At 42.9% G+C, this 72089-nt stretch overlaps 1 long non-coding RNA gene across 1 annotated transcript; it reads right to left on the bottom strand.

The window, feature by feature from the left end:
* Positions 1-40445: 40445 nt before the first annotated feature.
* Positions 40446-65109, bottom strand: LOC122481842. The gene is made up of 5 exons (XR_006296943.1): positions 63095-65109; positions 56036-56257; positions 46671-46992; positions 44423-44553; positions 40446-41710 (listed from the first exon to the last, which is right to left on the bottom strand). It is a non-coding gene; the product is annotated as an uncharacterized LOC122481842 (long non-coding RNA).
* Between the last annotated feature and the right edge of the window lie 6980 nt (positions 65110-72089).

Raw genomic sequence — 72089 nt, 5'->3', positions numbered from 1 at the left:
CGAGGGAGTAAAAAGTGAGAAACAAAAGACAGGAGCATTTGTTATTATATAATTATATTTTTATACATTATATAGTTTTTATATAGTCATAAGAATATTATATTATGGTTACTATAATATAACTATATAATAGATATAATATATTACTCTATTATATTACAGTTATTATTCAGTCATAAGAATATTTTGTGGTTCCTTATAGAGGGTTCTGAAGCCATTATCTTTAAAATACTTCTCTGATAACGGAAAAGAAATGAAAGATTATAGTTGGAAGCAGAAGGCATAATATAAGTAGACTCTTGCCTAAGTGGTATCCACACTTTATGGAAAACCAAGCAGCCCTTATCTTCTCTGGGTCTGCAATTCATGTCTTACTTTTTTATGATCTTGAAATGGATTCTCCCGTAGGATATAAATAAGGAAACCTCTGTTTTTTTGCCCTTAGTGTCCTCCCATTTTCATACTAATTAAACTTGTCATCAGGGGAATCATTAATTTTCCTTGGCCACCAGCCACCCTCCCCCCGATCCTGCGTCACGCAGAATTCCTACATTGTGCCAACGCTGTCTAGGAAAGCCACACCGGGGGCCAAGAGTGGCTTGTGCGCAAAGAGATCGAAGTTTGTTCCTTGTGGAACCTAACAGCACAAACCCTTCCCGTCTCCCGCCATGAAGCGGAGTTATTTAATTTACCAAGTCACGGGCCAGAAACCAAACCCCCCATGGATGTTTTCACTTTTATTGCCCATTAGAAAGCATCCAAGAGCTGCTGAACATTAGCTCTTAGAGATAATAGAATTACCTCCTTCTAATACCAGGAGTTGATAGCACCCTTCTTTTTGTGCTGCTTCCAGCATTCCCGAAAACCCTACCACAGTGTGTTCATTTAGCAAATAGTGATTGAAAACCTCTTAGCGCTTTGTGGGTGAAACAGAAGAATGAAACCTGCGGGTTCTTTAGAGTCTAGTGATGGGTAAGAGGCACATACCCTCAGGCATCTGATGAACACGCTAGAGGTACAAAGACAGAGTGATGGGCATCTAGATGGGAGTGCAATCCCTTTACCAGAGGTTTCAGACTGGAAGGAATCCATGGGCCAGTCCATGCAGCAGTTAGGAAACCTAATGTATTATGTGTCTTCTGCACTTCTCTTAATTTTCCTAGGTCTTTATCGGTCAACTTGAAGCTTATCGAAGTACTTTCAAATCAGATTCAAAAATCACTCATAAAATTAAGGCATTTTGCCTAACTTCTCCAGGAGGCAGTTTACAGGAAGGGAAGGAAAAACCAAAGATCATAGAGAAATGTGGAAATTTGGCATTATTAATTGCCAGATCTCAAACCCTCTAACATTTAAATTCCCGTGGTGACCACAGTGGTTTGCCTCCAAGATGGCTGCCATCAAGGACTTTCCTTCACGTGGCTCATGCAATTTGCCCATTGAGACGTTGAATCTACTTCCTCCCTCTCCTTGAACCTGGGCTGGCTTTAGCAAATGGTTTGAACAATAAAATATGGCAGAGGAGGTATTCTGGGACTTTAAGCCTAGCTTAAAAGAAGCCTTGCACCAGGAGATCTGCCTTGGGTGTCTTGAAACATTCTGGGAATGCTGAGCTACTATGGGAGAAGTCCAATTACTTCAGACTGCCATGCTGGAAAGGGAAAGTTTGGGCCCTGAGATGACTATTTCAGCTAAGTGCAGTGCACCCCCCCCCCCGCCCAGATCCCCAGCTAAGTGCAGCCCCATCTTAACCAAGGCACCAGACATGGATGGGATTTCTACCTTGATGTTTCCAGACCTGCCCATTTGCCCATCTAATGGCCCTCATCCACACAGGAGTTGGGCCCTAGTAAGCCTTGTGTGAGTCCTTCTTGATAAAATTGTGAGGTATAATAAAGTGGTTGTTGTTTTAAGTCATTAAGCTTTGGAGTAAATGATCACAAAACAGTACAAGCTGGAACACTGATCAATCCAATCTCTTAAAAAATTTTCGTATCGAATAATCAAAGGTTTCTCTTTCATTACTCTCTTCTTTCATGAATCTTGGCTCTTAGAATCAATTAGGAAAGTTGTCAGTTTTAATCTTGAACCCCCCAGTAATGTGAACGAATCTGAAATGACTGGGAAAAGCAAGTGTGGAGAGATGGAAAAGCCCTGCCTAACGTATTGTGTGCCCGTCATAGTGCTTCCCACAATTCTGGTCACTCAGTGAATTATTGTTGAATAAGGGAATGGGTGAGTGAGTGAATGAATGAATGAATGAAATGTCTTCTCTTTGCATGAATGGAGAGCTCTGCAACATGGTGGCTTAGTATGTATGTGTGTCTCATTTCATCTACTTTGTTTTTCATAAAGAATTCATCTGACCCACTGTCTTTTGACAGATGACCCCCAGAGTGCCAACGGGAAAACTGGTATTCGTGTCAGAATCTATGGCTCTCTGCCATGACTTTCTGGAGGCCAGAGAAAATGGCTTTTCCTGGAGGCTACACCTCTCCGTATCATGTGCCACATTTGCTTTCAATGTTGGCTCTTGTCTGGAGGCCCTGCTGCCTAGTTGATAATTCAGACCACTAGGACTCATTTTTGTTTTCCCTGGGAGTGAATTTGTTCTTCATGAATATCGTGCACCACCTTGGAATCCAGTTATTTGGACTGAAAAGCCCAAGGGGACCCAATGAAGGATGGGGTCCCGCCAGCAACTCTGTAAACACCTGGTGTTGGTGTCGTATTTGGGTGGTGACTCAACACAGAGGCCTGGAAATGACAAGGGTCCTGCTTGTAGGGGACTCAGGTTCCTAGTAGAAGAACAGATTGTTTCTCCAAGACAATTGGCCCTTTGGAGGCTCAATAGCACATACTGAAAGAAGCACAAAATTCACTGGTCACGGAGCCGGGAGAGCCCCTCTCCCAGGTCACCCTCAGAGACCAGAGAGCTCAAAGCTCATGTGCATTTATGCCGTAAATCATACCCCATGCGACCTCAGAAACAAGCAGAACCCACAGCCTGGGCAGGAAGTTGGGGTTAGGGGGTGGGAAGGGGACAATTATTTGGCTAGACTTCATGGAGGGGGGTATCCTTCAGCAAAAAGAGACCCTTGACCTTTGACCTTTGGCACCCCGGGAGCACCAAGTCTGCAGCTGTTGTATCTCCTGGGCTCTGCCCCAAGAACCGGAGCTCTGAAGGCCCCTTGTGAAGGGACAATGTGCTCTTATCCAACACGGATGGGGTTGCGTCTTCTCAGGGAAACGGCCCACAGCCCTTGTCTTTCAGGGAAATTACTGAACCACAGCCAAACCACGATATTCAACTGCTAAAATAGCCTCAAATAGTTTTTTTTTTTTTAAGGAATGAGTAAATCACTTAAAGGGACATTGGAGTTTTGGGAGCCCAGCTCCCATCACTACCAGCACCCCCACAGCCACGGGAGGCCAACAGAAGCGCTTGTCCTGTGACCAAAATGATGGTACCTACACCCTTGGCCAGGGCCTCGGCCAGCTGCACCCTCACATGCACACGTGTGTGCACACACACACACACACACACCCTCACAACACCGGCCAGTGAAGGCCACTCTTGTCATCCATTAGGTAAGTATTTACTGAAATCGGGACTAATTTCGTGTGCTATGCTGTGGAAGATACGGTTTGCATAAAGAGCAAATGTGATTCCTGCCCTCATAGAACTTAGAGTCCTATGGAGGAAAGGGATAGTAACCAAACAATCCCATGAACAATATGAAAGTGTAATTGTGAGACTGTCAGAAAGGTGCTCACTGCTCATCCATAGAAGGGGATTGACCAGTTAGGGAGGTCAGGTGAGTCTGCTTGGAGTAAGTTTTTAGAAAATCTGAATAGGAGGTAACTAGATGATAGGTGGAGGGAATAGTATTCCAGCCAGAGCAAACAGTATATGCAAAGGTCCTGCTGACAGAACATGGTGACTTTGAAGGGTGGAGGGTGGCCAAGAGGGTGGAGTGGAGTGATGACCATGTAGAACCCTGTAAAGCACATTCCCATTTGGGACATTTGGGATGTAGACATATGGCTCTTCCAGCCAAGTGCTGTCTACAGATGGACCCTGTGCCCATAATATAGCTCATGACAAAAGGGTTTCTTGTATTGCCAATGACTATTCTCTTCTCTATTCTGGAGATCCCCTCGGCCTCTGTTCTAGAAGCAAGAACCTGGAAAGGCCAACGCCATTCATCACACGAGGACTTTGGTAATAAATCCAAATATGGCTGACACAGGGGAAAGATATAATAGTGAGAATTCTGACTTACTTTTCTACTCCAGGCTCCTCACTCCCATTGTCCAATCAAAAAAGCAAGGTCACACCCTGCCCAGACCTTCGGGGTTTAGCCTCCACACAAGTTCTATCACTGTTCTTGTTACCTCTTCATCTGCTTCTTTGCTTTTACCCTTCTCTCTTCCTGAAATCTCTGCCTCCTCATTTTCCTGGGAACCCTGCCCTCCCTCAGGAGGCAAATAGTTTTTGACTCCTTGGGTCTATTTTTGAAGACTTCCAGAGTCTGCGGTGAGTGGACACCATTGTCTTCTCTGCTCCTGCGTAAGAGACAAAGATCAGCTTCAGATCTTCAGAGTTGGGAAGGACGAACATCTGGATTACATTTCGTAGCTTTCTCTATGAATATACAAAACAGACAAACCAAAAAAACAAGCAAAAACAAAAACAAAGAACAAACAAAAACCTCAGAGAGACATTTTTCTGAGTGAAGATGAATGTCCTCCCAAAGACCTTACTGACCCTTCCCTATTTATATTTCTCCTCTGCACTCAGATTGGAGCTTCTTTTGCTGTAGGATTTTGCCCCCATCCTGATCCTGGGCTGGAAGACAAAACTTCCTCTTTTAACTGGACAGGGTTCATCCCCAAGACAAGATGCATCCTGCAGGCACAGGGTGGTCCTTCCGCACGACCATGCCTCTCTCCTGCTGTCACACATTACTGCTTTCTCCATGTACCTAAACCCTTCACCTTACGCTGATCCTCTCCTTAGGGAAATCTTTCTTTTCCTCAAGCCTCAGTCTAAAACCGCGTCAATGGGGACATCTCCCTTGTCCCCAGTGGGGCCAGTCCCTTTATTGACCACACTCACAACACTCTGTAAGGCATTTCTCTTTCACAGCACAAATGACAATTCTAAGAAAGAATTATTGAGTGACTACGTAACACTCAATGCGTCTTCTATTTGATTTTAAGTCCCAAGAAGGTAAAGCTCCTGTCTTCCTGTGTACCTCATTCCCACATTAGCATGTAATAACCTTGGTTCACTATTGGGTGGTTATTAGGTACCAGGAATTTTATATAATTTAGCTCGTTTATTCCTCAAAACATTTCTGGAAAGTAGGTACTTTATAAAGGAAAGAACGTGAGACACACAGAGAGTCACTTACCTAAGATCGCATAGTCACTAGTATATAGCCAAGATTGGAACTCGGGAAGACTGTCCCCAAAGCCATAGTTGACATATAGGGTGAAATGTACATACATACCACTTTTAAAACTTCAGTTTCTTAACATCAAAATAAAATTGATATTAGGGAGACCCAAGAGTTAAGAAGTATTATAGAGTTTTTAAGGGGATGGCTGAACTTGGATATTTTCTCATTTTTGTCTGATTTCTACATAAATTGCAGCATCCTGAAACTACTCTCTTAAAATATGGCTTTTGCATTCTTGCTCTCATCATTGGTTTTTATTTGCTGATGTGTCCCATTATGTTAGAAACGAGCTAACTCAATAATTTGCTTGAAGTAAAAGCTTCCCTCCAAATGGGTCAAAGATGGGATTTTCTCAGTGGTGAGATGGGCAATATTGTAAACACTTAATGGAAATCATCTTCTTATAGTTCAAAGATGCACTAAAAGACATCTGTGTGTGTGTGTGTGTGTGTGTGTGTGTGTGTGATTTCCCAGACGAGAAGGTGTTATGAATCGGTGTATAAGCCACCAGGGACTTTGGGATTTAAGACCTGGCTGGGTCACTGGCCTCTAGGACACCCTTGGTCAGCTTACTTAGCTCCAGAGTGGTTGGTCAACGGGAACTCAGTGGCCCCAGTCAGTTGTTTTCACAATAAACAAGCGATTCTTCAACTCATTTTCATAGAAATAGATAAGAACGTGTTCTGGGCCAGATTGCCCAAGGGGATTCAATGCCCATCATTTCAGAAGGGGTTCCAGGTCCTTTTGCCCTTTTAGACTAAGAAATGCATTTAAGCGGCACCTGGGTGGCTCAGTCGGTTAAGCGTCCGACTTCGGCTCAGGTCATGATCTCGCGGTCTGTGAGTTCGAGCCCCGCATCGGGCTCTGCGCTGACAGCTCAGAGCCTGGAGCCCACTTTGGATTCTGTGTCTTCTTCTCTCTCTGCCCCTCCCCGACTTGTGCTCCGTCTCTCTCTGTCTCTCAAAAATAAATAAATATAAAAAAAATTTTTTTAAAAAAAGAAATGCATTTAAGCCACGAACAGGTCATTGATCATAGAAGCTCCGAGCTACTTCACCACTGTCCCTGTTTCCTGCGTTCGGTGTGATAAGCCACAAATTAGTATTGAATTCATCCTCTGTGAATTTAAAGCTCACAGAGAAATTCAGAACATCCTTTGGTGTCAATAGAATATTGTTCTGAGTAATGCTGTAAGAAGGCAGTGCTGGGGTGTTTTGTGAAAATGACAACTCAGAGGAGGAGGTTAGGAAGTCAGCCCTTACTTGAAGGGAAATGACACATATTAAAGAGACCGGAAAGTTGGTGCTTCGAAGCAAGGATACGCCACATTCTTAGTGCTGAACAGGAAAAAAGAATGAGGCAGATTGCGGTGGCAGGGAATTGAGAAGAGATTTTCTTAGAAGGCGAGGCTTGGGGGACGCCTGGGTGGCGCAGTCGGTTAAGCGTCCGACTTCAGCCAGGTCACGATCTCGTGGTCCGTGAGTTCGAGCCCCACTTCAGGCTCTGGGCTGATGGCTCGTAGCCTGGAGCCTGTTTCTGATTCTGTGTCTCCCTCTCTCTCTGCCCCTCCCCCGTTCATGCTCTGTCTCTCTCTGTCCCAAAAATAAATAGAAAAAACGTTGAAAAAAAAAATTAAAAAAAAAAAAAGAAGGCGAGGCTTGGGAGGAGAGGGATCCCATGGACCTCTTTTGGCACTAGCAAGAGAAGTAGGAGAAAAAACATCTGCTCTGGAAAATCAAACAGTTAGCTGCACGTCAGAGTCCCTCACAGTATTTAAGAGCCATTAATACAGTGTTTTGAGGGCCTGTGTCACAGCCCGTCTCCTTTACTCCACCTTTTCTTTCCATTCTGTCATCCTCTGATCAAGTGTGGAGGAGCTAAATAGTTAGAATGGCCAATGGGATTATTTTAATCATAAAATAATCTATTTTTAGATGAATAATCTGGACATCAGTCCCATTGTATGGCCTTTACAAAAGAATTCGGTCTCTCTCTCTCTGTCTTTCTCTCTTTTTTTATGTTTTGTTTATTTTAGAGAGAGAGAGAGAGAGAGAGAGAGAGAGCATAAGCAAGGGAGGGGCAGAGAGCGGGACAGAGGATCCGATGCAGGCTCCAGGCTGACGGCGAGCCCATGTGGGGCTCGAACTCACCAACCCCTGAGATCATGACCCGAGCTGAAGTTGAGACTCAACCGACTGGGCCACCCAGGTATCCCTCAGTGTCTTGGATTGGAATCCCTAGGGGGTGCCACCGGGGAATCTGCATTTTAACAATTTAACTTTTCCAGGTGATGCTAATGCACATCTACCTCTAAGCTCAGAAGGAGAGGCCAGGTACTCTCCTTCGTTGATAAAATTCGTGATTTATCTCACAGTCGTCACACCGTTGGTTACCCCGTGATAAACATCCCTCCAATCAGGTTCACCTTGTCGCCAGGGGTTTCTACTTGCTGGGCATGGAATACAGCTCACACCCAAGCACTCTTTGGCCTACTTTTCCCTCTCCCAAACAGTGGAGCTTCTCTGTCCCAGGCAAAGTCGTTCTCATGGTCAATGGGCTGAAACACAGTTTACACAGCATATTTCACATTACTGATGTCTGAATCCCATCAGTTGCAAGTCTGAAAGCATTAAAATGGCCCACGCTTTAAATCTCATTGTAACTCTTTAGTGGTTTCGCTATAATACCATAATTCTATTAGCTTTAAAAATCATAACATTTAACAATTCTTCTTCTCTAGTCTTTCCCTAGCATGTTTGATATGCTGGGGGATTAAAATATATGACCTGGATAAAAGACAAAGTCAAAATAAATACCAAACCCCAACATAGATGGTCCTGAGCTTTTAAGGAAATGAATTTAGATGAAAAGCAGCAGTCAGGGCCTTTATAACAGTTATCGTGGATACGGATTTGGTCTTTTTATTTCTAGCTCTCCCTGGCCTTCTTCCTTCGCTGAGCAAATTTACTTTCTCACACTTTGGTATGAAATGTATCAAGTTTCCGTTTTTTGAACAATCAAAGCAGTCTCTTGTCATTTTAAGGCAACCTCTCAGCGGGAAATTTGGCTTGGGTTTCCAGGAAGATATTGTTAATTACCCTCCGAAGATTACTTAGAGTAAAACCAGGCATGTTCGAGATTGTATCTGGTGTTTTTGACTGGGGCAGGCGATATTTGAAAGGAGGTTGTCACGTGTTTTAAAATCTATCCGATACACTGTCCACAGGTGTATTCTGGGAAATGACTAATAATGATGACAGTTGAAGAAGAGGGAATTCAACCGTGGAATTGGTCAAGATAAGAGAAAGCTGGGGCGCCTGGGTGGCTCAGTCGGTTAAGCATCCGACTGCGGCTCACGTCATGATCTCGCGGTCCGTGAGTTCGAGCCCCATGAGTTCGAGCTGTGCTGACAGCTGGGAGCCTGGAGCCTGTTTCGGATTCTGCGTCTCCCTCTTTCTCTAACCCTCCCCCGTTCACGCTCTGTCTCTCTCTGTCTCAAAAATAAATACACGTTAAAAGAGAGAGTACAAGTTGTACTAAACAGAGCCGGACCCGTTTGGGCACCCAACAGAGCACTGATAAGCAGATAACATGATAAAGCCTTTACAGACGTCCCTCCCAGAAACACCAGAGGAAGTCCCACCCAGTACATATGGCAAAACTGAACATCATCTCCTTTCTCTCACTATAGAGGGGCTGCCCCCCCATCTCTTGCCTCTCTCAACTGCTCCTTATCCCCTTTGTCCAAATCCCAGGCCACACTGTCCTCCTGCCTCTTCCTCTTACCAGTCCAGTGTAGCTGCCCTTGACAGTGGTACAGCCAGACGGGACTCTTACCATCCTCCCAGACTGGGTCTAAGGCAACAGAAGGAGTAACAAAGCTTCCTTTTGCTTTATTCAGATCTGCATTTTCAGCACTTTAGCCTTATTTTCACCTTTAAGACTAAAAAATCAGTCATTAACAAGATTAACCCCCGCCCATCATCACATGGTTACTTCCCTGCATGGATGAAACTAATATTTTTAGCCCTGAAGTAATTAATTTTAGTCCTGAAGTAATTTAACTGTCCCCATCCTTATGAGAGGATGCCAACGCAACAGAAGTAGATTTTTTTTTTTGTAATTCTAATGACATTATAATGGTGGCTGTTTTTAAACGTTAAAAATTACACTTTAGGGAAAGCCACCCATGCCATACCCTTTCAAAATTCAACCTGATAGTATTTTTAGATGCCAGACTAATACCTATTTCACTTTGCCCGACTGTGTGGGGAAGATGGGCTTAATGGCTTAGTTCAACTTCTACAGACTCCTTCCCAGCACCTACTTCTAGGTTTATATTGCCTGTCTTTAATTATATTATAATTATATATATATGCCTGTCTCTCTCCTGAGTACGCGTTTCCTTCATGGGTAAGTTGGCATGGTTAATTAGGCCCCTTGTGGGCTAAGATCATTTGTCCTTTGGGTGGCCAGAAAGTTCCTGATTTAAGGAAGGCTGAGCAAAGAGAAACTGAAGTCCTAGAAAAGCACATCTTTCTGCTATTGTACATGCAGTTTCTTGGTTTCAAAAGACAGAACACATAGGAGAATAAGTTAGCAACGGGCATGAACTGAAACTACATCTTTGCTAGTTTTTGTTCAAATGTAATGGATGACATTAGGTCTCTCGATAATTATTCTAATAGTTCGCTCTGCTTTTGCGTAATACGTTTGATACACAGTACGAACGAAATGAATCGAGATTTAACAGGAACCAAAATATAGACGTCATGAAATCATTGTTCTCTATATTTGATTCACCAGGAAAACTACATCGTAACCATGACCAACTTTAGTCCTCAGAACAAGGAGTCCGAGGACCCCACAGCAATAGAGAAAGACTCCCTAGGATAGAAATTCCAAATCCAGAATTAAAAATAGTCTCTGTCATCTTAAAAAGCTTAAAGTAGAACAGCCTTATGAGTACTTTATGGAAAGCTAGCCAGCATCCTAAACCTCTTGGTCTCCTTGGTAATCAGCAAGGGAGGTTCAGGAATGTTGCTTCACTCCCCGTTACATGGGCTTCACTTTCCCGGTCCTATTCTACCCAAAGTCAAGCTCGTTGGGGGCATCTCCTATCTCTCTTGGTTCCTTCCTTGGCTTCTGTGCATCAGCCAAGACTCTTCACGTCTGACTTCCACCTAGTTCACAATGGCTGTAGCAACAAGGGAGTTTATTGCAAGAATGATGAGGCTAGAACTCCAAATCGAAAGAAATGTTGAGAACCTACGGAATACAGAAGGACCTCAGGATCCAGATCCGGCATACACTACTCTATCCTGCTTGTTCTACAGGCTTCAACCTCTGCAGCCCCAGGCAGACCTTCTTCATCTCCATGGGAGAGGGATATGGCAGCTGTCCATCCCAGGAGTACATTGGTCTATGGTCCAAGAGGAGAGTTCACTACGATAGGAAGACTTAGCTCAGGACCCTGGGCCATTTGTGTCACAAATCCCTCCCCCAGCCAGTTAGAGAGGCCAGTGGGATGGAGGTGATGCCCCGGGAATTCTCTGGTCCTGCCCAACTCCCTTCAGCCAGGAAGGGGGTGGGGAGGGTGCTCAGTGACCAGATGGTAATGGCTACGGTGAACTGTGTCCAATGCATGTTCCAGGTTCTATTATATTGGTTTTGGGTGTATGATTTGTTTAATCTTGCCACAAGGCTAAGCTGTAGGTTCAATTATTGTCACCATTATACAGAAGAGGAGGGGTTAGAACAGTTAGGTAGCCTACCCGGGGTCAGGTATTTGGTGAATAGCGGAGGCATGATTGGAGCCCAGACTGGCTGGCCCAAGATCTAGCCACCCAACTACCATCCACCATAACCTGCCTAATTCTCTCTCCTCCCCTTTTCTCCCTTGGTTCTTCCTCCCCTCACTGTAAGATGCCTGACAGGTGGTGAGGATAGGACACTGAGGTGAGTGGAATTCTCTGAAATACTTTTTGTCCTGACTACAAGCCCAAAGCACTTCTTCTGATCTTTCCCTTACTTTTCTAGCATGTTCTTTGTTTGTTTGTTTGTTTATATATTTTGAGAGAGAGAGAGAGAGAGAGCATGGGGAAGTCGCAGAGAGATACAGAGACAGTCCCAAAGTGGGTGGGGCTTGATCTTACAACAATGAGATCATGACCTGGGCTGAAATGAAGAATTGGCCACTTGGGGCGCCTGGGTGGCGCAGTCGGTTGAGCGTCCGACTTCAGCCAGGTCAAGATCTCGCGGTCGGGGAGTTCGAGCCCCGCGTCAGGCTCTGGGCTGATGGCTCAGAGCCTGGAGCCTGCTTCCGATTCTGTGTCTCCCTCTCTCTTTGCCCCTCCCCCGTTCATGCTCTGTCTCTCTCTCTGTCTCAAAAATAAATAAAAACGTTAAAAAAAATAAAAAAAATTTAAAAAAAATTAAAAAAAAAAAAAGAATTGGCCACTTAACCCACTGAGCCACGAGGCACCCCTCTTCTAGCAGTTTCTACCGCTATTTCTATTCTATTCAACTACCAGCTCCCGACTGGCACCAAGAACTAGATTGAGATTTCCCAATATGGACAGAAGCCAGTGAGTAATATTCTTCACGAAGGCAAAGAACAAATGCCCACGGAACACCAGAAAACAATTTTATACAGAAGAACATGTGGGGGGAAAACAAAGAAGAAAAAAGCCACAATATACAGAAATTTATTCCAAATGATGAATCACTCATGTTTTATCAGATTACTGTCATACCTTGGGGCTAAATATCTACTAAAATATAATTTAACGCTTGATTGTAAACTCTTTCCTCTGCTTCTCTCTTTATGTCACATCTGTGAAAAAGTCTTCAAGCCCCATTTCAAATGCCACTTCCTTGACATGGATCCCCGTGCCTGCTTCCCCTGAGGCAGAGGAGCTGAGTGCTACCTTCTCAGTGTTCAGAGAGTCTTTGGTACAAACGTAGCTCATTGTTATGTCGCCACTTTCTTCCATAGACTTTTCTCCCACGAACTGTTTGTGATTTTCTTAAGAATTGTAACTGGCTTGCGGGTCTATATTTTTCAGTTCTCCCTAATAATGCCTGGTACAAAGTAATTCAATAAATATTAATCCACCAACCTCGCTGGTCTCCCTTTAGCTTTTCGAGTACCTTCCTCCTTTTCTTGGCTTGAGGTTTATGGGTTTATTCTAACTGGTTGAGTGAGCATGTCAGACTCAGTGGGGCGCTTTCTACTGGGAGCAACTCTATTCCTCTGTTCCCTCTTCAAATCTGCTGTTCAAACCCACTCTGAACACCACCAAGATGAAATCTCAGGCAGGCCTTACAATTTTTCTGTTCAGCCTCAGGTAATAGGTGAACGATCTCTTTCAGAAGCAGGAGGAGGTTACATCTGGTGGTCAAAATCACAGAGCTAGTAAATGGTGAAGCCAGACCGAGGGTCCATTTGTCCAGGGACAAACTTCTGGGGTATTTCTCCTTCCTGCTTCCAAAGTCATTTGTCGAGAAAATCCCTTGTCTTAGGAGGGAACTGCCTGAAAAGTCAATGCCTTTACAAAAGACTTTAAGTTTCAACCGAGCAGGAAAGTGCTCTGGAGAGCCCTCGGAGGCATTTATGCTCTTTGTTATTTCCCTTCGCACGGGCAGTAAGTAAAATGTCAGCTAGGTTTGTTCTGTCTGGTGCTCGGTCACCCCTCAAACATACCGTGCGGCCCGATGCCTTTGCCTTACTCTTTCTGCTGGCGATGCCCTTGCGTAAATTAATGCCAGTATCTTCCCCTTCATGAAGCTTTGCAATCAGGTCTGGGGGCTCCTTCCACTGCGCTTTCATTGAACTTCTGTTATACTTTTGCCACGGTGTGTGTGTGTGTGTGTGTGTGTGTGTGTGAGTTCCTGGAGAGCAAGGGTCATACCTTCTTATCTGCATAGCCCTAGCATCTAATTCAGTGCCTGTTAATCAAATATAAATTGTATTGAGCACCTAATAACGCACCAGGCCCTTGCCACACACTATAGATATAAAGTAATGGTCTCGGGGCGCCTGGGTGGCTCAGTTGGTTAAGCGTCTGACTTCGGCTCAGGTCATGATCTCAGAGTTTGTGGGTTCAAGCCCCGTGTTGAGCTCTGTGCTGACAGCTCGGAGCCTGGAGTCTGCTTCGGGTTCTGCGTCTCCCTCTCCCTCTGCCCCTCCTCTCCTCGTGCTCTCTCTCTCTAAAGTAAATACACATTAAAAAATCATAAAGTAATAGTCTCTGCCCTCAAAATTTTCAATAATGATAATAACTGTTGCAAGGCCCCCCCACTCATTTCCCTCCTCTCCCCACCATGATTGCATCTAAGCTCTTGGGGTCCTATTTTGTGCTGAGGTATTGGGTTGTTGGGCAGGGAAGAGCGTGTCTCATCTTCCATTGTTGGCCATGCAGGACCCCAGCACATTGCTCCTGGGAGACTTGTCTGGAAGGCTCCTTGAAATCAGACTTTCGGTGTCTTTAAAGCTAGTGCTTTGAACACAGATTCATTCTTCTCTCCCCACCCTACCCACCCTGCTCTGGCCACAGCAAGATCCAAGAGGCTGACCAAGACCTTGTCTACTTCCAGTCTCTGTAGAGCACGTGGTATCTGTTCTCAAGCCTCCCTAAATCTATCGTGCATTCATGCCGTGCACCATATCCTCTGTACTGTCCCCACCCTCCACCCCAAGGCCCGTCCCCCTTCCTCAGGCTCCGAGAATATCTTGGCCACCCTTCTCCACACTGAAGGAAGACTTTCCTCTCACAAGGTGCAAGGCTGTTCAACTCCCCCTAAGTTCTTTCTGCCTCAAAGCCTTCTCACTTTCTTCCAGAGATGCAACTTCCCCCCAAAGCAGTAGTTTGTAATGGTAACGGCCCAAACAGGAAAAGAGGGAGAGTAATGGAAAATACCAACAAAATAAATTTCAAAAGTACTATTGAAGCACAGTTATAGAACTAGCAGCTAATCGGTTCTTATAATGCGCCAGGAACCACCATGAGTAATTCATACGCCTTAAATGTATTATCACAACAACCCGTGCAGTAAGTTAAATTGTTGCCTTGTGTTACAAATGAGGCACAGGCAAGGTTGTCTAGAACCATGGAGTCAGCAGGTGTTGGAGCCTGTTGGGAGCCCAGGCCGTCTGGCCCCAGGATCCACTTTTAACCACCACTCCTATAGCCTCCCCACGTCTTGTGGCTCAACCTCGGCCCAAAGTAACTTGAAATCAGCACAGCGTGGTAGAGTCCTATCTCAAACCAGCACGGAGCAGGCACCCCATAAATATTTGCTGAAAGAAGGCAAATGAACAGATGCAAAAATATGGTTGATAAAACCACACGCAGGGCAATTCATCAGGGAAATGATTTGGGGGCTGTTCATCATATTCTCTAGTCAAATAAAAATGTTAGAAGTTGGACATTTTTGCATGTTCTAGAAGAAACGAGGACTGTTCTGAGCACAGAGCCCTAAATCCTTCTGTGTCCAGACATGCTATGGACCGGAGCCAAAAGCCAATGTGAATCTGAAAAGAACTCCCTAGGAGGAATATATTTACATTTATTCCATAAACTTGTGCTTCCCTTCCAAGCGATGGCATCCACCGGCCACTCTTCAAAGTCACTCTGGCTGAGGTAAGAAAGTGGTCACGCTGAAACTCTATTTTTAGCTGGCCTGTGGGTTGGGGCTTGCAGACATATTTACATATTTACATATTCTGTTTTGGTCTTGATATTTTTCTTTCCCTTCACTCAGTCTTGGAGCCCATGTTTACTTCATCAGCAGTTAAAACTGGGAATCTCGAGGGCCTCCCGCCGGGAAAATCAGTTTCAAGTGTTTTTAAAGCTCAGGTCTTGATAGCGTTGGTGCTGGCTCATCATGAAGAAAATTAAGGTAATAATAAAGATTTTCGAGAGACCTCAAAGTGTGTTTTAACTGCATAAAAATTGGTTTCAAGGAGCTGTGAGCCAGAGGAACTTTAGGCCGGAAGAAATTTCTGGATTTTTTTTTTTTTAACATCAGGGTTCCTGCTTTAATACAGCAGGGACATTTCAAACTGTGATAACTTTGTATAATATCTTATTGATGTGTCGAGCACTGTACTGGGTTTGAGTAAAGAAGTGCTTTTTTAAAACATTTATTTATTTATTTTTGAGAGAGAGAGAGAGAGAGAACAGAGAACAAGTGGGGGAGGGGCAGAGAGAAAGAGGGAGACAGAATCCGAAGCAGGCTCCAGGCTCGGAGCTGTCAGCACAGAGCTCCACGCGGGGTTCGAACTCACGAGCCATGAGATCGTGACCTGAGCCGAAGTCGGATGCTCAACCAACTTAGCTCCCCAGGCGCCGAAGAAGTTTTTTTAAGAAGCATATGGACTCCCTGAAGGGGGCAGAGATACACGCACATATAAAGCAAAACACATTCCAAGGCCACATAAGGTAGAAACGACTGAGAGACAAGGGGATCTCACACACACTGAGTGGGAGGTGGTTCCAGGAGGGAGAGACCCCCTGTTATGGGCTGAGTTGTGTCCTGTCCCAAGTTCATTTGTTCAAGTTTTGAATCCCCGTACCTTGGGATGTGACTGTATCCGCAGATAGGGCCTTTAAAGAGGTGATTAAGGTAAGATGAAATCATTAAGGCGGGTTGTAATCCAACTCGAAGAGGAAATTAGGACACAGACGTGCAGGCAGAGAGAAAAGGCCGTGTGAAGACACAGGGCGAAGACGGCCTATCCACAAGCCAAAGGGAGAGAGAGAAGCCTCAGAAGAATGAGCCCGGCCGCCTCCTTGTTCTCACGCCTCCAACCTCTAGAACTGTGAGAACGTGAAATTCTATTGTTTAAGCTGCCCAGCCCGCGGTCCTTTGTTAAAGCAGCCCTAAGAAACTGGTACATCTCCATCAGCTGCAGCGGGGCAGGAGACCCCCGCAGAGGACAGAGGAACGGAAATCAGCCTGAAGCACAGGTAAGGTCTGCAGAAGGAAGCAGAAATTCCTAGCACAGGGCAGGAGATACCTATGTGAACCAGATGAAATTGCTGACACCTGACCTGTCTTCAGCCGTACGAGTGGCAATTTCACATGGTTCAGCCCAACATAAGCCACGGGTCTGGAGCAAGCGTGTGGCCACCTGTCACACTGGTGAATGATGACAAACCGCGAGAGAGCCTGGTGGTGGCAAAGTACCCCCACTCCACCCAGCGACTCCGCTCAGACCCTCAGTTTCCTCTTCCGTGAAATGAGGACAAAAGCTTGTAACTGCCTCACATAATTGTTGGGAGCCTTAAAGTAGCCGATGCCTGTAAGTGCTTACTTAGCACAGGACCTGGGACGGATTCGAAGATCTCAGTACATTTTAGGACAGCTTTAAGGACTCCCTGCGATGCAGGTAATAAGAGCTGAATCAAAATAGCTTAAAGGGAAAAGGAGGATTGTTCAAAGGGCAAAGATGCCTCGCAGAACACAAAGAAAGAACTTAGCCCAGCGGTTCTCACCTGGGGGGATTTTTCCTCCAGGGGACATTTGCCAATGTCTAGAGATATTTTCGGCTGTCACAACTGGGGAGACGCTAACTGGCCTCTAGTAGGAAGAAGTCAGAGATGCCACTCAAGATCCCACAGAGCCCAGAACAACCACCACAACAAAGAATGATCTGACCCCAAATGTCAACAGTGCTGTTATTGAGGAACCTCTGGCCAAGAGCTGAAAAGTGACCTGGAGGTAACTCAAGGTCAATGTGTCCTGGCCGTTAAGTTGTCGTCTCCCAGCACCAAACCCTCCCCTCCCCTCTTCTTTGTGATACTGCGGTTGAGTCTCTACAAGTCCCGTTTCTGCTCTGCTGGCTGGTTCCAAGTCAAGCTCTGTCAAGGGCAAGGGGTGGAGGAATCTGTGAGGCTGGAGGAGGGGAGGGGACTCGGCCCGGCCAGTTGGCTTCCTGCTCCTGACTGTGTCTTCACCCCAGCACCCGGCTGGTTCCAGGAGCGATGGATTCCAGTTTCCAGCTTTGTCTGGCACACCCATTGCCTGCCCCATGGTAACCCCTCAGAGGTTACCCCACAGGTAACCAACTCACCTGTCCCTGAGGTGAGTCCATGGAGACTTCTTGTGAGTTCTAGAGGCACCCACGCCAGCAGGACGGCGCCCCATTACACAGCTCTGCACACCTCTCTTCCAAACCTCTACATCCCGATAACTCCAACTTCTGCCCTTCGTTCCCTCGGCTCGAAGGTCGCTCACGACTGCCTGCCGTTACTCTCTCTGCCCGACTTCAGTGCTTGCTTTTTGCGTCTAGAGCCTTCTTTTTTTTTTTTTTTTTATTTATTTTTTGGAACAGAGAGAGACAGAGCATGAACGGGGGAGGGGCAGAGAGAGAGGGAGACACAGAATCGGAAACAGGCTCCAGGCTCTGAGCCATCAGCCCAGAGCCCGACGCGGGGCTCGAACTCCCGGACCGCGAGATCGTGACCTGGCTGAAGTCGGACGCTTAACCGACTGCGCCACCCAGGCGCCCCAACGTCTAGAGCCTTCCGATACCTTCTAGCCAATTGCCATTACAGGCACAGCTTAGAGATCTTGCGGGTTCAGTTCCAGCCCCGCACAATAAACCAAGTATCACAATAAAGTGAGTCAAATGAAATTTTGGGCTTCCCAGTGCGTATCAGCGTTACATTCATACCATATTGTACTTTGTCACGTGTGCGATGGCATTATGCTAAGAAAAATAACGTACCTACCTTAATTAAAAAATATTGTAGGGGTGCCTGGGTGGCTCGGTCTGTTGGGCGTCCGACTTCAGCTCAGGTCACGATCTCGCGGTCCGTGAGTTCAAGCCCTGCGTCGGGCTCTGTGCTGACAGCTCAGAGCCCGGAGCCTGCTTCAGATTCTGTGTCTCCCCCTCTCTCTGCCCCTCCCCTCGCTCACACACTGTCTCTCTCACTCTCAAAAATGAATAAATGCTAAAAAAAATTGAAAAACATTTTAGGGGCACCTGAGTGGCTTAGTTAGTTAAGCATCCAACTCTTGGTTTGGGCTCAGGTCGTGATCTCGTGGTTCGTGAGTTCGAGTCGCACACCTGGCCGCGTTACTAACAGTGTGGAGACTGCTTGGGGTTCTCTCTCCCTCTCGCTCGCAGCCCCTCCTCCCATTCCCATGAGCGTGCTCTCTCTCAAAAATCAATAAACTTAAAAAAAATACTTCACTGCCAAAAGTGCTATCATCTGAGCGTTCAGTGGGTTGGAATTATTGATCCCAGCTCACCATAGCAAATATAACAAAGAGAAAGTTTGAAATATTGTGAGAATTACCGAAACATGACACAGAGATAAAGTGAGCAGATTCTGTTGGAAAAATGGCTTGGACACAAATTATGGAAGCAGCCCAAGTGTCCACCGACAGATGAGTAAAAAAGATGTGGTGTATGTACACAGTGGGCTATTACTCAGCCATAAGAAGAATGATATCCTGCCATTTGCAGCAACATGGGTGGAGCTAAAGTGTGTTATGTTAAGCAAAATAAGGCAGTCAGAGAATGACAAATACTGCATGATTTCCCTCACATGCGGAATTTAAGGAACAAAACAAAGGAGCAAAGGTGAAAAGAGAGAGAGAAACCAAGAAGTGGACCTTTAACTATCGAGAACAACAGACCGATGGTGACCAGAGGGGAGGTGGTGGTGGGATAGGTGAAACAGGTGATGGGGATTAGGAGGGCATTTACCACGATGAGCACCAGGGGTTGTACGGAGCTATCGAATCACTATATTGTACACCCAAAACTAATATAACACTGTATGTTGATTATACTGGAATTACAATAAAAACCCTAACTAAAAAATGAATGAAACCAAATTTAGAAAACGAAGAAAGAAAAATGGTGCTAGTAGACCTGATGCAGGGTTGCTACAAACCCTTCAGTTTGTAGAAGTGCAATAAAATGAGGTATGCCTATATTAATCTTTTGTTAAAATATCTGGTGTGGTTTCTGTTTTCCTCACTGAATGTGACTGATACACACATTTTCTTCATCCTTCTTTTTTGACAGAAAGGAAGGGGCCCATCCCTTGACTCTGCAGTGTAGATATTACAGGTCCAGCCATAGGACAAGAGAGAATCTCTCTTAGTCCCCATTACAAATTCCCAAGGAAGGAAATCTCACTGGCAGAGTCCTGTGCCCTCCCTTGTCCAATGAGCTGCCAAAGACGGCAGGGCCATGTTGTACAAAATGGCAGCCCTTGTTCCCGATTCAGATCAAAGGTTTAACAGGAAGTTATTTCCCAGCTCTTTGAAACTCCAAAGTTTTTCCACTTAATTTAGTTATTGTTGGTTATAGTTTTAAAGTCAAAGGGTGCCCTCAAAATGGCTCTCAGTGAGTCATGTTAATATTGGGCTTTTGCATTTTCCTATTCACTCTCAGCAGGAAGTAGGGAGGTGATATCTTTTAAGAAAGGGGATGCACACTGATTGGTACCCTAAGAAATATGGTGCATGCAACTGATTTTGGATCCCTCATCTTCCTTTTCTAGATGCAACCAGATCCTAATGCTAGTCTAAATACAGGTTTGAAAAAAAGACTAGATAAAACCTGGTTTCCACCAGACTGAAAAGTCCAAAATATTGAGTTTTTGAGGGTTCAAAATTTCATGAAGAGCTGGGTAAGTGATGGGTCGTGTTTCTAAAGATTTCCTCTGGCCTTACTGATTCATAAAAAGAGCTTTGGATGCATGCTCAGCCATGGGTTTAAATCCTGTCTCCAAAACATAAGCCTCAAGTGACATACCTGAGCATCAGTTTCTCAGCTATAAAATGGAGATTTTTATGCTCAAACTCACAAGGTTGGTGTCATGATTAAATAAAATAATACCTGTGATAGCTCCTAACGGAATCTCTAGAACTTATGCCTCCGTAGCTGTGCCCTATATTCTCTCTGCGTTGGTGGTTGTTTCCCAATCTCCAGCGTTTGGACACAAGTCAAGACTTCATCAAAGCACTTAAGCATAGGCCTGTTATAGCAAAGAGAGGCAAGCTGTACCCTGAACATGGCCTTACTCAGTCTCCAGTCCCCATAGTCACAGTATCAGTGGAACACAGAGACTTCTTGACAGCTGGTCAGGCACGTGCCCAAGGGCACAGTAGTGTCTGGCTAAGAATACAAATTCTGGAGTCAGGATGAGCTGGATTTAAACCCAACATTGCTATATACTAGCGGTAGGACTTTGGGCAAATTATTTCCACTTCATCCATAAAATAAGACTGATAATGACAGTAGCTGTCTCCGAGATAAACAGTGTAAAACACTTAGGTCCGTGAATGCCTGTTACTTGGGAAACATTCGATAGCAGTTGGGTTGGCTTAACTCTTATTATTTTCCATCAGTAAGCCTTTGGGGATTAGTTGGAGAATTTGTAAAGCCTCAAGTCAAAACCATTTCCATTAGAGAAAGAAACCAGTAGGGTTTGAAGGCATATAGACTTCTTCAATTTCAGAGTGCATTTTGTTAACACTTTTCTCCTAGAGCTGAAAACTGTTCCCACTTTTTTTACCAGCCGTCATGGCACTCCATGACTACTCTTTCAATGGGATCTGTGATTGACATCAATGAAGATGGCAGGTTTCTCACTTGGCACCATGCCTTTCTTTCTGCGTGGCAAGCTCTCGTGCAGGATTTCTTAGGTCTGGGTGCTATTAATGAGGAGGTCAGTGCCTGTTTGGAGACATGTGACCATTAGCCCACCGGCCAGGGAGTTCTCTATGATCCAAGACCAGCCATTTTGAACATGCTGCATAGCAGCTACACCAGGACTGCCTCAGGTTTGCAGACTTAACCTAATGAGACAGAGGCTTAAAAGCTTATTTAAAGGAGAAAAGGTGATTTAAAAATTGTGACAAATGCTTCATAATGATTTGCAGAGGTAAAATTGTCCAATGAAAAAGAACGTCTCTGCATATTTAGCATACAAATGAATCGTCCATGACCACCCGCAGGAGAATGGATAGATTGTGACATTTTCACAAATGGAATAATATACAGCACCAAAAATGAATGAACGATAGGTTCATTTTAAGTATGGGTGACCCTTAGAAATATAATGGGAAGGGAAAAAAGGAAATTGCAAAAAAAAAAACCCAATTCTTTTTTATTTTTTTTTATTTAAAAAAAAAATTTTTTTTTTTTAACGTTTATTTATTTTTGGGACAGAGAGAGACAGAGCACGAATGGGGGAGGGGCAGAGAGAGAGGGAGACACAGAATTGGAAACAGGCTCCAGGCTCTGAGCCATCAGCCCAGAGCCTGACGCGGGGCTCGAACTCACGGACCGCGAGATCGTGACCTGGCTGAAGTCGGACGCTTAACCGACTGCGCCACCCAGGCGCCCCCAAAAAAACCCAATTCTTATACGTGGATGGAACCAGAGTGTATTATGCTACGGGAAGTAAGTCAAAGACAAATATCTTATGATTTCACTCATATGTGGAATTTAAGAAACACAACAGATGAACATAGGGGGAGGGAAGGAAAACTAAGATAAAAACACAGAGGGAGGCAAACCATAGGAGACTCTTAAATACAGAGAACAAACTGAGGGTTGCTGGAGGGGAGGTGGATGAGGGGGATGGGCTAAATGGGGGATGGGCATTAAGGAGGGCACTTGTTAGGGTGAGAACTGGGTGTCATGTGTAAGCGATGAATCACTGGGTTCTATTTCTGAAACCCATACTACACTGTATGTTAACTAACTTGAATTTAAATTTAAAAAAATAGTGATACAGGGGTGCCTGGGTGGCTCAGTCGGTTAAGCGTCTGACTTCAGCTCAGGTCATGATCTCACAGTTTGTGGGTTCAAGCCCCACCTCAGGCTCTGTGCTGACAGCTCAGAGCCTGGAGCCTGCTCTGAAATCTGTGTGCCTCTCTCTCTCTCCTCCTCCCTCATTCATGCTCTGTCTCTCAAAAATAAATAAATGTTAAAGTTTTAAAAATAGTGACACAATTTTCTAAAGTTCACAAGAAAGCAAATATAAATAATATATTGCTTAAGGAAGCATTCATAGGTAACACATCTATAAAGAAAGTAAATAAGATGATATTTTTTCCAGTTTGAGGAATCTTGTCTTTTAAAAACGAGATGGTGTGATATATTCATAGAGCAGAATATAATTTAGCAAGAGAAAGGAACCAATTAACTGATGCTTGCGACAATGTGAATGAATCAAAAAGCGTGTGCACTTGTATGATTTCATTTACATGAAATTCAAGAACAGGTAAAACCACTTTATAGGCATACAGATCAATATGGTGGTTGCCTCACTGTGGAGGGTTGCGTGGGGAATGGGGGTTTGAGGTATTAACTGAAAAATTCACTGGGAAAGAGCCTGAGGAAACCTCTTAGGTGATCCTATTTCTTAATCTGGATGATTGTTATGTTATATATGTAAAATTTCACCAAACTGAACACTTAAGATGTATGCGTTTTACAATGTGTAAGTTATACCTTAATTATTAAAAATAATTAAAATAATTATAATAGTACATGATATGTATTTTGATCTTAAAGTCCTTTTTGGTAGCATAAAAAGTAGGCAGCCTCACATATACACCAGAATTTATTTTTTATTTTATTTTTTTAATATGGTTTCCATATAACACCCAGTGCTCATCCCGACAGGTGCTCTCCTCAATGCCCATCACCCACTTTCCCCTCTTCCCCGCCCCCCATCAACCCTCAGTTTGTTCTCTGTATTTAAGAGTCTCTTATGGTTTGCCTTCCTCCCTCTCTGTAGCTTGTTCCCCCCCCTTCACCTCCCCCCATGGTCTTCTGTTAAGTTTCTCAAATTCCACATATAAGACATATGGTATCTGTCTTTCTCTGACTGACTTATTTCACTTAGCATAATACCCTCCAGTCCCATCCATGTTGCTGCAAATGGTCAGATTTCATTCTTTTTCATTCCCAAGTAGTATTCCATTGTACATATAAACCACATCTTCTTTTCTTGTTATATGAAATGTATTGTCAAATTGGTTTCCATACAACACCCAGTGCTCATCCCAAAAGGTTCCCTCCTCAATACCCATCACCCACCCTCCCCTCCCTCCCACCCCCCATCAACCCTCAGTTTGTTCTCAGTTTTTAAGAGTCTCTTATGCTTTGGCTCCCTCCTGCTCTAACCTCTTTTTTTTTTCCTTCCCTTCCCCCATGGTCTTCTGTTAAGTTTCTCAGGATCCACATAAGAGTGAAAACATATGGTATCTGTCTTTCTCTGTATGGCTTATTTCACTTAGCATCACACTCTCCAGTTCCATCCACATTGCTACAAATGGCCAGATTTCATTCTTTCTCATTGCCAAGTAGTATTCTATTGTGTATATAAACCACAATTCCTTTATCCATTCATCAGTTGATGGACATTTAGGCTGTTTCCATAATTTGGCTATTGTTGAAAGTGTTGCTATAAACATTGGGGTACATGTGCCCCTATGAATTGGCATTCTTGTATCCTTTGGATAAATTCCTAGTAGTGCCATTGCTGGGTCATAGGGCAATTCTATTTTTAATTTTTTGAGGAACCTCCACAGTTTTCCAGAGTGGCTGCACCAATGTGCATTCCCAGCAACAGTGCAAGAGTGTTCTCATTTCTCCACATCCTCACCAGCATCTATAGTGTCCTGATTGGTTCATTTTAGCCACTCTGACTGGCGTGAGGTGGTATCTCAGTGTGGCTTTGATTTGTATTTCCCTGACGATGAGTGGCGTTGAGCATCGTTTCATATGCCTGTTGGCCATCTGAATGCCTTCCTTGGAAAAGTATCTATTCATGTCCTCTGTCCATTTCTTCACTGGGTTATTTGTTCTTCGGGTGTGGAGTTTGGTGAGTTCTTTGTAGATTTTGGATACTAGCCCTTTATCTGATATGTCATTTGCAAATACCTTTTCCCATTCCATCAGTTGCCTTTTGGTTTTGTTGATTGTTTCCTTTGCAGTGCAGAAGATTTTTATCTTGATGAGGTCCCAATAGTTCATTTTTGCTTTTAATTCCCTTGCCTTTGGAGATGTGTCAAGTAAGAAACTACTGTGGCTGAGGTCGAAGAGGTGGTTTCCTGCTTTCTCCTCTTAGAATTTTGATGGTTTCCTGTCTCACATTCGGGCCTTTCATCCGTTTTGAGTTTATTTTTGTGTCTGGTGTAAGAAAGTGAGAACTATCTATCATGCTATTGGAAGTCAAAAGCAAGCTGGAGTAGCCATACTTATATCAGACAAACTAGACTTTAAATTAAAGGCCGTAACAAGAGATGAAGAAGGGCATTATATAATAATTACAGGGTCTATCCATCAGGAAGAGCTAACGATTATAAATGTCTATGCGCCAAATTTGAAAGCACCCAAATATATAAAACAATTAATCACAAGCATAAGCAATCTTGTTGGTAAGAATGTGGTGGCACCAGAATTTATTTTGACATTATGTTGGTCCATGAAATCACAGGGGAGAAACTCTGCTCTAGCCTACTGACTTTTTGCATAGCGCTTAATCCATTCTCCCTTATTGATAGAACTTCTCTATCAGACTATGAAGACCAGGAGAACAGAAACCATGCCCCCATGGTTCCCAAACTGGGCACCAAGGTATCCTGTCCTGTGGCACATTTAAAAAAATTTTTTTAACATTTATTTATTATTGAGAGAGCACAAGCATGGGAGGGGTAGAGAGAGGGGGAGACACAGAATCTGAAGCAGTCTACAGGCTCCGAGCTGTCTGCATGGAGCCTGATACGGGACTCAAACACACAAATTGTGAGATATGACCTGAGCCGAAGTCAGTCGCTTAACCGACTGAGCCACCTAGGTGCCCCTCCTGTGGGATATTTTAAATTTTGAGAGAAACGCAACAACATTTCATCAAGAATGATGTGAATTGATAGCTTGAAATAGTTCAGCTTCAGATTAAGATTATGTTACATTCCGGTACGCCTGGGTGGCTCAGTTAGCTGAGCGTCAGACTTTGGCTCAGGTCATGATCTCACAGTTTGTGAGTTTCGAGTCTCACATCAGGCTCTGGGATGACAGCTCAGAGCCTGGAGCCTGCTTTGGATTCTGTGTCTCGCTCGCTCTCTGCCCCTCCCCCACTCATACGCTGTCTCCCTCTTTCTCTCAAAAATAAATAAAAACACTTTTTAAAAAAGATTATGTTACATTCCTTTTCATAATACATTTTTTTTTTGCGAAGCTGACTTTAGTGGTCACTGTCATAAAAGGTAAGTAAACACGAAATCAATATGCGGAGGGAAATGCGACAGTGTCCAATCTGATTCCAAGGATTGAGAATTTGTGCAGGGCCCGACAGGCACACATATCTCATGAATAAGTAATCGTGGTTATTTAGACAGTAAATGAAAGTGCTATTTTTCTTTCAACTTATTTGTAGCTTAAATGGCTCCTAAATTGTTAACCATAAGTATTTATTAGGTTGGCTTTTATCTATTAATTAAGCAAAGGGCTATTCGTTGTTAACTTTTGCAAGCTTGGGAATGTTGTGAAAATATTACTGAAACGTTAAGGGTACCATGAACAAGAAAGTTTGAGAATCTCAGCTGTGACTATTACATACCCATAAACATAATCACACACACACACACACACACACACACACACACAGAAATTACCCAGCATGGTGTCTGATGTATAAGTTTTCAACAGATGTGTTGAGGAACGAATGAATGAATGAATGAATGGCAAAGCCATGCTTTTCTGGCTTACCTTCTCCTGGTGGGAAGTGTGTTCAAGGTATTCATCTCAGTGTGGGGCCCCCTTAGTTAACCGAATCCCGGTCTTTCATCAAACAGGCTAGAGATGAAAGAAAAGAGCCCAAGCAGCTTCTGAGGTGCAGGTGCACCAGTTGGGAGGCGCGTGGGAAGGTTTCACAAAGGAAGTGAGCATTACAGACATTGAAAGTGGAGGATTGAGAGAGAGAGAGAGCCTGGCATCTGAGATGGAAAGTGTTTCTGCCATAAGGGCTGTCATGACTGGAAAGCACATGAGAAAGCCCGAGAACAAAACTACAAGGGCAGCCGAGAAGGAGCCGAGGGAGAGACGGATCAAAAGGGAAGGGAGGTGTGAGTTGAACCAAGAATAGGAGGCACAGGCTGGCAGAAGCAGGAAAGTGACACATGCAAGAATCGAGAGGTCACGTCACTGAATTTGAATTTATTTAGAATTCGCTGAAGAAAAAGAGCAGGTCGGGTATTTAAAGAAGGGGGCGATATGGTCAGAGACTTGGGAACAAGATGTAATTTTAGCACCGGTGCCTGCAATGAGGCAACGAGGTAAAGAAGGCCACCTGGTTGACATGTGGCTTTGAAGAGCCCCCAGATGGGCTCCGGGCAGGGTTTGAAAGGTGTTCGGAAGCACGACGGAGTGTGCAAAATAGAACCCAGCGTAGCTTCGTCCGGGGGAACAATCTGCTGTGTTCGGATGGTTGCAAATGAAGGAAAACACGATTTGCGTTCTCTCTTTGGGCCGAAAACCTCCACGCTGCTCACGTTCCTGTGAACGTGTTTACAGAACATGATCTAGACAAGCGTCACCTTTCGGCTACCGTGGGGGCCAGGGGGAGGTGGTTCGAATCATCAAAATCTGCTCACACGTGGATCGCATTCTCAGAACAAAGCCTCCGGGTGGCTCGCCAGGCTGGCAATGGGGTCTGCCTACAAGGCACCTACCACGTTTTGCCTTGTTCTGTCTTGAAGAGGGCTCATTCATTGTGTATGACAGCTCACATTTTAATGTAGATCTCCTATCAGGGTTCTCCCTACATCATCATACCATTCAAAATAAAATATTTGCATCTGCTTCAACTTGGAACATTTTAGAACTTCATGTCAGAACTTCATTCCTAGTTGAACCATTATTCTCTTGGCATGTGAGATACACTTATTCTAAAGTGCCGGTGATCTTTTCTCTTATTTCTTGGAGGTTGTGTTGTAGTGTGGTCTTCTTGATGATGCCTGTATAGTCAGTACCCTTGAGAAATGTCTGGGGGGGTAGATGAGTCTTATGGAAATTCTCTCAACTAAGAAACTGGGGATCAAATCCCAAGTTTATCGCACACTGCTGTGACCTCAGCCCAATCGCATTACCTCTCTGAACACCTGCTTCCCCACCCATCAGATGACAAGGGGCTGTCTGTCTCTGTGGGCACAGCATGAGATTCAGGCTCCCATGAGCCCGGGTCTGAATTCTGGGTCCACCATTTGCCAGCATTCTGAGCCAAAAGAAGTTACCCACCCTGAATCCAAATTTTATCGTGTGTAAATACAAATAATGGTCTCTTTCTCATGGGGCTATTGAGAGAAATAAAGGCACTTATAGGTAAGGTTGCCAAATATTTTGTTGGGAACCTCACCGTCTGGTATTTGAGGTTTTTTATAGTTATATAGACTGCAATGGGAAGTGACTTAGGTGCAATTCTTCCGGCTTACTCTCTAGGCTTATGCCTACTCTGCTGATATGCAAATTAGATGTTTAGTACGGGACTTGATTCCTTATAAATTCTGGCCACAAGGCAGAACGGTTCTATGCAGCCACGCACAGTACAGAGCTGTGATCAGGCAGGTAGCAATTATGAATAATGCTGAACACTTTTATTTTATAAACATACAGTGCAAGCCAATCTTGGGTTTGCTTTCATGTTATTTATTCAGCACTTTCATTTTCTTAATTCGTTGTTCCTAGACCTCCTTTCTTTTTAAAAATGTTTAAGTGTTGACCTTAATTCCAGTTAGTTAACGTGCAGTGTTATGTTTGTTTCAGGTGTAAAATACAGTAATTCAATACTTCCATCCATTACCTTGTGCTCATCACGACAAGGGCACCTTCTTTATTTAACCCATCCCCCATCTCCTTCCCCTTCAACTTCATTTCTTATTACAAACATAATACATATTTCTTTTTAAAAATTAAAAAAAACACAGATTACTTTTTTTATGCTTTTATTTTATTTTGGAGAGAGAGAAATAGAGTGTGAGTAGGGAAGGGGCAGAGAGAGGGAGACACAGAATCCGAAGCAGGCTAGGGGCTGGCGCTCACGGACGGTGAGATCATGACCTGAGCCGAAGTGGGACACTTAACCAACTGAACCACCCAGGTGCCCCTACCAAAGATTACTTTAAAAAAACAAACAAACTGTGATGTCAGAAATAACCACCACTAATATTTTGTTGTATAAATTCCTGTGTGTGTGTGTGTGTGTGTGTGTGTGTAGGTACAGAGGACTATAAATCCAATTTTACTGTAAACACAATTTTGCAATTTCTTCTTTTTCAGGTCACATTTTTCTTACTGTGGTAAAATACACATAACATGAAATTTACCATTTTAACATCTTAAAGTGTATGACTCAGTGGCCTGAAGCACATTCATAATGTTGTGCAGCCACAACTACTGTCTAGTTCTAGAACCTCTTTAAAACCCCAGAAGGCAATCCCATACCCATTAAGCAATCACTCCCCATTCCTTTCTCCTCTCAGCCCATGGCAACCACTAATCTGTTTTCTGTCTCTGTCAATTTGCCTATTCTAGATGTTTCCTATAAATGGAATCATAAATACGTAATGTTGTGTCTGTCACTTAGCACAATGTTTTCAAGTTCATCCGGGCTGTAACATGTATCAATACTTCGTTCTTTTACCTGATTGAATCGTATTCCATTTGTACATATATCACATATCGACTTGCCTAAGGGATTGTATTTCCAACAACTCGAATTCTCACAACAATCCTGGAAGACGGACGATGTGATTTGCATCTTACAGGGGAGAAAAAGGAGACAGAGGAGGCTATACAAGGGCATATGGTATTATTGTTGGTGCCAGAATCAGAATCCAGGTTTGTCTGTTTACAAAGCCTGCCCACTTTCCATTTAAATTCTATTTACAGAACTATTTCCTTAAGATAAAGTCCTAGAAGTGAAATTTACAGATCACAGGACATGAGAAATTTTAAAATTCCTTATTGCCAAACTTTTGAAAGGCGAGACACTTTTGGCAACTTCATTAAGCTTGAACCAAGAGTTTTACAGATTTAATTTAGTTCCAAAGTGCCTTTCAAAACTCGATGCTACAATGTGTTGGCATGAAGGCCATATTCAAATGGCAGAAAAATGAGCTCTCGTGTATGCATATCATAAATTGACTGCCAAGGCACCAACGTGAATTTCAGGAGTCTCAAATTCTAGAAGGAGGAGTTAGAATTCATGATTTCATGCTCTGGGTCTCAAAGCATTTTGGCTAGTCGTGATCGATCTTTTGATGAGTAACTCAAATCTGGAGGTTTTCGACACGAAGAAGGGGACTGCGCCACATTCTCCTTGGGAGGAGAGTTGGTATTAGGGACATGATGTTCGAATTTCTCGGCAAAATGTCGTTTTCTGATAAGTGGGAAACGTGTTTTCCAAAGGAAACCTGCTGCTCTGTGTAAAAACGAGCTCGATAATTGCTCTAACTTCTGTACCAAATACCAGATCGAAAATAATTTTTTGTGCTATGAGTAATCTTGGTGTAATGGCTATAACAGAACCAGTTCTGAGTCAGTAAAACCCAAAAGTTGGTTTGGTGGAGGGTTTCAAAACACTTTTACTTATTTGGTTAAAGGAAGAACGAAATGCAGACTGTCGTCATTAAATGTTCTGCAATACAAATACTTTTTACCCGATACATTGTTTGCATTTAGTATTTTTGTTAGAATAGTAGGACAACCTGATTCCAATGCTTAATTGCCTTAGTCGCAGGGATTTCAAAAAAAGTTGTGAGGAGATTAAAATGTATTTGCTTATGCACCGAATGTCTATTGAGCACCTACTCTGTTAAATCGCTAAGGACCTATCGGTGAACAAAACAACTCTCTACCCTCATGGATATAGCTCAGGTAGCTGGCTGGTTGGAGGATACACACCAGACAAACAAAATGCTCTCTATCCGATGGTGATAAAAAAAAAAAAAAAAAAAAAAAAAAAAAAAAAGCAGGATGAAGGATAGAAGGTGACAGAGAGGGTGACTTTTGATCAAGGACCTGAAGAGAGAGAATATGCTATGCAGTAATCTGGCAGGATAGATGGTTAAGGCAGGGGCATCAGTAGGAATAAAGATCCTCAAGAAAGATTGCAGTTGGAGGATTTGAGAACAGCCCAAGGGCCAGTAGGAGCAGAGTAGAGTGAATTGGGGAAGGAATGGTCGGCAATGAGGTTACAGAAATGTAGGGCCATGGAGGCCTTTGTAAGGATTTTGGCTTTTCCTCTGAGTGGGAAACTATTGCAGGCCTTGAGTAGATGTGATATACTTATTAAAAGGTTAACTCTGTTTGCTGTGTGGGAAAAAGACCATAGAGAGGCATGGGTCGAAACGAGAAAACCTTTCAGAAGTCTCGGGCAGTAATCCAGGCTAAGATGGCCGTGGTTTGGGTCCAGCAGAGAAGTGGTTAGATTCTTGACATATTTCTGAAGGTAGAGTCCATGGAATTTGCTTACAGATTGAATGTGAAAATGATATCAGAGCCCATTCAGGGATGATTTTGAGGTGGTTAGCCTGCAAAAAATGTCATTTATTTAAAAGGAACATTTCAAGTATAGGTTTTTGTAGTTGTTTTTTATAATCGGTTTCTGTCATGGGATGATGAATGAGTTTGGTTTGGGGCGTGCTATGCTCAAGATAGCAATTGTAGTCCAGCTGGGGCAAATGAAGATCAAATCTTTCCAGCTGGATCTTCACTGGCCAAGTCCTCCATTCTGGATGGGCTGTATCAGCCCATAGAAAGGATGATTTTTTTTCTAATTTGTATGCCTGGAGTAGACAGAATTCTAAGATCATCCCCCAAAGTCTGGCCCTGGGTACACAAATATGTTCTCTTAGCTCTTCACTCAAACACTAGTATAAACACTAAGTACTAAGGTATTGCTGTGAAATTGCAGATGTAAGTCGTCACATCAGTTGGCCTTCAGGGAGATTATTTGGGTGGACCCTGCTGAATCTCTTGAGGCCTTTAAAGTAGAATTTCTCCCAAGGATTGGAAAAGAAGAAATCAGAGACACACACTCCAACTTGCCTTCCCATGGTGGCCACAAGGAAGAAACTGTGGGTGCCTCTATGAGCCGAGAGATGTCCTCATACAACGACTAGAAGGAAAACAGGATCTCGGTCCTGTGACACCAAAAATCTGAATTCTGCTAACAGTCGGTGAGCTTGGGAGAGGACTCTAATCCTAGATGAGACTGCAGTCCTGGCCAACACCTGGATTTCATCCCAGTGATCCTCTGAGTAGAAAACCCAGCCATGCTGTGCCTGAATTTCTGACCTACAGAAACTGTGAGATAATTTATTTGTATTGTTTTGACAAAGCTCTTTAAAACTCACACCATCGGTGACAGGGGCAGCCCTAAAGGAGAGGAAGCGGAGAAAGCTGGCGTAGACAAATCTTTCAATGGGTTTTGCTAGAGAGAGAACAGAGAAATGGTGATGTATAGAGAAGGGGGTCAAAACAGTACTGTTTTGTCTTAAGGTGAGAAATCTTATAGTATTGAATACTGACAGGAAGGGCAAAATTGCACAGGAGAAACAAAATTGTATTCCAGAGAGAGAATAGTCCTAGTGCAATGTCCTGGAGAGCGGGGTGGGACCCAGGAGATAGTAGGAGGAGTGGGTTTGGTCTTCCACAAGAACAATGGCATCTTTCCATAGTACTGGAGGGAAGGAAAAGTGTCCTCTATGCACACAGAGAGAGGCCAGCTACTCGCTGACTGGTAGGAGACTCCTAATTGCTTCCATTTCTCAGTGAAATAAGAAGCAAGGACATCAGTCAAAAAGGGAAAGACGGGAATGTAATCATCTAGGAGTGAGGGTAAGTGAACAGACCAGGGAAATACAGTGGGCTGGCTTTGGTCTTCTGAGACTAGTGACTAGGAATTTAAAATCATCAGGTTCAGGCTTTAAAACGTCAGAGAGTTGCCTTTAGCCAAACTGGGAGTTTTCAGATAACTACCACGAGAGAAAGAGAGACACAAGCGAGTCCAGGATATATACAGGGGATTGGTCGTGATGTTTGCCATGGAATCTAAAGGATGGTAAGAAACGTATAGGGAAGCAGAATCAGTAAAAGGAGGTAGGACCATTGAATTATAGGTCCCTGGGGTAGGGAATAATGCCTGAATAATGCCCACCCACCAACGATGTCCTTGTCCTAACCTCAGGAACTTGTGAATGGCAAAAGGGACTTTGTGGATGTGGTTAAGTTTCTTGAGACGAAGAGATTATCCTGGAGGACACAATGTAATCACAGAGTCCTTATAAGAAGGAAGCAGGTCTGTGCCAGAGAGGAAGGCAATGTAATGATGTCAGAGGCAGAGATTGGAGGGATGTGCTTTAAAGATGGAGGAAAAGGCCACAAGCCAAGAAACACAGGTGGCCACTAGCCACTGAAAAGGTCATAGAAATGGATTCTCCCCTCAGAGCCTCTGAAAGGAACCAGTTCTGATGACACTGTGACTTTAACTCAGTGAAACTGATTTCTGATTTCCATGCCCCAGAACTGTAAAGTAATACATTTGTGTTGTTTGAAGCCACTAAATGTGTGGTGATTTGTTACAGCAGCAATTGGAACCTACTGCAGTCCCAATAGAATTGAAGAATGGTTGAAACTGAAATACTCAAGGGAGTGAGCTCAAAGTTAAGAGAATGTGGTCAGCAAAGGAGGTACCTGAGTTGGGCACATGAGATTGTGCAGTGAGTGGCCGTGACCATGTGACGAGGCTAAGACCACAAGATTTGTGGACGAGGTGTAGGAAGACATAGTCATTTGAGAAAAGACCAAGGACCTCAGAGCCTAGGGCTTAGAAGAATTATCTAAGTGGGTAAAAAATTCTTCAACTATCATGATAAATGTGGCATTGGAGAGTGACAGTGATCTAGAAGCTTAACTCTTGTAGAACCAAGGGTGAGCGACTCTGGGGTTTATAGACGACTGCAAAAGGGAAGGGGTAGCAAGTGATTGAGTCTGATGGTAGGAGTCTTACAAATGGGAGGAGCGGTGGAGGGAAGAAGTAAGAGGATGGTCTGGAAGAGGGATAATGGGAACAAGGACAACATCTGCCCCCTCACTCCAGGCCCACCAGTATGAAGGGCTGGGTGAGCTAGAACAGCCACCACCCGAGACAGCTACACGGCAAGCAGTGCCCTTGAATGCATCCAGGATTCAGAGAGGATAAGAGGGCAAGGGAAGTAAGTTCCAGGGTGTCCCATGGGTAGGCTTTGCTTTGTAGGAGGGAGTGGGAGATGAAGCCATATGGAGGACATATAGTGCGGTATGTGGGTAAGAATCTGGAAAATGAGGGAGCATCTTGGAGAGGATCCTAGCTTCCGAATGGTGGCTGGTGAGATTTGTCCCAATGGCCGCCTGGCAGATGGTGGTAAAGAAGTTGTGAGGACTTGGAGGTTAGAGGGGGTCATCGTGCTATTGGCACCCAAGAAAGCTCTTCATGCTTTCACCCTCTTCATGCCTACTCATGGCAGCAGAAGGAAAAGGGATACTGAGTGTGAACATATTTTGAGATACATGATATAAAGGGAAAAGATTACATACATGTTCATCTGATAGAAAAGTGATACATGACAGAAAAGAATCTCTTGCTCTGATTGGTTTTCATAACAGCCAGGCATCCACTCCAGAACCTGCAATGGCTGTCAGGTTCCCAGCTATTCCCACTGTAGGCCAGAGCCTGAGCTGACGAGAAGTCAGAGCACCATCTTTCAAAACCCACGTCTCTGCTCAACACCAAGAAGGTCCAAGAACAGACTGAGCCCCTGTCTTATGATCAGCGGGTTGAACTTAAACTTTAAAGGTTTGGTGCTTTGGGCCCATTTTCAATATGCTCCCCAAATAACAACTTTATTATAAACACGGAGTCCCAATCAAAGTGTGGGTCATGGGGGAAAAAAATCTAGTATTGTGTGATACGTGGGAATGTTTGAATTAAAAACAAAAACCTGCATGGTGGGACCAGCCTTTCAAAGAGTGTCACAGCAAGTACATGTCGGCAACTGAAGTTGAGACAGAGGGGAAATGAGTTGCCAGAGGTCTTTGAGGTATTATATGATGTTGAGGTCACAATAGCCAAACGGATAAAAGGCTGTGGACATACAGAGATTGAGGAACCCAGTAGGGCAAGAATCGAAAGGGCATCTTACTGTTGCCTAATATTCATGAAGAGGCCTTACCCAACATTGTACGTTAGCTTGTGATCCCTGCATTTCTCTGGCAGGATGGGTATAACATACCATCTTGTAAGTCCGGTCTTCATCTAGAGTGGGTGTATCCCAAGCAACGAACGACTGTGGGAATACCAGTAGGGTCCTCAGCCATCAAAAATTGGTTCAGTTTTGCCAATTCCTGAAGGGCACAGGAAGCAGGTTCTGGAGGACACCCAGGACCAGCTCTTCTCCATTTGCTTTCAAGGTGTTTAATCCCTTTCCTCAACCCTTACACATAACAACTGTCAGAGCTACCTCCTTCTTCCGTGAGCTGGCAGGGGTGCTCAGAGATGGCAAACTAATTTTGCTGTCAGTCAAAGAGAAACACACTCTGAAAAACCCCTTCTGACCCTAACATTCTGTGATCATAAAACAAACCTCCCTGTACCCCCAATCATAGTGTGTATCCTTAAATTAAGTACAATTTGACTTTGAATGACCCATGTCACATGTCTCTCTCTCTGAATAGGAATGATCAGGAGGCCGCTCTGCTCTGCTTTCTACCATCCACGAATGCTCATGCAAGAACGGACGACTGCCACTTTGCTTGAACAGAGCACAATATGCAATTACTTTAGTCAAAAGTACTTTGAGGTGATAAACTCAAGGTGACGCTGAAAAACTAACTTGTTGTCTTCATCTACACTTTCATCTTTATTCATCAGGAATTAGACTTTAAAAGTACCAAGCTTCCTGTGTTATAGTCTTTCGTCAATTCTTGATTCCTCTTAAGGGAATTACTAAGTTCCTTAGCATATGGCCTTTTACTAAGATCATCAACCAACCCTAGAAGGAAGCAGAATGAGTGACAAAGAGCTCCGGAAGCTTGGCACTCTCCAGGGAATGTATGAAGCCACCAGGACTACAAAGGGCATCCACTTATGAGCTTGCTTTGCAAGTGACTGCTCGCTTGGCCTGAGTGAACGTGAGGATATTTGAATTTGAGTTGAGTCTGGGGTGAGGAAAGTGGAGCGAGGAGGAAGATCCATTTTCCATAAAGCATCAGGTTCAGAAGGGGTACAGAAGAGCATTTGGAGCATCTTTGGGACTAGATGAGAGTCCTGGGCACCTGTTCAGAAGAAAGCAAAGGCGAAGGAAGACCAAGACAGACTTTACCTGCTTTGATTGTTTCCCTATTATTCAAAGGAAATAAACTTTTGAAAGAAACCTAGGAAGCATCTTAAGGAATGCTTAGTTTTCATCTTATTTCCTAGTCTGTTGAAATAATTAAATTTTCATTGTTAGCCATCAGAGGATGAGGTTTCTCTCATCTCATTGGCTTTACACAGGGGTGGTGTTTTTTTGTTGTTGTTTTTTTTGATTGTAAAAAGATTTGCATTCACTGGAGGCCTTTGCATCTGAGAAGGAGATTTCTGGAGCTTTTCCCTCCCCCAACTCCTTCCTATCCTCAGCCTGGACTGCAGACCACAATCACCAAAGCTGTCAGAATTAGAATCTCTTGGGTTGGGGCCTAGAAACCGAATTTTCAAAAATTTCCCTGAACAGCCAGATTTGGGAAACACTGAAAATTCCCAAGAACAATAGAAAGATGGAGGAAGAAGAGGTGAGGGGATCAGGGGGAAGAGATCAAGTGCTCAGAGGACTCTGGTTGTCTCTCTGTGTTCTTGTGCAACAGAAAGCTAGGACTTCTTGTCCCTTGCTTCTTCTTATCTTCTACTAGCTACTGGAAAGAATGAGGGGAAGTTGGATGGGAAGACCCTTGGCGCTAAGGATTTCTGCATTCAGGGGGTCATACCAAGTGGGGTCAGACTGGGTATTTGTGACCCTTGTGAATTACCTAAATTAACTGAGTCTCAGTTTCCTCATCAATAGAGCTCAGTGAGTGGCTGCCACCATCCACTAACGGGCCCAGGCCAACCCAAAGTAGGTCACAATTTAGAGCCTCCAAAAGAGTCCCAGACATGGCAGCCCTGGCATTCCCAGGCACCAAAGACACGCTGGGGCAGTGTCAAGGTGATCTGAAATACACATTGGCCCTGATGGAGCCCTGAGCCCAGCTGGGAATGGGACCATACTCTTTTCCCATACTCTTCTCCTTCCAGTTTTGTAGACTCTGAACTATCAAGTCTCATTCAAGCCTATCTTCTTCCAAATGAAGCACAATCATTTCCTCCCCACCACGGCCTTCTTGCCAGCTCCATTCCTTTGAAACTGGCCACTGCTAATTATTGGTCTGATTAAAGCGATGATCACTAACGTATGGATGACAGGTGCGTTTGCAACTTTTCAGGGAGTGTTTGTTAATTCAGAGTGGTAAAATGGATTCAGGAGGTGGATCGTTATGGTCTTGACTATTCGGGGTTCCTTGACTATTCCAGGGAACTCCTCACCCTGAAACTGATCTGTCAGCCTCAGAAGTGCCATTCCAGGCTTTTCATTGGTCAGTTTTGTCCCTACATCACACCAGACTGAATTAAATATGTGGAGGAAAGAGTGATGGCCAGCACACCCCATCAGAAGCCATAGAGCTTCCACCAGCATCATTTTTCTTCAAATGTCAAAGAGTTTGCCTATGATATTTATCTGAAAATAAATGCCTTTTGGATACCTCTTCTTCCACAAATCTTAAATGAGTAAAATCTTGAATAACTAAAAATGTGACACCGTCAGGTCCAGGAATGTAGTTAAGATGCTAAGACTCTCAGAACTTGGGAGGAATGTTGTATAAACTGCCTGTATTTCTTACAATTAGGGTTGGCTCCTCATGACCAAAAACATAGTGTAAACAAGGTAGGACTATATTTCTCTCACATATGAAAGTCCAAAAAGGTGTCCCAAGACCATTATGGACTTGAAAGTGTCACTGACCCTTACTTTCTGTCTCCTTGCTCTTCCTTCAGTGGCCTGGATTCATGGTTAGTTTATGATCCAAGATGGTGGCCCCAGTTCTGGTCAACATGTCCACATTGCAGCCAGAAGAAAGGAGGAAAAGGGGAGAGCACACACTCCATTTCAGGACACTTCACATAAATTTAACACACAGTTTCCACTAAAATCCTGCTGACCAGAATTTAGTCACATGACCAGGCCTTTTTGCAAGGAAGGTTGGGAAGTGCAGCCTTTGATCCAGGTGTGTTTTCACTTCTAGGTTATTGTGGGTTTTCCTCAGCCCTCCTGACTTCCATGTACCTTAGCCCTGGCAGTAACCACATGCATGTCGCTGCCTAGAGCAGCTGCTTCCTGAGGCATAATTCTTCTTTCTTGCCTTGGCTGTCATGGCACTTGTGAGGTCATGTCCTGTGCATATCTAGGTGCTGATCTGGGACCGAGTCCCTGAAAACATTCACTTTTTGTTAGTTTCTCTAAGGCATAGAAGACATTCTCTGGCCTGACACTGTAGTGGAAAGTAAGGGAAAGCCCCTCAGACAGTTGATTCCATTAATCAACAAAGATGTTAATGAGGCATTGGATGTGCCAAGTACTGGGCAAGGTGTTGAGGATGCACCTAGAGGTGTGAGGCCTCTAGGGAGACAGGAGCAAATGCAATGTCAAAAGTTGGATGGTTATCAGGGAGCTCTGGGTGAGGTCATCCGGACTATCAGGGCAGAAAGAGGCAGTCAGGTAAATCATGTTGAAAGAGGCTAGCTTGAAAAAGACTTTTGAAGAGGAATAGGGATTAGTCAGGAAACATGGAAACATGTATTCCATGAAGAAGGCTTAACATTACCAAAAGGAAAGAGAGGGAAAAGAGGGTAGTGTGCTTATGCAATACATGCTATCTGGCATTTTGGGAAATGCAAGAAGAGGGAATTAGAAAGGCGAGAAGGCAGGGACCAACTCCTGGACTGTCTTGTATGTAATATGAGACAAGTTTCACTTCAGATTCAAGACAATGGAGAAACCACCAAAGGGTTTCAGCCCATGACACGGTCAATTTTGCGTTTGTAGATAGAGTACTCTGGTAACCCCGTGAAAGAAAGTTTCAAAGAGGGTTAAAGAGAAGAGGGGGAACCAAATAGGAGCCTACCGTAGTAACGCGAAGAAAGCTAATGATAGTGTGAACTAGCATAGGGGAAGGGAGATAGAGATAGAAACATCACAGAAGTCAACCAGAGAGGTGTGATGTCTGACTGAACGGGAGGAGGACTGAAAGAAAGCTACCATGGATGATGCTTTGCTTTCTAGTATGGGCTTGACTGGATGGTCCTGCTAACCAATGAGAGCAAATGTGCATGAGAAACATATTTAGAGAAGATGCTGCTCTTATGTGGTAGACAATTAAGGGTGCTGTGCCTGGGGATATCCAGGTGGAGAAGTCAGATTGTTCTAGGAATCAGAAGCTTCTGGCCTGGGAGTTCTAGGTGGCCGTGATAAGCATATAAGTCTCAGTTTCCATCATGTACCAGATCATTCAGATGGGACTTGTGGAGTGAAAAGAGCAGTGATCCAAAAGCAAAGCATGAAGGAGTTTTTCAGAAGGAAGGGCACCAGGGTGGAGGGATACAATGAAAGCCAAAGGCTGAAAGAGCTTGGTAAAGATAGTACGGACCATGGTGTCCTGTTGGGTATAAGAGACAGACCCCAGATGAAAGGACTCAGACAGCTTTTGTAGTAAAACAGAATGTCGCTGGTGACCTCACTGGGAGTTATATCAAGCTTCAGGAAATGAGCTTCATCTCAGAGTAAATAAGCATGAAGAAGGGAAATGCTGGGTTCTGACTTCTGTGTGGAGTAAAGATGTTGGACAGTTCCTAGTGGTTTTACAATGTAAAGAAAAGTTTTATTGTTTTTGGTTAGTATCAGGGAGATTTGCATGCTTCTTTTGGCTGCAGGAAGGGAACCAATAAAGAAAGAACCTTGACTTGAAATTTCTCAATAAAATAAGAGGCAGGAAGTCTTCTATGATTTGGAAATGGAAATGAGCAGTGACTTTTGGAATGCTTTTGAGGGGAACGGAATAGAGGATGACTTTTACAAGAACCAGTAAAGGGCTTGATGGAACTCTCTCTGGGATCAGAGTTCTGTTCTGATACCTTAAGAATGGAATTGGAACTTGATACTCCACTTTATGGATTTCAGCGTCTGATCGCCTCAATCTTCAAATATAGTCTGCTCATGGATCCCTATCGCTGGGCTCTAATCCGCTTCGTGGCACACTTTTGTGCATTGTGTAACCTCCTCTATGTCTTATCGACAATTTTCTATAGCTAACACTGTTATCTACTGTCATTTTCCCCAGATACTTTGTTCTACCTGCCAAACTTGAATTTTCTCTTCACCTTGCATCTGAGCTCACTCCAACCACAACTTGACAGTCCATGATTAAGTCCCAATCTTCACTTCTCCTGGTCTGCTCTAACCTAATTCACCACACCAAGTTGGTCTGCAGGCAAAAAAAAAAAAAAAAAAAAAAAAAAAAAATCTGAGCAATGGGTAAAGAAAGGTGACTTTCTGCTTTCTTTCTTGCTCCTCTCTTAAAAGAGATAATGCTAATCTGATTGGCCATATTTCAAGACATTGACTGGATTATGTTTACTGGTGAATGGGATCTCTGGCAATTGCTCGACCAGTACTTGCTGAGCTTCTGTCATGAGCCAAGTGCTGTTTTACGTTCTGGAGACACAGCAGTGGATAAGACAGTAGCCCTGACATTCTAATGAGACGAGGCAGGCAGTGACCACATATTTTGTGAATGAGTGCTACCAAGAATATGAAATAGGTCCATATGTGAAGAGGATCAGAAATGATGCTTTTGCTATAATGAGTGGGGAAGCGCTCTCAGGGGAGATGACATCTGAGTTATGACCTGAAGCTGAGGAGGAAGTGACTTTGTCAGGGAAGATCATTATTAACAAATGCAAGGTCCGGAGAGAGAGAACGAGTTGGTGGCATATTTTACAGACGGAAAGAAGGCTAGTAGTGAAAAAGCAGGAGGGTGGAAGAAGATGTACCACAAAATTGCATACCCTCTGTTTCCTTTATTCTTGCAGCTAGCTGGGTCAGTTGAGCAGAGCCTGAGTCCTTGAACAGACCTCGCCACCTTGTCCTCTGACTCTCTCCTCTTCTCCATTCAGATGCCTCCAGCTGGGGTGCGGAGGGGTGGCTTCTGAGTTTTTCCAGAGTGCTTCATTATGGAGAAATGGAGCCCTGGGACAATTTGTAACAAAATGATAGCTAGTTTATCGTTTGTCTTATTCCCTTGAGAACCCTGCGGAAAAAGCCATGCTCAAGGAGCAAAGGGAATTCAGCTCTTCTTAGATTCTTCTAATACTATCCAACACCCACGACCAATGGCTGCCATGTGAAGTTGGCAAATGATTGATAAAATGTTTGTATCGAAAGGAACACCATACTCTTAGAACGAAGGGCGTAAAAGGGTAACAGGAAAAGAGCATAATCTAATTCCGACCTCAAGTATTTTGAACAAATTTCCTAAGCTTGCATCACAAGCTGATATGCAGGAATCCAATTCTTAAGAGCTTGTTTCACATGTTTACAGATATTAAAATGTCCAGAATGCTCCTTTTTAAAATGTGTAGTGGCAAGCTATTGACGAGACGTGATGGAACAATCCCCATTGATAACTCCGGATTTCCCTGGGGAAGGTGAGGAGTTGGGAGGCATATTAAATCAGCAATCAGCCATCAGTTTGCTTTTAAGAGACAGGAGCCAAACGTCTCCTGTTCAGGGAATGGGCAAATATCAGAAAACATGTCAGGAATTCCAAATTGGATGACCTTGGGAAGTTGCAAGGCATTACAGGAAATAACAGGAAATGAAGAATATAAAAGTAACTTAGCAGATGCTCTTGAGAGCTTCAGTGGTGGGACCACAGCATTGTTCTTTGGCATTAACCAGATAGGACAAAAATAGCACGAACTTCCAGCAAAGTCTCTGGGTGGGTGGCAGAACTTGGGGATGAAATGAGGTGAGAAGAGGCTTCTGTGACCCCTGTCTACCAAATCACTTTGGAGGCAGAAAGTCAGAAAACCCTGTAGATTAGAAATAGAATACGAATTACTTCAGGGAGAGGATTGAAGAGATTGCTGGCTCTCAGAAGATTTCCAAACCACATGAAAATGGATAGGCTTTTTAAAGTTCAGTGATTAAAAAAAAAAAAAACAAAAAACAAAAAACAAAAATGAATCAGCCTCATCAAATGAGTAAAAATCCGCTGCTTAGAGAAAACAAAGGGCATGCTTAAGGAAGATTTCAGATGTTCTGTTCTTGGGTCTTCTTCCTGTTTTCTTTTTAGTGCTGTGTTTTGCACGGGAACCTGATCTCACAATGGGACTTTGATTATATTTCGTGCTAATACATATATCCCCTTAGTCTGCTGATAAGGGAGTGGAGAGTCTCGGGAGAGGGCAGCAAAACGAGGAGGGAGGAAAATTAGGGCAGGCATTTCTGCAAGACTGAGTGAATACTACAGGAATTTGGTCATCTAAAAATCAAGAAAATATAAAACAGAGAGTCTAATGATTAAACTCAGTGAATGACGTTAGTTTTCCTTTTTATTCCAACCTCCCATCTTCCACCACAATTTAACCCAAGGTCCCTTTATTTGTTCATTCACAGATAACGTAGCATATGGCCTATTCTGGACATGGAACTCCGACGATTGCTTGTCCAAAGTCCCCAGGATAAGCATCCAAGGCCTGGGTTGCGAAGACAAGTCACTTTTAATGCTTACCGGGGCTATACTCGAAGGTCCCTGTGGCAGACAGAATTCTAAGAATGACCCCCCCCCCAAAACCATTGTCCTGTGTTATCCATTTCCCTTTGAGGGGGGGGGCGGGGGCGGGGTGGTAGGGGCCTGTGATTTTGATGAGTCATTCCATGACCCTTACATTTATGGCCAAGGAAGACTGTCCAGTGGGCCGAATCCGATCACATCAGCCCTTCGAAAACATCAGAGCTTTCCCCAGCCGCTCACAGAAAAAGAAAGCTATGTGAGGTCATGAATTTGTTAGTTAACTTGACAGGGGGAATTTTTCACAACGAATGCCTAAATCAAAACACCATGATATGTTCTTAAATACCTTACTATCTTAAACGTCAATTCTAAAGCCAAAATTTTTGACACATGGATGGAACTGAAGGGTATTGTGCTACGTGAAAGAAGTCAGTTACAGATGTCACTTATACACAGAATCTTAAAAAAAAGGAAAACAAATGAACACATAGCAACAACACCAAAAGAGAGACACAGACTCACGAATACAGAGAGCAAAACAGTGGTTGCCAAAGGGGAAGGGGTGGCGGAATGGGCGAAATGGGTGAAGGGAATACAGAGGTACACACTCCAGTGATCAAGTAAATAAACCAAAGGCACGAAAAGTACAGCATAGGGAATACGGTCAATATTGTAATATACTTGTCCTGGTGAGCATTTTGTAACGTATGTAGGTAACGGTTGAATCGCTGTGTTGTACACCTGAGCCTAATTTAATATCGTATGCTGACTATGCTTCAAAACAAATCCTCGTTACATCTGCAGATTTCCTTTTCCCGTGTAAGGTAGTCACAGTTTCCAAGGATTAGGATAAGGACATCTTTGGAGGCCATCCTTCAGCCTTCCACAAGAGATTTCCCGCACTTCGCTCTATTTTTAAATTTAACCTTTTTTGCCACTTGGGTACCCCCTCGGCTAATAACACATTAGACACCAAGGTATAATGGCAAATAAGGGACAAATACTTGCCCTTCTTTATTTATTGAACACCCGCAGGAGGTCTAGGAGGGCATCTGGGTGCACGTGTTTTCCAAAACTCCCAAGTTATTTTGATGTGTGCTGAAACGTGAGGCCCACGGCAGCCCTTGTACCCAGCACTGTCTAAACCTACTGAATGAGAGTTTTTATGGGTGGGTAGGGACAAACGCCTTTCCTTTGTTGTGCAATACTGATGTGTACAAAACCTTGGGTTTGCCTATTGGAAACATAATGGTCCCTAAACTAGTGCCCAGAGGGGATAGGACCTACAAAGTTGAAAGCTCAGAGAGCAGTAAGCAGGGGTTTGTGGGAAGCCAGTGAGAGGTAGCATAAAGAAAAAAAAAATCCCTTCCTTTCCACTAGGAAGTGGAGACACAAGGCTAGAGACATAGGTCTCCACTGGTGAACATGGGCATCTCAAGGTCACATGGAATCTGTCCCCAGAAGGTGAAAGAAAGACGTGTCGAGTGAGGCTATCCAGGCAGACTGTTTACACTTTGTCATGGCTGTAAAGATCTAAGAAGGGATTTTTAGAAACTGTTTTGACAGAAAATAACATAGGCATGGAAGGTCCATAGGCATGGAATAACATGGAAGGTCGGTTTACCATTAGGAGGAAAATCACCTCTGAGAAGCGCCTTAGGGCGAGAGTCAGGTGGGAGGGGAGAAGGCAGGATTCATTCTGATGGGTGATCTGGGAGGACACCCACACTGTGGTCCCTGAGCAAAAGCAAAAGCCTCTCAAGGCCACGAGTGCGAAGTGACTTGGTACCAGAAGCAAGAGAAAACCAAAGATCAGAGTTCTGTCCTAGACAGTAGAACTGTCTGCACTTTGACTCAACTGCCCCGGGCCAGGCAGGAAAATCCGGGAGTCTGGTGAATGTCATCTCACTGCCTACATGATGACTTCCATGTTGTTTATTGTCAAGACAATTTCGCAACAACATTAAAACAGTTTTTAAAGAAAAGACGCACCAGTAACACCACCTACCTAATCCAACAGCTTAATGAAGTCTTTGGGAATGACTCTTGAGGACCAACATTCCTGCTTAGTACACATCAAATCCTTATTCTGGTTCCGAAATTAGTCTTTTTCTTTTTTTTTAATCTCGCTTTCCACATCTAACGTTAAGTTGCAAAAGCAGAAATGAATATTAGATCATGAATAAAAATGCCAAATAAAAGTCAATTTAAATAACAAGAAGAAACACAGTTAACATGTAAAGATCTTTAATGTTTTCTTTTGTCTTCATAAAGCACTACATATCTCGGACAGGGCAAAAATTGAAACTGGGTAGGTGAGAAAAAGAAAATAAAAAGAACTCTTAATATCACCTGGAAGGAACAACATTAATATTTTGTGTCTGTGCATATACTTACACTTACCTTTTCTCCTAATGAGACCAGACTGCACGTATCATCTGTTAATCTGTGTGTGTGTGTGTGTGTGTGTGTACGTGTACATCACTCTACAGAGGTGGAAAATCTAAGACATTCTACGTTCTTCTCCTGCCACATTATCTGAATGCCTATTTCATAAAATATTATATGGATATCACATTTCTCCAGTTCTCCATAAGAAGAGGATGCATTTCAGAGTGTCACAGCTGGGGGTCTTAGTCAACTAACACTCCTTGGAGTCAGGGAATTGTGAAGTTCATTCTCAAGGCCACCACCAATGTATTAACATTTACTTAACCAGCAACATGATACATAAACGAAGGTGGTTGAATTATTTGCTGTTACAAAAATGCCGCACAAGGATCTCTGTAGTTAAATTTACTTCCTTTTCACATCTCAGAATGGCTTTTAGATTCAATTCTTAGACATATAAAAGCAGGGGCAAGGGTTATGGACATTGGATAGGTATTAAAAATTTGCCCTGCAGAGAGGCGGAGCCAACTTATATTTCTGCCAACAGTTTGGAAGAGGGTCCGTTTCTTGTAGCCTCACCAGTATGGTAGGGTCATTTAAAAATCATTGCCTGGGCACGTGGTTGGCTCAGCCGGGTCAGCATCGGACTCCTGATTCTGGCTCAGGTCGTGATCTCATGGTTCGTGAGATCAAGCCCCGCGTTGGGCTCTCTGCTGACAGCTCAGAGCCTGCTTAGGAGTCTCTGTCTCCCGCTCTCTCTGCCCTTCCCCTGCTCTTACTCTCTGTCTCAAAAAAAAGTAAATATTAAAAAAATAGAAATCATTGCCAATTTGAGAAATGAACAATGCTATCTCATTTTAAATCACATCCCTTTGATTCATCATCTTCTTCTTAGTTTTTTGTCCATTTACATTTTTTCTTTATGAATTACCTATTCATAATTTCCTAGGCCCATTTTTGCGGCAGAGGTGTTAAGCTTTGATTTATTGATTTACATTTATTGGATATACAAGATTTGTTTGTTGTACAATAACAGTATAGAGATTATAATATATTCTTGCTCTACTATATAGATAATAGACAATAGTATAACAAGTAAGCGTGTAAAATATCTTGGTCTGCCTCAGAAATTGCAAATATTTTTCTTAGTTTATCATTTATCTTCTAATTTTGTTTAGGGTAGGTTGGTTTTTGTGTTGCTGTGTTTATTGTGTTTTGAAGTTTCAATATTTTAATATAGTCAACTGTATCCATAGTCCTTTCCCTTCTAGATTTCTTCCTGGTTTTTTTGTTTTGTTTTGTTTTTTGTTTTTTTTTTTTAGAAAGACCCTCTCTCCCACAGATTATTTAAATACTGAGTTATATATTCTTCTCAACTGGTTACGGTTCCTAATGCAGCTGGACTCTACTTTCGTGGAGAATATATAGAAATGATCAAATGTTTATTCCCATATACCTAGCCAGTGGGCACAACACCCTTCATCAAACAAATCATCGTGTTCTCTTGTTTAAAGTGCTACCTTTTCCAGGCGATAATGATAGGTCACCCTGACAGATAACAGTTAATTGTTAACTATGTTCCAGGGCTTTTCATGAATCAACCTTTTCCTCCCCACTTCAGGCCTTGCTGCTGTTATTATCTTTATTTTACTGAGAAAGAGATAGGCGCAGAAGCGTTTTGTGACTGAAGCAAGGTCACACAGTAAGCCAGGACCCAGACCCTGTCGGGCTAGCTCCAGAGTGCTGACTCTTCACGTATTACCCCATACTACCTAATTTTTCACGTAGCCTTCAGTTTGCCTCTAGTCTCTTTTTTTGCGTCTTCCTTAACTATGTCATACAGCTTTTACGACTCCGTAACATACCGTACTATGTGGTTGGGTGCATCCCTGAGAGTCAGACCCTGTGATGAAAGTTCCTTAGAATGCAATCGGCAGGACCCACAGGCACAGTTGTGTGTGCTGGAACTAGAAGCTTCTCCTCCTGTAGTACTTCGGACATTTAAGTCGGAAGCATTAGGGTCATTCTGTTGAGCATCGCTTTCCGTGTACTTGCCAGGAGGCCTTTGAAATTCAGTTGTCGACGCTTCCACCCTCAGGTTCACGCTCTCCCGTATCTGCATGAAATTTCTTGACCTTCTGGGGATGCAGATGCTTCCTTCCCTCGTTCTGCTACAGTTGCTCAGTGCTAATTGGGAAGCAAAGGCATTAGCTCAGAACAAGGACTTGAACTGGGCCACAGTCATGATGTTTTTAGATTGGTTTCAGATGCACGACGTAATAATTTGATATTGTATATATGGCAAAACGATCACGACAATAAGTTTATTGCCACACATCCTTACAATTTTTTTTCCTTGTGATGAAAAATTTTAAGACAAGCGTTATTAACTGTAGTCACCCCACTGTGCACACATTATGTCCCCGGGACTTATTTATTCTCCAACTGGAAGTTTGTACCTTTTGACCACCTTCACCCATTTTACCCACCACCCACCCTTTGCATCTGGCGACCACCAATCTCATCTCTGTATCTGTGAGCTCTTTTTTTTTTTTTTTAATTTCATGTGTAAGTAAGACTGTAGGGTATTTGTCTTTCTCTGTCTGACATATTTCACATAGCACAATGTCCTCAAGGCCCATTTATCTTATCACAAATGGCAGGATTTCCTTCCTCTTTAAGACTGAATAATATTCCACTGTGTGTGTATTATATATAATATACACTATATATATAGTACAGTATATATATAAATGTATATGTATATATTCGTATTCTTCAAAACATCCTACCATGTTACGAAAGCAGGATGTGATTCATTCCCAAGGAGGGGACCTCTCAATTAGACATACCAATAAAGCAAGCTTGGGCCAGATACAACAAAATTGCAAACAACCCCACAAAGGATACAGTTTTTCATGGAATGTCTCCAAGGATCTTATGCCAAGATGTAGCTTTCAACTTGCATTTTACTTAAGTCTGTGGTAAAATTAGTTTTTACCTTTTGAATTCCTATTAGATTGCAATGCTGTGGGTGCTTGGAGGTGATCTGAAAAGTGTCAGAAATGTTGTCTGAGACCTTACATTTCTGATGTGCTTAGTCACCTCCTCAAAGTGGATGATTGAAGAAGCAAATTAATAATTAAAAGGAGAAAATTGGCAGAATTCATGGCGAGAGCTTTCCAGGAATGGTCAACTTGGCTGAAAATAAACAAAAAACACCCCATAGCACTTGCCACGGTGCCTGGAACACTGTGGGCTCTCATGAAATTTTTCTTTAGTATGGAGAGAGAATATAGTTTGTCAATTCAAAAGAAGTCATATGGGCCATGTAAAGTTCACAGGTAAGGACCTAACGTTTCACGCCTGATGACTTTGGAAGAAAACTCAACTTTTAAAGAAACTAATTTGGAAATCTGGGACTTTCTTGGTCTTTGTGCTATGTTTTAGGGAAGGAATTAAATAGAGAAACCCAAGGGCCCATCTGGAGCTTTAGGTAATTTGTCATTTACATAATTACTCTTTTCAAACCATGTCAAGTCTTGCAAGACCTTAAAGTCTCTTTGCCTATGTGCCAGTTTGTTTCTTTCTACTTGATATGAAATTATGTTAGATGATTCAGATTGATTGTGTGAGGCCGTTCCCTCCATGTTCTACTCTTTGTTGACATTCCTCTCCCACCAAAACAGATGCACACCCAGGCACTCATACCCAACATCCCAGTGTCTCTAGTAGGGACATTTTTATAAAAATAATATTTGATTGGATCCAACTGAATTTTCTTCTTTTTATAATTCAGTCTAGATATGGCCAAGATCAAATCCACTCTCATTTTCATTTATACTATATCACATTATTTACTAGATAAGGGACAGTTGTCCACTATTGTGGTCCCGAGCAAGAACTGGTGTCACCACCAGCATAAAGGGAGAGGATACCACAACATTCTCAAGTGAAGTTCCTTCACTGTCATATTTTAAATTGAGTTGATACCCTGGCTTTAGAAGGTTTTCTCTCTCTCTCTTTTTAATTTATAATTATCAGAGAAAGGGAATGTCATCTATATGGACTGAATCCCAAAGGCTTTCATCACCCATGTTCAAGTGAGCCGTCTTGGACAATAGTCTTTCAAAGGAAGATCTGTGCTACTCAAACTTACTCTGGTTATGGTGACGCAAATTTATTTTTTTCTGTGAAGTTTGTGCATTTAGAACATTGTTTACCATCGACAGAGTCAAGAACCAGACTTATTTTCTCTTTATTCACTCTGTGAGATTGTGCAGGTTCTGAAGATTTCTGATGTTTGTACTCATTTTATTAGGAGTGTCTCCTACAAACCAATTGTTAAAAGCCTTGACTCTGGGTGTTCCTCACATGCTCATTCTGAATTTAATTCTGGAGAGTGGCTATCTTTCAAGCCAGTAAGAAAGCCAGTAATTCCTTAAGTTTAACCTCTAAAATATTCATAGCTGGGGCTCTTACGAAGGAGTTGTTTTGCCACAAACTCACTACCTTTAGTAGAATATTTTAATATTTTAAAATTAAGAGGCATAAAATCTCAAAAAAAATACCTGGCAAACCTTATTCACTAGAATATCCATATCACATATCTCTATGGAAATATACATCTTCATTGACCCCACCACTCAAGTGCTACCATCTTGGTCTGGTCACAACCATTGCCTATTTGGAGGACTCCTTAAGTGCTGGGTAGTTCCAGAAACAACCATGTGAGGCTGTACTCAGCAGAGTTGGGTATTATTTGGGATGTGGTTTCTAAACGGTTGGTGATTCCTAGAATGACTAAATGAACAAAAGTACAAGGCAATTTGGCTCCATTTATTAATGAGGCTTTTGGCTTTGGTTTTGGTTCTATTCATTAAGTTCATCAGCACCCATAATCCCCAAAGCTAGTATTTAAAAAGAACCCAAGAGGGGGCGCCTGGGTGGCGCAGTCGGTTGGGCGTCCGACTTCAGCCAGGTCACGATCTCGCGGTCCGGGAGTTCGAGCCCCAAGTCAGGCTCTGGGCTGATGGCTCAGAGCCTGGAGCCTGTTTCCGATTCTGTGTCTCCCTCTCTCTCTGCCCCTCCCCCGTTCATGCTCTGTCTCTCTCTGTCCCAAAAATAAATAAACGTTGAAAAAAAAATTTTTTTAAAAAAATAAAAAGAACCCAAGAGGACCTTGATGGGAGAGGGCCAAGATGACACCCAATAAAGTACAAATATTTATGAGGTTGAATGACAAGACATCGTTTTTTGAAATTCATATTATCCAATTTTATTGATATTTAGAAACAAATGTATTCCTTCCTCTCTTCCTGCCACAGAAGAAAAAAAAAGTTTAATTATTGCTTTGAAGTATCTCTCAAGATTATTACATGTTTTCCCTTCATTCATGCATAGAGCAGACGAGAAATAGAAAATTAGGTCTTTCAGAGAAATTTTTCATCGCATGCAATGAAACAATTTTGTTTTAATTTTTCTCTTAAAGTACAAATGCACTTATTATTGTTTTAGTACTTTTATTATGCTCCAAGATCTTATTTGGTTTTGAATTTTCTGTCACCATTTACTGGCCAGAAGAGGGCTCAAAAGTGTTGGAATTTCAATAAGCAACTCCTGTTATTTTCTTTCTCCTGAACTGATTTGTATATATTAAGAATTGTTTATGTAAATTATTTCCTGGGATCTTAGATCTCACTTTTAGCTAAAGTTTTCCTTTCTTTTATACACTCCCAGGATAACAGTATTTACTTCTGTGCAACTCAGATGTTATGGTTCAGTAACATTTTTTCTAATTACAAGTCTCTCGTGTCTTTTATGTGGCGAGTCAATGACTCGTTTGGAGTAATTTGATTAATACAACATTTTTTTAAATCGTCAACACAATTCCAATCATGTTTCATAGCTTCAACTCAACATAAAAAATTTAAATGCTTCCACTATTATGACAACCTTAACACATATTTCAAATATTTTAGTACATTTGTCTCCGTGGTCAATGCTTAGTTTTATTACTTCCCTTACTTTGTTTTGCTTGTCAATGTCCCCCCTCCTACTACTTGTAGGTCATTGATGAGAAATTTCTACATCAAATTTAGTATCCTGAGGTTCAAGTTTCCATTATTCAAAATGACTCATGTGAAAGAAAGTAGATCCCGAAATACCCAGTCCTGTTGCCTTGGGCAAGTCACTTAATCTTTGTGAAACTCAGAAAAACAAGACTGAAGATCTCTAGGGTTGGTTCAAAACTGTAAGCTGTGTAATCCTCTCTCTGGAAATGCAGGTCCTTATGGAAAGCGTGGGGGGTGACATACGTTTCTTGGATACAATTCTCATATAAGATGCTCGGTAAATCTCCGGGGTCTAGCGCCGGGAGCTGGAACTAAGGTTGCCAGGTAAAATACAGAACCCAGCAATTGCATGGCATAGCCTTATACTAGAAAATTATCCCCTGATATCTGAAATTCAGATTTAACCGAGTGGATTTTGTTTTTAGTTGCTACGTGCCCCAACTTCATCCAGGCCAAATTCTTCAGTCGCCAAGCAGGCTCGCACCGCTGCAGTAGAAGGAAGGTTCATCATTATTCTATTTGCCAAACATTGTCCACAGTAGGTAAATTACAGTTGCCTCAAGCCCTGTGATCTCCAACAGCCTGAAGAGCCCAGAACAAGACCTTCCTACAGTTTTAAACATCCTTGAATGGGCACTGTTTTTATAAAAGAACCTTCTCTGAACTGTACCCACTCAGCAACCTCACCTACTCTGCAGTCTTCGTGGCTAGGCATATCAGTCAACTTGGCCAGGCTCGTGTGCTTCTCCTGAAAGTGAACAAGGAGGCAGGAGTGTCCTTTCCAATCTGGCCAATGATTACAGTTTTTAGTTGAGCCTAGCTTTTGAACAGTGAGGTGTCTTTTTGCAGTCCAGATGCTTTCAAATGCCAACAGTTGCTTCATTTTCGGAAGAGGATCTAGGTATAGACCCTCATCTCTCTCGTCTCACAAATGGGAGCTCTGCTTCTCCGTGTACAACAGGGAAGCCAGCGGCATGTCATATAACAGAAACACTACTTCTAACCCTATAATCCCTTTAGCCTCCAGATCCTTGCTTTTCAAGCTGTGATGTGCACACTGAGCGTCTGGGGATCCTGTGAAAATGTAAATTGTTGTTTAGTTCGGGGTGGTGTCCAGATGTGCCACTGCAGGTGGCCTGTGACCACGCAGAAGAGCAGAGCTAACTGGGAGCATTCACTGGGCAATTGCTCACCTGCGCAGGGATCGATGAGACACCCAGTTGTCCCGGTAAGCAAGAGATACAGTCATTCACTTAGGGGGATCCATGAAAATCTGCTTAATATCTTTGCCCCCCCCCCCATTCCAGCTGAAATCCCCCCATTCCAGCCGCTTACCAGCTTTAACACATGGCCTGAGGGCCAAGTTCAACTAAACCAGTCCTAGAGTAGATTAGATTTCACAATCCCTGACTAGTTAGTGCTACATTATTTACTTTTAAAAAATCATTATTTAAAAGGTCAACCAGGAAGAAGTGAACAGTATTAATTTGAATGGCTTTACTCACTAGACTTTTATAGTTTTCCTATTGACATCCTAAGATACCCTCCCTATACATTGCATAATCTACTCAATTTACTCAGAAGAATGGCAAGGCTATCGTATCAATCAACCTGTATTTTGAACGCCTACTAATGCCGAAGCCACGGTGCCAGGTAAATGATGAAGCAAAAAACAGAAAAAATCTGTTCTTTTCCTCCAACAAAGGTAGACATTAAATGCCTACAATGAGCCAAAAGTGTTTTTTTTTTAACAATTCCCTTTTTTTTTTTTTAACATTTATTTGTTTTTGAGAGAGAGAGAGACAGAGCATGAGTGGGGGAGGGGCAGAGAGAGGGAGACACAGAGTCTGAAGCAGGCTCCAGGCTCCGAGCTGTCAGCACAGAGCCTGACACGGGGCTCAGACTCCCAAACCGTGAGATCATGACCTGAGCCAAAGTCGGACACTCAACCAACTGAGCCACCCAGGCGCCCCGAGCCAAACATGTTTTTGACACTTTATTTACTTGACCTCTTTGAATTTTTGCAAGAACCCTCTGGAGATTATGATTATAATCTCCATTCTGAAGTTGAAGAACTACATCAAACTCAAAAGCTTCTGCGCAACCAACGAAACCATCAAAGAAATGAAAGGGTAATCTATGCAATGGGAGAAAATATTTGCAAACCACATATCTGATTTGGGGTTAATATACAAAATATACAAAGAACTCGTACCATTCATAATAAAAAAAATGAATTAAAAAAATGAGCGAAGACTTAAACCGACATTTTTTCCAAAGAAGAAACATACATGGCTAACTGGTAGAAGAAAAGAGTCTCATCATCAGGAAAATGCAAAGAAAAACCATAATGAGAAAGGTGCTGGCTGCCTTAGTCTGTGCGGCGTACAACTCTTGATCTTGGGGTTGCGAGTTGGAGCCGTATGTTGGGTATGGAGATTGCTTAAAAGTCAAATCTTTAAAACAAAACAAAACCAAACCACGACGAGATGTCACCTCACATCAGTTAGGATGTCTTTTATCACAAAGATAAGTGACAGCAAATGCTGATGAAAATATGGAGAAAAGGGACTCTTTGTGCACTCTTGGTGGGAATATAAACTGGTACAGCCACTACGGGAAACAATGTGGAGGTTCCTCAAGAAAGTAAAAATAGAATTACCATATGATCCAGCAATCCCACTCCTGGGTAAATTTCCTCCGTGACCAGGACTCTGGGAGTGCCACCGATGTAGACAGGGACATCAGGAGGGGGTAAGTTGTGATAAACACACAATTCATTTTATTTAGCATTTACCATGTGCCACTCTGCTCGCGGCTTTAGAACCACTGCCTTATTCAGTCGTCAACACTAGAGGTAGATACCGTTCTTATTATTAATAATGATAATATCGCCCCCATTTTACATACAGGAAAAATGGAGATAAAAGAGGGTAAGTAATCTGCTGACGGTGACTCAGATGGTCAACGATAGATCTGAGAGCTAACCCCGCATGTCTGATTCAAAGCCATGCTCGTGAGCCCTGTGCTGGCTGCGACCTCAGAGGAAGGGCTTGAGCAGAAGCGAGAGTGTGAAGCCATAACGTGCTTCTCTCTCTATATCCCGACTACGTTTTCCTGCATATTGTTCATTGCGTATCATGTATTCGTGTGTATCAGAATGAAGTTTTATTTCCCCTTCTAGATTATAAACTCTCTGAAAGCAGACCCTGGAACGCTTGAATTCTCAATGCCTTGGACTTAGGAGGTGCTCTCCTAAGTTTGAATGAATGAATGAATGAATGGAAACATAAGAAGAGTCATAAGGGCCAGACAGAAGGATCTTAGAGCCATGTGTATAGATGCAATATTTCACATATGCATTAAAAGAAAACAGACAATAAGATAGCAAACGGTATTAGAATTGCATGAGGAAAAACACATTCAGATTGAGGCACATCCCCGTGGTCTGTGAGCATCTCTTATTTTGCCAGGCTCCTTAACTTTTCACAATCGCGCTGAATCTATGTGCTTGCCATGGAATCCTGTGAAAATCAAGTTTCTGGGCAATGTCCACATTTTATTGCAATTGTTCTTTTCATTTTGGTTTCATCTGCTTTGCCCTCCCATCTGGAAAGTTAAAACAATGTTGTTGTTTTTTCTGTGATATTTGAGCTTCTGAATGACCGTTGCCATAATCCTTCATCCACTTATCACAGTTCTTGCTAATAACAATTATAATTGATTAAAAAAATTGAATCCATTGTCTAGTCTAGATAACCTGTCTACAAGGGAAAGACAGAATGGAATGGAATGGTAGGCTTCTCAGTCACACAGTTGTAATCTCTTGATTTTTCAGAGACATCTCAGCTCAACTATCCTCTTGTGTTTAACATCAGGAGGTGGGAGGTAGACTGAGGGGAGACGATTTTGGGCCAGGAACTTTTCCTCAAGGCAATTCACAGTCCAACGTGCTCACTTGCTTGGGACTGGCCAATCATCTCAGGTAGACCTGGGCCAAATTTAGACTCAAACCAGGGCAGAGTCTTGTCTTCCAGACTAAAGACTCCAAATCAAGAGATGAAAAATAAGGGGTGCCTGGGTAGCTCAGTCGGTTAAGCATCTGACTTCGGCTCAGGTCATGATCTCACAGTTCGTGAGTTTGAGCCCTGGGTGGGGCTCTGTGTTGACAGCTCAGAACCTGGAGCCTGCTTCGGATTCCGTATCTCCCTCTCTTTCTGCCCTTCTCCCACTTGTGCTTCTTCTTCTTCTTCTTCTCTCTTTCAACGTTTATTTATTTTTGGGACAGAGAGAGACAGAGCATGAACGGGGGAGGGGCAGAGAGAGAGGGAGACACAGAATCGGAAACAGGCTCCAGGCTCTGAGCCATCAGCCCAGAGCCTGATGCGGGGCTCGAACTCACGGACCACGAGATCGTGACCTGGCTGAAGTCGGACGCTTAACCGACTGCGCCACCCAGGCGCCCCATCTTCTTCTCTCTTTCAAAAATAAATACACATTTTAAAAAAGAGATCAAAAATAAATGTGATCTTTCACTGCACACAGGTCATTGACTGACAAAACAAAACTCACTGGAAAGAGCCGAGCGTTCCAGAATAAACCTGCCTTTCCAAACACCTTAGAAGCCTCACACGGGGCCGCTGTCCACCCACATGGAGCTACCTGGAAATCTTAAGTTAGGAGTCAAAACTTTGGACCAGAGAATACATCCGAGGCCTTTAAAAGATCATAACACAAATGACATAGGCCGCCTGGAAGGGGTGGGGGTTATTCCTCCCATCCTTCCTTCTGGGTTAAATAAAAAAATTTATAACAATTATTATAACAAAATATAACAATTATATAACAATATAATAATACAACAATATAATAATTAGAACAATTATAACAAAAAATTATAACAATTTTCTACCACTGGAACATGGGCTCATGAGAGTCAAGACTGTATCTGTTGTGTTCACTTGGAGTTCCCAGCACAGTGCCCATCACAGAAACTGTGCTCTAAGAAATACTGTGGAATCAGTGCTCAAAGGATATGGTGAAGCAAAGAAATGAATGAACGCAATAATGTATTAAGCACGTGGGGTATTCCATCTCGTATATACCCTCTGTGACCGAAGTTATTAATTTAAAGACATTCCGTGAGTGCTGCTTACCTGTGTTTTTCCCCCTGTGGATGCCAGAATCTTACTCCAAAAGGTCCAGTCAGGTCCACTCACACCAGATATCCATTTGTGAGCACATGTGAGGGCATCTTAATTTGAGATTTATGACAAAAATAAAAGCCAGATGAAGATTGATGAGGACTGAGGAGGACCGATCCCACGCCTCAGATAAGAACAAATTCCAGCGTCTTGAACATCGTTACCCATGACAAACTATGAAAGAGGGACAACGGGTTTTAGTTCCTTTTCACTAAAACTCTGGTATCCAACTTAACGAGGGTGACTAAAGCTTTGTGTGAGTCACATCTGTATCCGTTCTCGAGTGTTCCCTATTTTGGCTCCCATGTTTCCCTCCTTGCTTGAGACTCCTCAGTATTATCACAGAGAGTCTTCAGTCTGTGTTTACCTTTCTCTTTGCCCTGAAATCTTGTCCACCCTCTGCCCTTTCTGCTCCCCATGGTCTGATCAGGGGGAGGCTTCACCAGGGTGCTGGATGATAGGAAAGATTTGTGAGCCCCTTTTCAGGGAGGCAGGGGGAAATTGCTTTATGTTCAGAGTCCAAAAGAGATCACACTCTCCATCTGTCCACACCAAGACATTTTCTAGGCATCACCATTAAATGTTGCTCAGCTGCTGGGTGCCTGGTTGGCTCAGTTGGTTGAGTGACTTCATTGCAGGTCATGACCTCACAGTTTGAGTTTGAGACCCATGTGGGGCTTTGTGCTGACAGCATGGAGCCTGTTGAATTCTGTCTCCCTCCCTCTCTCTCCCTCTGCCCCTACCCCACTTTCTTTCTCTCTCTGTCAAAAATAAACATTAAAAAAACAATTTTTTTAAACATCTCTCTGATGCTGAGACATTGCTGTTTAAGCCTTCCATACCCAGAGCCCTCGCTTAGACTTCTGCCCATTATTTCAATTAATCCTGGTAACCACCCTGGGGCCAATTATCTTTATTCTCTTTTTCAGAATTTACTAAAGGCAGGTTTGCTTTAAGTATATACCATAAAATATTAGTCATCTAGATGCTTCACTTTGAAAAAAAAAAAAGTATTCTATGGTCAGACAAGTTTGAAAGAGATACATAAATCCCCTTCCTGTATATTCCCAGTGCACATTAATCCAGTAGCAGAGAAGTTTATTTAATTTCGTTTAACTCAGAGTATCCTACACTTTGATGTCTTTGTTCCTATATAGTACCTTTGGAGGGGCGCCTAGGTGGCTCAGTCGGTTAAGCATCTGACTCTTGATTTCGGCGCACGTCACGATCTCACGGTTTGTGATGTCGAACCGCACATTTGGCTCTGTGCCGGCAGCACGGACCCTGCTTGGGATTCTCTATTCCTCTCTCCCTCCACTCCTTCCCCACTTGCTCTCACTCTCAAAATAAATAAACAAACATCAAAAAAACAACACCTTTGGAAATGCTGACCTAAATCACAGAACAAGTAAGGGAGCAGAAGGAGGGAGAGGCATGAATCTGTGGCTTTTTGACTTTCACATAGCGTAATACACAGTATATACCTTCGCTAATTCATTAACGTATGTAAGCTTATTATAATATAACTATAATTATAACAATGTACCTACTATACCACACTACCTTCTTCTTTTTTTTAAAGTTTATTTATCTTCACAAAGAGAGAGAGAGAGAGAGAGAGCTAGTGTGATTTGGGGAGGGGAAGAGAGAGAGAGGGAGAGAGAGAATCTCAAGCAGGCTCCACGCTGTCAGTGCAGAGCCTGAGGCAGGGCTTGAACCTACAAACCGTGAGATCATGAGCGGAGCAGAAAACGAGAGTCCGGATACTCAACCAACTGAGCTGCTGAGGTGCCCCAGTACCTTCTTCTTTTTACTATTTCATTGATGTGCATATTGAAGGTAGAAATTACGAGGCTATGGGAAATATATACAAGACCGTTTAGGGGAGAAGGGAGATTAGGGACAAGCACACAAGACTGAGAGATGTTCTCTCCAGGCCAAGTGCCTCTGTAGTGACTTAGGATAAATAGGGGAAGGTTGCAGAAGCAATCTAGCTGATTCCAGGCTTTCGGTATCACCATTGACAATATCTTCCATATTTACATGACACTTTATACTTTGCAAAGTGCTTGTAAGTGTACCATGATGTTCGATTCTCATAGCCAATGTGGCTGGTAAGCATGAGGATTTTGCTTCCATGAATGAGGGGAGAGTCCAGGCAAAGCCTCATTCAGTGCCCGTATGGTTCGTACTATAACTGGGAGTTCCATTCAGATTTTGTTATTTTGGATCCGGGTTTTCCAGGGCAAGGCTATGTGATTGATGATGTTAGCAAGGCTAACCTGGGCAGGGAATAAAATCTCGGGACAAATTAAGACATGAGGAAAAGCCAAAGGTCATTCATTTCACAATTTTCCTAGAACTGACCACATATCACCAGCCCATTTACCGAATCCCACATGAAGAGCTGGCGTCCTATTCCCCCAGGAATCACATCCCCCAACTTTGTTCCTGTGGGAGCGTTGCCTCTCTTTTAGCAGAGGCCAGTGAGACGTTTGGGGATGCTGAGAATGAAATGGATTTGGGGGCACCTGGGTGACTCAGTCAGTTAAGCATATGACTTTTGATCTCAGCTTAGGTCATGATCTCACAGTTTGTGAGATCGAGCCCCACTTTGGGCTCTGCACTGACAGTGCGGAGCCTGTTTGGGATTCTCTCCCTCTCCCTCTCTCTGCCTCTCCCCTGCTCGCACTCTCTTTCACTCTCTTTTAAAAAAATGAATTAAATGAGTTTGGGCCAGGACTTTCACAGATTGGGATGACTTCCCCCAGAGCAGGTGCAGGGGCATTGAGGAAATTGGAGAGGCTGGTGAGGAAATTGGAGAGGCTGGGTAGGGGTTTCTTGTTGCAGAGTGGGAGGATTTGAGGTAATTCTGCGCTAAGAGGAGAGAGGCAGCTTGGCAAGTGGTAAAATTAAAAGTCCACAAGTAAAAGGGAAAGAATTCTTCAAAAGAATGAAAACCAAGTGTTCAGACATCCCAGAAGGAGAAACTTCAAGAGAGTCCTAATTAAATCATGGTGATTGAGTCATAAATTATTTCCACAGTGAAACACAATGTATTTCCTTCTCTCATGCATCAGTTTCTTAGAATTTTGTGTGTGTGCATTTTTCTAAAACACCAAGCATCATGGTAAGATTGCAAAGTGGTCGGTCGCACTGACTGTTACATGAAATGAAGCATAATCACCGAACTTCACTCCAAAGGAGAAAAGAACAGTGATGCCTGTCTTTCCGGGCCCCTGTTTCCTATGTGCCATCCAAACACCCAAACTGCTTCTTCCCCCCCCAGAAAATGAAAGATGAGTTTCTAAAGTCCTGGCTTTTGAGGTAGAAATAAAAATTTTCCTTTATTAATCATAACCAGATTTCTTCCTTCCCATGTGCAGAGCGCTAAGGCAATAGCATCCCTGTCTTTTCTGGGACTCCTACTTCTCCTGGCAAGTTGCTTCCAGAATTAGCAGTACTAGGAACTTCCTGACCTTCCTCTAGGAGCCTGTGACACAGGTCAGGATCCACACACCCATCTGAGCCCATAATATGTCTGTTCACGCCTCCACCCTACCTAAAATACTTCAATGGTTTTCCCATCGCTTGCTGGATAAGGTCAGAATTTTTTAGCATGGCATGCAATGCCTTCATGATGTGTCCTCAGGCTACCCACCTAGTCTTAACTGCCAAACATCCACTCTCTAGCTTGCCCTCAAACTCACTGAGATTTTTGCCTTTACTCAAGCAGGTCGGCCATGTTATCTCCCATTGAAGTTTGGCTTAAGATGTTACGCCAACTTGGAATGCCGTCACCATGTTGGGTACCTCCTCACAATCTAGGGCTCAGTTCAAGAATAATTTCTGAAAGTTTGTCCTTATCTTACCTACCCCACAACCCAATCCACATCAGATGAACACCAGTGTTCACTCTGGCATCACACTGAATATGTAGTCGTCTTCTGACATGATTGTTTTTTGAGTACTTGCTAGATATTGAATATTCAACGGTGAGCAAAACTAGCATCCAGCTTACAGTCTCATGGAGAAAATCAGCTATCAAAAGATCCCGTATAAAAATAAAAGCATTGACTGTGCTAAGTGGTATGAAGGAAAAGGATTCCATTAATGCATAAAATTATAGTCTGGGGAAGGATTGGGGCAGGGGGAGCGAGGTGATAACTGGACTGAAATTTAAAAGTATGAGTAAGAGTTAACTAAGTGAAAAGAGAAAGAAGCATTCCAAAGAGAACAGAAAGTCCTGCGTTTATTTATCTGTAAGTTCTGACAAATAGAGGCATGAAGCCATTTGTTGGGAGATAGAAAGCATGAAGGAGTGAGAGATTTAATAAATACATGATATCGGAGACACTGGAGTTCTGAGAATTGCCTCAGGCTTCTATGTTAACAGCCAAAGAATTTAATCTGCAAGTTGTTGGATCTGCCCCGTAGGTCTGGTGTCTGACCCCCTCTTCCCATTGCTGTAGGATAAGGCAAACTGTTTCAATGGTCAATCCCAAAGGACCACCTGTTACCAAAGGACGGTCGAGAGGAAATCAGCAAGAAAACAGCCTCTTGGAAATGGAGACCAAAAGTCTGGGGCCAAATTATCTGAAAAATAAGGGCAACATTGGGAAAAGGGAAAGGAAGGAAGTGCAGATAAAAGAAGAGACTGGAAAACACACGTAGATGGTTCTGGCCATGGAAAAGGCAGCAGTTGAACCCTTTAGTCTGGGCAGAAGCCAGGCATAATTATTAAGAGTAGAATCCTATTCTAGAAGTGATGAGAGGAAATCTGAACCCTTGGGCTCTGGGTAAGTAAAAGTTTGTTTGTTTTCCCAGCCTGAAGTGTGTGTTTGCTTCCAAGCCTTAGGGCTATTTGTCCCTGTTAGACCCTGGGGGCCGAGGCAGGGCTCTCCGTGGAGAACGTGGAGAACGGGGGAAACTTAGGGAATGTTTGTTTATATTTTTGATAATAAAAAGGGTGTTATTGTTATCCTGATCTCATTAAGTCATTTTCTCCTTCATTTTTCTAATTCACTCTGCAGGGAGCTTAAGAATTCATTTTCATTTACTCTTAAAACCTCTAAAGTGATGCCAAAAGCAGATATACAACTGTTCCCCCTGGGAAGGAGTGTTGCCTTCCAATCTGGAAAAGCATGAAGGAGCTGGTCTATATTGATTTTTAGTCAAAGCCATTGTCACTGGCGTAATCCTAAGCATCTGCCCCATGTTGAAGGGAGCTGTTTGTCCAAATATCTGTTCTTTCATGCTGTTCTGGACTCAAGCACTAATCTGAAAATTCATATTTGGCTTTTTTTCTAAAGGGACCCCATTGTCTTCCAGAAACAAGAGCAGGTTCCACTCAAGCATATGCTATAAAATATCTCTGACCAGAACTCCACCGCCAGAAATTTCAACTTTACAAGGGAGGCTTAAAAAGAAAAAGAAAGAAAGAAAGAAAGAAAGAAAGAAAGAAAGAAAGAAGAAAGAAAGTAAGAAAGAAAGAAAGAAAGGAAAGAAGGAAGGGTTAAAGAAAAGAAAAAGAAAAAGTGAAAACCAGGAAATGAAGGTCCCATTAGCAGTCAAGAGCCACAGCGTGTCATGAACGGAACTTTATTTACATTACTTGAAAAGACACATTTCCAGGTCTTCAGTGAAGCAAAATGACAGTAAGAAAAGAGTGAAGCTAGGCAGATCTCAGTCCAGCCCCATCCCTTCCACTGATAAACCATGTGAACTGGAACAAATTTTGGTAATAGGCTTCTCTCCAGTTCTCATTTCCTCCATCCATAAATGGGCAATAGGAAACCTAGCTTAAAAGATTCTCGCTGTGATTAGGAATTAGAAAATAAGATCTCAAAGTTAATGCTTACTTATTCAGTCTTATTTCCAACACAAACACAGCAAATTTCCTTCTCTGGATTTCTCCAGTCCGCCACTGAGCAGGCCTGGAATTCAAAGCAGGAAGAGGTTTCCCTAAGCGTTGGTGAGAAAGGACCTCTGGTCAGCTGATTTCAAAGAAGAGATGATGCCAGAACTTAAATAAGCATCCACCTGCAGTGTTTTACCCCAGAGTCAGAGACATTGGTCCTACCCTTCTCAGCAAGACCTGAGGGCAACTTAAAGACTCAGCAAAATGAGAGTAGTTCGATACGACACCCCCTTCCAAAAGAAGTTTACATTCTTCCTAGACTATCATAATTAAGGAGGCAGAAAGTAAGAAAGATTTTGGAACCATTTTCATCCATGAGTTTTTAAGTTTCATTCATTCTACGTTCACCTCACTGAGCACCTGTCATGTTCCAGGCACTCTTCCATATTTGAAATACATCAGGAAACAAAAGACAAAAATCTCTGCCCTGGGGAAGCTCAAATTTTTGTGGAGAGAAACAGGCGATAACCAATGAATACATCAAAGAAGTAAACAAATACATTATGGTCAAAGATGCTAAATGTGATGAAAGAAATATAGGGCAGGGGTAACAGAAGTTAGGAGGAGAGGGACAGGTAGGTTACAATTTAAAATAGGGCAACTGGAAAGGACTCAAAAACAGTCCTGTACTTTTTGATATTTGAGAAACCAAAAGGAGGCTGGTTCTGGAAAAGCTAAGAAATCACAATTCTTTTTCTGTTATCAAATTCCTAAATTGGACTTTAAGTGTCTGTCACTGCCCAAGTAGACTTAAATTCTTTAAGAATAAGCTCAGATGTGTGAAGTGCTGGGGTGGCTCAGTCGGTCGAGCTCAGGTCATGATCTCATGGCTTGTGAGTTCGAGCCCTGCATTGGGCTCTCTGCAGACAGCGGGGAGCCCGTTTTGGATCCCCTGTTCCCCCCACCTCTACTCCTTTCCCCTTCTCAAAAACAAGTAAACACTTAAGAAGAAGAAGAAGAAAGAGGAGGAGGAGGAGGAGGAGAATGAACTCAGATGTGTTCCCACAGTGCCTAAGATATCAACAGACAATTATGCGCTGAAGCTATTTTGATGCATGAATGAATGAGGGATAAATAAGTAAAACACTGACCTCTGAGAACTCATGGCTTCGTTTGGTCCAACAAACTGAGCATCTATTATCTTCCGTGTGGTTTAGCCATCTTGTCCCCCAGACCAAACATACCTCTTCCTCCTTTCCTCTCTCCCTGGTGAGTTTCTCATTCACTGTGCCCAAGAGGGTAGATCTGTTGGGGCCAATGTGGCACCTTTCACTATGGAACTCTAGGCAGCATCATAGCCAGCTACCTCATTGTTGAATTTCCTCATAGTTCCTTCCTGTTATGACAAAGACCAGAGGTCCAGTCTTGTGTCGAGGAGACGGGGATCCTGGCTGTAGGCTGGATGAAAATACAGATTGAACCTCTCAAGACACATTTTTCAGAAGGAGGATGCATGAAGAGTAAGCACACATAGTTTTGTGATGCAACAGGTATAAGAGCTTTCAACAACATATTAGAAAATGGGGAAGGTGAGGCCAAAGTTATTAGATAAACTCCCGGCTTGTGTGAATCTCTATGGTTTTAATATTGATTCATTTCACCGCAAGCTACAGTAGAAACTCGAATAGGTTCAAGCAGTTGAGCAAAAGCTGGCCCTTATCCAGGAAACAACTAGAATGCTAAATTCTCGAATGTAGACTGTTTTTTTATTGTATACATTTAACATACAACACAGTGCTTCTCATATTTAGACGTAGCACTTCCTATGCCATACTACCCATCTGCAAAATCCCAAAACTTAAGAGTCAGTAGCATAGATAAGTGCTAGGAGACAGGCCATGCTTAAGGAAATTTGTCCAAACCAAAACCAAAACCCCAGTCACTGAATTTGGTGGAAGTGTTCGGTGACCCACGAATTTGTGCCTGAATCAGTTGCCAAACAAGGGAACTATACCTACCTTTTGAGGCCCTCTGCATGGAGGTCCTTCTGGGCCAGGCAGGCATCTGTTTCCTCTTTGTAGCTAACTCAGGGCCCCAGACAAGACCTTGGGCAGAGGCAGTAGCTGGATGCAAATGTGCTGAGGTTGCTCTAGTTACAAAGGGATGTGGTTAGTAGGGTGGCCTGGTGCAGATCTATCCGGTTTAAAGAGGAGATAGACACCAACCGTGGTCTTCCCAGTTTCATTTTTAAGGTGTGATGGCAGGGTAGGACCCTGTGTCTGACAACTATCCTGCTCCTTTATTAGAACCGGAAGGAGACATTTGCAGTAGGCTTAGATTCGACTCTGACCGACAACAGCATCCTTCCTTGACAGCCAGGCTTGCTTGGTGTCCCCTGCAGTAGTCTTTGCTCACATGTCTGGGACTGTATCAGACCATGCTCAGCAGTGGGGACAAAAAATTTGGGCCAGGGGCAGGACACAGGACACAGGTAGTTTTTGTCTGCACAGCCTTTAGAAAAAAAAAAAATTAAGGTATTTTTCGGTATTTGAAACCTGGGAGGTTTCATATAAAAATCCTGGTATCCAACTTCTCTTGACAAATCAGAAGATCTGGCAATAGACAAGAAAGATGTAGATCTGGGGCCCCCGGGTTGGCTCTCCAATCGTCTACCTGATTTCACAAAAGGGCCGTACCTGTCTTGCCCTTGGAAGCATTTAATTGGTGACAAACGTCTCCCACCATCTTGACAACTAGTTCAAAGCAGAGAATAATGGTCATCATTTATCAAGTGCTCGTGATGGGTCACTCTTCTGAGATCTTCCGATGTATGAACTCCTTTAACCCTCAACAACTCCATGAGATGTATCCTACAGATTACCAAAAAGGGAAACTGAGACAAGAGACATTCAGTGGTGTGCCTGCAGTGACACCCTAATACGTGGCAGAAATCCAAGGAAAAGCAAAGGGGGTTGACTCCGGAATCCCAACGCCTGACTTCTGATCTACGCTGCCTTTCGGATTAGCCAAATGCACTCTCTTCTTCGAATGTTTCCAATTTCGTGATGTCTCTTCGGCTGTGTTCCAGCCTAACAAGAGTTTCTCACCATATGTACACACACATTGCATCTACAGGTTGATATTTTATGTAATAAATTTCATCTATAGAATATATTGTATAAGCCATGCTTTATATGTCCATTAGTCAATATATATACCTGTGTACATATATCCTGATGGCCAGGTTAAATGTTTTTTTTTCATCTGTTCAAGCTCTGGGAGTCCTAAAGGTACAGAAGAACTAAACCACAGTCACTGGCTGCCGTTGGGTAGAAGGGAGCCACAATCAGCTCCTCGAGGAGGTGGCTGCAAAGGGCGTGGAGATGGGGACAGATGTGGCTGTCCGGGAGCCCGAGAGCTTCTCCATCTGCTGGCCCCTTGGACGTCACATGTGCTCTGACCCAAACCACACACTAAGCCGAGCGTCTCAGATTCACTCCAGAACCTTCTTTGCTCAGGTTCCTGGCCACCACTTCTGGCAGGTCACTGCTGGAGCACCAGCCACGCCCTCCGCTCCATCCAAACTTGGCTGTCCCCAAACGGTGGCTCCCTTGGGCTCCTCACATCCTGCCTGCTTCTCCTGTAGTATCTTTGCTCTGTTCTGAAGGCTCCTTTATTAACCAGGCCCGAAGGCCGAAATCCTTTCTTGTTCTTTTATAACAAAATAAACGACTTCCATGTTATTTATTTTATTTCTGAATACTCCCCCGTTAGGGGTGATTTTTGTTATTGTTTGCTGAGGGTTGTTTTGTTATTGTTTATTTAATGAAGCCCAGGCTGAAGACGCTGTGGCGTCCCCAAGGCACTGCCTCTAGGCTCTGGAATTTTCCTTCAGCCCTCGCCAGCCACGCCCTTGGCTTCCTGTGAGCCCTGGCTGAGTGCGGCCTCCCAGGGCCGCCTCCTCCTGCCTGGCCTCTCTGGGAACCTGCAATACCCCAATTCCCATGCTCCTCCCTGGACACTCTCAGACCCCCAGTCTCCACGGAGAACATTTCCTATCTTTATTTTCCAGCACTTCATAATTTAAATAGATCGTGTTACTGGGGAGGTGCAACTGATAATCTTCCAAAATCAAAACCTTCTGGAGAAGTCTAGAAAATGAACACTCCTATAACATGGTCTTTATCTCACCTCCTCGTAATTTGAATTTTTTCCTTTAAGCACAGGGTACTGCTACCAACACTGATAATTCCTAAAGACTGGGGAATTCTTTGAATTTCAGTATGCTACAAAAACAGGGGCTTTTGGTTGTATACGAATACATCCCAAATGCTTAGTATGTAATAGGCACTCAGGAAAAAGTTTACTGAGTGGAGGAAGAGACTCATTATTTAAGAACTGTTATAATAGACCAGAAAATATATGAGAAACTCACTAGTACGGCTCGTTAAGTCTTAACACTGAAATGGTCTAATCTACAACAAGGTCTTTGCCAAGAAATCAAGTGTTCCCTTCAATCTCAGTCACCTTGTGAATTTAGGCTGAGATCTATCCTAATCCTTATTTTATTGGACAGCAAGTAACCAAGATCCCCGGAAAAAAAGAAAAAAAAAAAAACCCACAGGAATATAACATTTGAGGGTGTTAATTTTGAATCTGAACATTAAATTCCCTTTTTTAATACTCCCGCAGTCCAAAAATTGCCTGAAGTTTCAAGATACGGGGTTTTGTTGATGTTTAGATCAAATACATATGTAATAAAACATATTACTTGCTCAGTACCGCTAATTCCGAGTCACTCCTCGGAAGCTTTCTGGCACTAAAGTCTTCCTCTTTCTTCTAGTAAACTCAATCTTTAAGCAAAAAGGCTGTGTTTCATATCTTTATATTTATAGATCCTAGCACATACTAGATACTCAATAAATATTTGTCGACAGAATGAATTCAGTGACACTTTTCCATGAGGTTAATTGTACCATATTTTGAAAGCTAAGCTTGACCAAATGGCCAGTAAAACCTGCGTGCAAAACCATGGAGCTGCAGTCGATCTTGGAAGATGTTGCGGACCCATATTTTGAAAGAAGAACTAGCTGGTCCCACCTAGTTTATATTATTTGGTGGAAAAAATAGGGTTGGGGGAAGTCTTCACTTACTGCATCAATCTCAGAGAGGGAGGAAGTTGTGAGTGAAAGAGAGTAGACTAGAAAGTTTCTGAGATTTTCTTGGAGCACCGGATGGGGGTGGAATTGAATCAATTGTGTGGTCTTAAGATGGGCATTGATATCTGGGGCAGGGCCCAGGAATCTGTATTTTTAAACTATCTCTGGGGTGGATTCTTTTTTTTTTTGAAGCTACTCAAAATCCTCCACCCTTCCCTGGACCCACGTCCTTGGCAACGCGTCATTGAAGGTCCTCCCGTAAAGACGTGAAGTCCGTTTCCCCACATTGATTCTGGGCTGGTCTTTGCACTTGCTCTGACCAATACTGTGGGCTGGCAGTAATAATGGGCCAGTTGGGAGCCTAAGCCTCAAATGGCCTTGCTTGCTTCTACTTGTTCCTTTGCTTGCTGCTACAACATAAGCAAGCCCTGTCTGACCTGCTGGATTATTAGAGACACGCGACCTCTGTCACCCCGTCACTTAGTTGGCAGTCAGCCAGCCATCGGACATCTGAGACCACGAAAGTCTACCTGAGAGCTGACTGCAGACCCACAGTGAAACCTGGCCAAGGTCGGCCCAGCCTAGGTGACTGGCGGATTCACACAGTCAGCCTACAGATTTGGAGGCAGTGAAGAGATGGCTGTTTTAAGCAACTGAGCTCTGGGTTGGCTTGCCAATGCACTCTTTAGATGATCCCTGCAACCAGGCAAGCTTAGGAAATGTTAGTCTAGAAGATAGTTGCAACTTTCCTGGAATAAAGAAATGTCTGAATGCCAACCTCTATAAGTTTCTTACTATTTGGTTCTTCTTCCCCATTGACTGAACACAAATTAAAATGTAATTAAAAATTTAAAAATGTTTATTCACTTCTGAGAGACAGAGAGAGAGAGAGAGAGAGAAAGACAGAGCATGAGTGGGGGAGGGGCAGAGAGAGAGGGAGACACAGAATCCAAAGCAGGCTCCAGGCTCTGAGCCGTCAGCACAGAGCCTAACGCAGGGCTCAAACCCATGAACCATGAGATCATGGCCTGAGCTAAAGTCAGACGCTTAACAGACCGAGCCACCCAGGCGCCCCTCAATTAAAATGTAATTAGAAAAAACTTACACTGACTTTCATAACTTAAAAAAAAATCCACTGAAAGCTGTAAAAAGAATAATCAAGAATTATGACTTCCCAGGGGGTTGGGGCTTGGGGCTAGGTTTTGGAAATAACCACTAGTAGTCAGGTATATGATCATCACAAACCAAAACCTATTTCAGTTTTCCCCATGCCCAGAAATGAAAGGCAGAATTGATACATAAAACAAGTAATGGTTCCCAGTTGTGTTAATCCCAGAGTAGCAGGCTATGTACAGTAACGATTTTCAGGTGCATAATTTGGGGGCCTGGAAATGGATACTGAATTCTTTGTTTTTCAGCAACAGACACAATCTGCACTCCTAATCCCTTGCCTAATAACAACACTGTATTTTACTATTAATGATGAATGCCCATTGCTGATACATGCAGATTAATGGCTTGATGACTAGACAGGAAATGCTGTGCATGCCCACGGGCAAGTTGCCTTAGCTAGTTATTAATCACCAAAAAGTGAACTGCACGGAATCACAGCAGCAAGTGAGACAGAATGAAAGCTTGGTTGTATCGATCACTTTAAATTTGCCTTTAGGTCAGCGAGAATGCATAAAGACAAGGCATTAGAGGAACGTTATGTGTGGTAAAGATACCAGGAACCAGGTGCTTGGGCCATTTCACAGTTCCTCCTTCTTCAGAGGCTGATGAATTATAACACGATCCTAATGATCTGACAACAACAAGGAAAGGGAACTACTTTTTCGATTAGCACATTGATTAAAGATTTCACAAGTACTTTTATTCTCTTTTTAACCGGCTAATTGGTTTTCTTGCTGAAATTAAAAAAAAAAAAAAAGCAGCCTCGCATGGTCTTGCCTATTCTAATATTTTGCAAAGACCCGTGACATTTTGAAACAATAAAACGAAAATAGCACCGCAGAGGTGATCTAAAAAGTAGCCCCTTTTGAACAAACATGCTTGATGATTAAAAAAATTCTATTATGTTTTGGTTTGCATAAAATAGGCTTTGAAAAGAAAAAGCCTATTTTTTTTTTTGAGAAACCTCTTTTATGAGCCAGGTTAGAAGATGAAATAACCATATCACGCATGGGAGAAGACCGAGTGAAGTTTATTTATTTATTTTGAGAGAGAGAGAGAGAGAGAGAGCAAGCAGGGGAGGGTCAGAGAGAGGGGGAGACAGAGAGAATCCCAAGCGGGATTCAAACCCAAGTTGCGGGGCTCCAACCCACCAACCATGAGATCATGACCTGAGCCAAAACCAAGAGTCGGGCGCTCAACCACTGAGCCACCCAGGTGCCCCTATTATCAAGTACATTTAAAACAGTTAACTTGGCAGTTCAAAGTGGTGTATTGGATGTATATCTATCTCCTCTTCTGCCTGAACCTCTGCTAATTTATTGCAAAGGGAGTCATGAAATAATAATTTTTAAAGGTATAAATTTACAACAAAGAAAATAGAGGGACCACCGGTAGTTTCAAGGTGTCAGGACACTTCTAAAAAATGGGGAGCGGATGTAGGCATCACAGATGATCCAAGTGGAGGAATCTGTGGCCAAGAATAGGTAGAGATAAGCGACCATCTGAGAAGGAAGATAGTCTGATTTTAAGAACCACAGGAAAGCTTGAATTTGGGAATGCTACGTATAGAAGAGGGTCAAGGTGGACACTGAAGTCTACCCACCGATAGGTCCAGCCAACCTTCAGTCGAGAAGCAGATCCCCCAAGAGACAGGCATTTGCCCTTCCAGGAAGGAGGGTTCTTTTCTTAAATCTTGACTGGAAGAAGAGAAGTAAGACCCTTGTGGGAGGTGTTACCTTAAAGAGATGATCTGTACATTTTTCGTATATTTGGAAATTAAAAATGAAAGTAACTTTCTTATTAAATTCTCCATCATCTTAGAGCTCATTTCGCATTCATGTTTCTAATTTCATATTAATTATGAGTCATATTTATTGTATTTTCAAGCTAAACTCCCCCCCCACACACACACACACATACCTTAAAGTAACTTTTTAAGGATGAGTTGGTTACCAGGTTGACCTTTAAAAAAAAAAAGTTTATTTATTTTTGAGAGAGAGAAGGTATGAGCGAGGGAGGGGCAGAGAGAGAGGGAGAGACAGAGAATCCCAAGCAGGCTCTGGGGATTCTGCACTGATAACACAGAACCTGACATGGGGCTCGAATTCACAAACCATGAGACCATGACCTGAGCTGAAATCAAGAGTAGGAGGCTTGGGGCGCCTGGGTGGCGCAATCGGTTAAGCGTCCGACTTCAGCCAGGTCACGATCTCGTGGTCCGTGAGTTCGAGCCCCGCGTCGGGCTCTGGGCTGATGGCTCGGAGCCTGGAGCCTGTTTCCGATTCTGTGTCTCCCTCTCTCTCTGCCCCTCCCCCGTTCATGCTCTGTCTCTCTCTGTCCCAAAAATAAATAAAAAACGTTGAAAGAGTAGGAGGCTTAACCGACTGAGCCACCCAGGCACCCTAGAAGATTGATCTTCACAGCATTAAGTAGTACTACAAAGAAAAAGTGGGAAAAAAAGATAATATGGAAATGATTAAGTAAATCACTCAGATAAAATGAAATACTACAATGCCAGTCAGTTTTAGAACGTGATTTATTTTCATGAAGATATGTTTACCATGTTATTGAATGAAAATGTAAATTACAAAATAGAGTATAAGTTTTCATTTAAAAGCTGTATGTATATACACACATAAATATATATATATACACACTGAGAAAAATCTAAAAACTATTCAACAAAATGGTAACAGTTGTTGTCCTGGATGGTGAGATTATATAGCATTTATATTTTCTCTCTTTTTAAATATGTTTTCTTTTTTTTTTTAACGTTTTATTTATTTTTGAGACAGAGAGAGACAGAGCATGAATGGGAGAGGGTCAGAGAGAGAGGGAGACACAGAATCCGAAGCAGGCACCAGGCTCTGAGCTGTCAGCACAGAGCCCGATGCGGGGCTCAAACTCACGGACTGTGAGATCATGACCCTAGCCAAAGTCGGACGCTCAACCGACTGAGCCACCCTGGTGCCCCTTTAAATATGTTTTCTAAATCTTCCTTGTAAACATGTTATATTTAAGTCATTTCATAGTTTTTTCTTCTTTTCCCACTTAACATCATAATATAAGTTAAAGGGTTTTTTGGGTTTTTTTTACAGGAAATGCTGTTAGCAAAAATGTTTTGTCTGATGTACTTAGACTTTTGTTCTTGAAGACTGTGTACATAATATTAAATTACTACAGCATAATTTGTAAACATTTCCCTATTGTTGGATATTCTGGGGATTATAAATGATGCTGAAAAGAAAAAAGTTTTCTCCAAAAATCTTTATCTAATTTCTGAGTTTTCTGAGAATATTTTCCCAGAAGGAGAAATGTGAATTTTATTAAGGCTCATGGGATATGTCACCATATTTTATACTTATAAACCTTTCTTCATCTCTACTTTTTTCATAATTTTATTTCTTGGATTTAACTCTCTTATTTTTGTCATAGCTACAAGATAAGATTTTAAATTTAATTTTACCTCTAGATATTTTCTTAGTATTCCCAACAATGTTGTTGAAAGCAATCCTTTTATATTAGGTACAATATCTACATAGACACATACTCAGTTGATTATGGAAACTATGGAAACTACTTGCTTTTTTCCGGTCTTTTTTTTTTTTTACAACGCTTTTTGGTGCAACAGATAACATTGTCTTGATGATCAAACCTTCAAAGTGAGTTTTATTATCTAACATAACGAGTCTTTTCTTAACTCTTCTTTTTCAAAACATCCTAAACAATTCTTACTGTATTAATTTTCTCTTGCTTTGCAATAGATTAAATTGCCATGAGCATAGTGGTTGAAAACAACACCAATTTATCATCT

The sequence above is a fragment of the Prionailurus bengalensis genome, chromosome C1 (assembly GCF_016509475.1).
Source record: "Prionailurus bengalensis isolate Pbe53 chromosome C1, Fcat_Pben_1.1_paternal_pri, whole genome shotgun sequence".
Lineage (NCBI taxonomy): Eukaryota > Metazoa > Chordata > Mammalia > Carnivora > Felidae > Prionailurus > Prionailurus bengalensis.
The sequence above is the reverse complement of the archived record's forward strand: the minus strand, read 5'-3'. Positions and strand labels throughout refer to the sequence as shown.